Raw genomic sequence first — 72,089 nt, 5'->3', positions numbered from 1 at the left:
ACCAAGTAAGGACCATACATGGACTGGAATTAGGCCCCCTACCAGATGTAGCCAATAGACGGCTTGATCTTTATTCTTCCTAGGAAGGGGGACAGGGGCAAGCTGTTTCTGACGTGGATTCTGATGTCTGTTTTTTTTTTATCACTTTCCCCTCGTGGGGCTGCCTTGGCAGACCACGGGGAACACTCAGTCCTGATGTGACTTGATGTCCTGGGGTGGATTGGTGGAGGGCAGAGGAGGCAGGTCTTCACTTTTTTGAGGAGTAGGGGAGGTGGGATGGGAGAAGAGGGAAGGAGGGAAGGACCAGGAAGAGAGGAGAGAGGGAGCTATGATTGGGATGTAAAATAAGTAAGTAACTAAATAACTAAATAAATAGAAAATACATATCAAAAATGTGTCTCTAAATTAAATAAAGAACTTAATTTAGTCAATCCTGGAGTGGGTGGCCACAATACCTACGTTTGCCCTTTATTGAAAATAGAAGCTATCTAGTTAACTCAGTTAGGTAAAGCTTGGTGCTAATATATCCAAGAATGTGGGTTAAATCTCTTTAGAGGCCTAGGATGAGAAGTAAGTTTCAGAAAGTGGAGGCACACACCTTTAATCCCAGCTGTCAGGAATCAAAGGCAGATGGATCTCTGAGTTTGAGACCTGCCTGGTTTAAGGAGTGACTTCTCAGACATCCAGGGCTACACAGAGAAACCGGGTCTAAAAACAAACAAACAAACAAACGAACGAACGAACGAACAAAAGAATAAAAATAGTTGGAAATGACTGTTGATACTGATGGGGAGTCAAGTTAAAATTACCACCAATATTATTGCTTTCTCTGCTTTGCCAAATGTAGCATATTTCAGGCTGGCCACTCCTGAGAGTCTTGGAGGCCTGCTTCTGCCTAAATCAGTGTGCATTCTCTTTGATATTCCCACAGTGTGCACAATATACCCTCGAACACGCACTGCTCAGGGTAACATGTCTCTAATGCGATGAAATCAATGGAACACATCCTTTTTTGCCTGACAGTATTGTCAGGGTGTATTATCTGGTTTAGGCTGCGGCTTCAGTTCATAGCAGTCGTCAGTTAAATTTCCCTTTCTGAAGTTGAGCAAAGTGTGGTAATGTCACTGCCACAGGCGACTGCCGTTCATAGGATGGTTACTGGAGAAGCACAGCCTCCTGGCTTGTCACACTGTATATATCTCAGGGTCTTCTGTTCCTTCCTAGTCAGAGGTTTCCAAGAATGTTGCCTGGAGCAGTCGTGGGATGCAAAAGAGAAAGATTTTTGTTCTGCACTTAGCAACATTACCACACTTCACACTCAGTTTCTGATAAGGGGAAATTTAACTGACTTGCTCTGAACTCCATCTTTCAGATAATACACTCTGACAAGGCTTTGGATAAAGGCTAGAAAACCTACTAATTTATATTTCATTATCTCTACACTTGGTTTAGTCTGTTATCTTTTGCTAAGTGTTACACAGATAACAAGGAGAACTGAGCTGAAAGGGGAAAGGGGAGCCCTGACCCCACAAGGGAGGCAGAAAGGCATTGGATATTCAGCCTTCTGTCATGAGAAGTTGCACACCAGTCAATAAACTAGAGCCTGCGCCCAGGATTAGAAGAGGCAGTCCGTGTTGCACAGGTGAGGAGTTGCTGACCATTATGAGCCTTTTGGGCTTCTTGTGTACCGGAAAGCAAAATTTAAAAAAAAAAAAAAAAGGGTTGGGGGAGATTTTGAAAGAGCTCACACTGATGCTTCTGTGATTTTTATGGTACACTTGCAAAAGAGAAAAAAATTGTCTTCCTGGTCCTTAACCATTCTTCCCCTTGCACTAAAATGTTTAGGGTGAATTTAAATTTATCAGGAACAATACAATACAATACAATACAATACAATACAATACAGGTGTATAATTCTACTCTTCCCCAGGATAGACTATGTCTGCTTTTCATAGATCCTTCTGGATACACAAGAGATGAGATCATATGTAATTCCTATATAGTGAAAGAACATTGCCAACAGTCCTTTATTGTACACTCAAACCCACATTGATATTGTCCAAGTTTTGAAAAGTGTTTATGATATACACATAACGCATAGATTAAAGCGTCTTTTTACAATTATGCTGATGGCTATCTTATATTGCTCACTAACATTTATTAGATGCTAAATCACATCATGAAAATCCAAACATTTATAAAACTGACTGCCTTGAAGTTTGTCCTTTTCTCCTTAAAATGAAGCCTTGCCTGTATCTCACCAAGATAGATAAGTGATTTGTGGGGGGCTGGGTCTATTTTGAGGTGCCTGTTTATTGGTAGAAGGCTGGAAATATGATGCAGAGTTCAGTTCAAGGTTAGCCCTCCCTTTACTTCTAAGGATAATATACCCTCTTGGAGGCAGATGTAACCAAAGCATTAGGAACGCTGTATCTTCTTCTCCCAGTGGTGAGACATACTTCTCAGTGCCCAGGGAATGATGACCACCCTGAGAGATGTTGCTTCTTCTTCTGAAATGTGGAGTGACAAGTAGAGTAGGAACATATGCTCGAATCATATTTTAGGGATGAAAAGTAATGAACGAGTCCTCATTATAGTCATAGAATTTAGCTTAAAGGGACTATGGAGATTACTTAAAGGAATAAACTAAACTAAGAGGGAGAACATCTGGATTCTATGCTAGCTGTGCCACTGACTCCCTGCATGTTCCTTGGAAAACGGCTTCGCCTGTTTCCTCTGCAGCATCTTCCCTCAGATGAAAACACATGAATAGTTCCCAGTCAGAGCCCTTCCTATTTCAGCATCTTATAATGCTATCTCTATAATGGTATATCAAGAAGTTAGTGTCTGCCTGGGCTGCACAGGTAGTTGATGGAAAGATTATCACCTTTACTATCATACTGTTCTCTCTCTCTCTCTCTCTCTCTCTCTCTCTCTCTCTCTCTCTCTCTCTCTCTCTCTCTCTGTCTCTCTGTCTCTCTCTCTCTGTCTCTCTCTCTCTGTCTCTCTCTCTCTCTCTCTCTCTCTCTCTCTCTCTCTCTCTCTCTCTCTCCTACACATTGTGTGTGTAGGACAAGTGTGTGTGTGTGTGTGTGTGTGTGTGTGTGTGTGTGTGTGTGTGTGTGTTCAGACAACGAATGTAGGAAGGAAGCATAAGGGTTAAGAACAGTTTTGTTTGTTTCTTTCTTTGTTCAAGACTGTGTTTCACTGTGTAGCCTTGGCTGTCCTGGAACTCCCTCTGCAGATCAGGCTGGCCTAGAACTTATAGAGATCAGTCTGTCTCTGCCTCCTGGGTGTTGTCATTAAAGGAGTGTGCCACCATCACCTAGTGAGAAGAATAGACCTTAATGGAGGAAGAGAGAGAAGGTTCTGGAATTCTTGTTGAAAGAAAACAAGAGGACTATTGAGGGTGAGCAGGGGATCAGAAAACCAGATATGGAAGATGAAAAAGGGAAATTGTGTAGGGATATGAATAAGATGAAATATAATGGCATATATGAATAAAAACCATAACAAAATCCATCACTTTTATTCTAACTTTTTAAAATAATTAAAAATATTAGTTAAAACCCTTGAATTTCATTAGCTCAAAGATTCATTATCTGTTCACAGTCAAAGCAAGTATTGTGTGATCACTTGAGATGAATTCTTTATTAATTTTTAAATATAGGAAGCAGCTAGTGAACAAAACAACCTTAATGACATACTGCTTTAAAATCCAAGAGCAATTATTTGCTAGCTTTTAAACAAATCTCTTTTTAATGCTGCGTTTGGTGGCTTGAACAGGAATGGCCCATATAGACTCATGGTTTTGAATGCTTAGTCCATAGGGAGTGGCATTATTAGGAGTTGTGGCCTCTTTGGAGGAAGAGTGTAACTGTGAGGGTGGAGTTTTGAGGTCTCCTATGCTCCAGGTAGCTCCAGTGTGGCTCACAGTCTCCTTTTGCTGCTGCCAGCTCCTTGTCTAGCACCATGTCTGCCTGTGCGCTGCCATGCTGCCTGCCAGGATGATAATGAACCATAGGCCAGCCCAGATTCAGTGTTTTCCTTTAAAGGGTTGTCTTGCTCATGGTGTCCCTTCATGGCAATAGAAACCCTAAGACACTGTGTTCCATATCGCTGGAAACTCAAGCTTTTCTGTGTACAGTTACTTGATTTTGGTCCTGACTACCAGACTGGCTTTCAGCATTATGCAAACGGCCCTTGACATAAGTTTCCTAAGTGTCACTTGGTGGTTTTGGCCATCTTTCCAAGGACTTCTTTCAGCTCTCCATGGGAGATTGGAATAAGACTTGAATAATTTGAGTTTTTTCTCTTTCTCCATACAAAGCCAAATTTGATTCTAGGTTTTATTTGTGAGAGGGTCCCCTCACATACAATCTGGGAAATGCATTGCCTATTCTCTCACAGTCAGTCTTATTAACCATGGTGCATTGGTAAACTTCTCTTAATCTGAGCTCTCTTATTAGTATAAGTCAATAGAGTTGATCTAATATGTTAAATGTAAAATGAATGGTGAGGCTTAAGTTATTGACAGTTGCCGTATAACATTAATTTGGAACTCTTCTTCCCCTTTCTTGATGTTTTTTATTTCTATTATAGGTGTGCCAATCCTATGTCCTGTTATTTATTTTGTGACTGGGGAGATAAAGAAAATGCTTGATAGGTAATAATGTGTAAATGCTAGGCGTATGTGTTGTATTCCCATCTTCCGTGCTGCTCCATCATTCTTGTAGTAGCTCTGTGATCGAGATAAGGTGAGGATGCGAGCACAGCTTTGTCACAGCCTTGCTAATAAATTAGAGTAAGTAGTTCTGGGATTCCTTTATGAGATCTATGTGTTCCTCCTTCAGCAATAATGATGTCACTGTATTTCATAATGTTCAGATCTGGAATAGGGAGAAGGAGAGCTGGTTACTAAGACTCCCCTTTGAAAGACTACTCCTGCACAAGAAATAAAATCTTATCATCCACGGAGTGCTGGGTCAGCCATCAGATACTGAGGAAATATGGCTGAAGGGCAAACCAAATCTAGATAGTTCACAGACCCAGGGGAAAACTTACTATTATTTTTCTGCTAAAAGATCATAGCCATAGAATGATTCCTAATGACGTATAGCTGTACACACAGATCAGCGCCTCATTCAACACTCAAAGAGAAGTTTCTTCTTGCAGTAGATTAGATGATAGTTAAAACAGAGTCCCACAGCTGGACAGTGTACAGAGGAAAAGAGAGTTTGGAATGCTCAGCTATTGAAAACAAGATGTCTATATGACACCACTCCCTGCAAGTCTTAGGAATCCATGGGAAAGAGAGAGGAGAAAGGTAAGAGACAGAGGAGGTGAATGACTTCAAGGAAAAAACATTTTCCAGACACATCAGTACAGATGTGTGTGTTAGTCTGTGTGAAGTCACAACAGTTGTGGCAGCGTGTACATAACCTGCCCAAGCTCAAACCAGACAAAGCCCAGCATTGAGTAGGGGAAGTGGGCTTGAAACTCAACTCCTAAGCAAGAAAATCTTCCCAGCTGATAGATTCTGAGAGAAGGAAACCAATTTTCTTTAGTAGAGTAAAAAAACAGTATATCAACTGCTCCCTGCTCAGTAGTCAGCTAACGAAAACAATTCCGTGTGGTTGGTTGTTTTTGTTTTGTTTGTAAGAGAAAGAAAGAACATGAAGTTGAGTAAGTGGGGGGTGGGGTAGAGGGAAGGAAGTCAAAATAGATACGAAAATCCAAATTATGCATACAAGCATTATTTTAAAAAATCTTGGATCTAATTTTTTAACAAAAGTAGAAAAATAACAATGGAAAAACTGAAGATCTATTTTAATTATATTGGGTTGTAGACTGTTGTAGTAACTGTGAGATGTTTTACCATGACTAAGCATAATCTATTTAGTTTGCTGATTAATGCATTAGGGTCCCAGTAGATGCTTTCAGAATTTTGTGATGAAGTCAGAAACTGAGTAAGATCAACTGAGAAGAAGAATGCTGACTATGGGGTCAGGGAGTGGAATCAAATCAATCAAGAAAAAGGAAAAAGAAATGACGTTATTCACTCATAGATAACTGACTATTAACTGCCCTGTGACTTTTAAAAAAAAGGTTTCTATTTACCCCAAATAATACTAATTAAATCATAATAAGACTAGATGGAGGCCCTTTATTCATGTATGTGCTCACTGAGTGTCATGAGTGACTCAGAAAGGAATCGTACACAGTTTAACTAGAAGTGCTTCTATTGTATCTCAGAGATGCCATTGTCCTAGTCCCATAAAGTGAGACAAAAGTTCATTTATTTTTAAGAAGTTATTTTTAGATGGGACGATCCTGTAGTTAACACATTTTTGATTTGAGATAATCTGGAAGTCATTTATATTTCATAATTGGTTTAGCAAGACATTGAATTTAAAGAGGAGATCTGCCTTCTGAATTGCTTGCCTAAGGCAAATATTAAAATTAATCTTCACTCCCTGGCCACCAGCTAACTGATTTCAAGGGGAGGGAGCCTAGAAAAGTACATGCTCATTAAAGGATTAGATGCAGTTAATCCAAAAGATAGCTAATCCAAGAAAAAAATTGAATGAATTGATCTGAGAACTGAAAAAAATAGAATTCTACTTATCAAATAGTAATAAAAGTTGACAAATGTACTTAAATATATATTTATCTATAACTTGCTCAAAGAAAAAACAAAATTAAAATATTTTCTGGTGTATAAAAATCGAAACTATGCCTGTTATTTCTTAATCCATGCTCTATTTATGGGCACCATGATTTGCTTTTAAGCTGACGTTGCCTTGAAAACCTTCTGTGACAGACTCTAGCCAATGGGCATGTTTTAATTTTCTCTTTCTCAACAAATACTTGTATATTTCACCCCAACTCTCTTTTCTTCCTTCCTTCCTTCCTTCCTTCTTTCTTCCTTTATTTCTCTTTTTCTTTTTCTCTTTACTTTTGTTTATTTATTTTGGACTTTTGAGACCAGGTTTCCCTGTGTAACCCTTCCTGTCCTGGAACTCATTGTGTAGATAAGGTACACCTCAAATTCACAGAGATCCTCCTGCCTCTGCCTCTGCCTCTCGAGGGAGTGCTAGGATGAAAAGCAATGTGCCATCACTACCTGGCTCCCAAGTTCCTTTAAAAACTCCCTTAACAGCTTTATTGATTTGAGAGGGATTTCTACAGCACTTTGGTGGAGACCAGAAAACAGACTGCAGAGGTTGGTCTCTTATTCCAACATGTGGTTTTTGCAGACCAAACTCAGGTCATCATGCTTGGCAACAAGTGTCTCACACATTGAGACATCTTCCCAGAACATTCTAGGTTTTTTGTTGTTTGTTTTAACCTAAAAAATATTTATTTTTATGTTTGTGAGCCTAGCCTTTAATGGCTGGTGGCACTCAGCAGAAGGATAGCAGGCTACCAAGAAGAGACTTGATACCCCATGAGCATATAAAGGGGGAGGAGGTCCCCCTCAGGCACAGTCATAGGGGAGGGGAGTAAGGGGAAAATGGGATGGAGGGAAGAATGGGAGGATACAAGGAATGGGATGACCATTGAGATGTAACAAGAATAAATTAATAAAAAATATTTATTTTATTTTATATTTGAGTACTTTGTCTACATGTACTTATGTGTACCATGGACATGACTAATACCCATGGAGGCAAAAGAGGGCTGCTCGACCCCCTGGAGCAGGAGTTACAGATGGTTAGGTGGTAGGTACAGGGAATTGAACCTGGGTCCTCTGAAAAAGCAAAAAAAAAGCTCTTAATCTCTGAGGCATCTCTCTAGCACCGTATCTTTGTTTGGTTTTAGTTTTTCTTTTTTTTTCAGAAATATTCAAGTTGAATGGCTGATTTTCAGATAAAATGCATTTCCCATCTATAAACTTCATTTTATGGGTTTGTCCACAGACCAAAATGAGTGTATTACCTTTTACTGCTACTGCAGGGTCTCTCTGTGTAGCCTTGGCTGTCCTAGAATCACTTTGTATACCAGGCTGGCCTTGAACTCACAGCAATCCTGCTGCCTCTGCCTTCCGTGTGCTGGGATTAAAGGTGTGCACCATCATGCCCAGCTATCACTTCAGTTTTATAGACATTTTAATAATGTTCTAGAATAAGTCTTAGAAATCAATATCATCTCATTGTGCCGATTTATATATAAACTGTTAAAACCTTAATATGGAAGTGTGTATTTTTCTTTATAGGGGACCTCATAGGATTCGATCCTTCTTGCATCTGTGTGGTAACACAGGCAGTTCTCAAGATGAGTTTGTGTAGCACTGAGTATACATTTTAACCCCTGTTAGCCTTATGTGTAATGTTTGGCTGTATTCATTTGGCCTTGGGATCTAGTTGGTTGCTCTCCATCTACACAGCCCGCAAGTTAGAACCCGACAGACTAATTTACAGAATGCTATTGTCACAGTCTACAAGATTTTGCAAATTCTACTCTTAGCCTTCTTTTTCAACATCTACTGATACTACTTCCTCTTAGCTTCCTAGCCTCTGCCACACTGGACGACTTTTTATTCCCAAGACCACTTAACTCATCGCCACCTTTTGTATATTTCACATGGCATATCTTTTAAGTGGGATAATCCCTCTCCCTACCCTTTCTCATGCTAGTTTTTATCAATTTAGGCAACTTCCTTATAAATGTCAGATTGTTGGAACATCTGTTCTGCCTGCTGACTCTGAAATTTCTGCTACCAGTCTTCTCATTATCGACGCATTTGAGTATTGAGCAATTGATGTTTCATTGACTATCTTTAGTTGTCCTCTCATTGTTTGTTTCCCTCTTTCTCATCTAACTTTTGGAGTAGGAAATATATGTACCTAACAGCTACAGCATAGGAGACCCCCATATAGGTTTGGGAAATTCGAAATCAGTTATGGCAGTCCTGTGTGTTTAGCAATGCTAAGGGGTGATGAAGACATAATTTAGGTAGTTGGGCAGGCGTGGCTATTGAAGGCCCTGCTTCCCTGCCACAAAGTCAGTGAGTCAGACTCAATAGCTTAGGCAAGGACTGAGTCTTTTTTTTTTAACTTAATAGCACAAGGTAAATTTTAATCCATGTTGCTGCCTATTTCCCTGTGGTGAGACTTAATTTCCTTCTTCTTTTTTTAAAATTAGTTATTCATTTTGATCCCGCTCAGAGTCGGAGTCCTCTCTCTCCTCTCCTCCCAGTCCCACCCTCCCTCCATCTTTCTCTCCTCCCTCTTCCCCTAGTCCCCAGAGAAGTGGAATTCCCCACTCGCAACTCCCACCCCCTCACCCCCACTTCCCAATCCTCCACTTCCCACCCCCACCCCGAAACCCCACAGCATATCAAGTCAGATCTGAGAGCATCCCCATCCCCTGTGGTCCAGTGAGGCACCCCCACCAGGGGAAAGCCACAAAAAGCAGGAGTCTAAGTCTGAACTAGACTTCACTTCCCTTACTAGGGTAACTGTTGGAGGTTGGTCTGATGTATTTGATGCTAATGACTGCTTGCTGTCTCTGTGTCCCACTTATACCTTGTCTAAGAGCCTAACCTGTTTGACCAATGAAAGACCTTCACACCTGTGTAGGGCAAATGAGATAGGTGTGGCTAAGGTTCCAGAGCTTGGGCGACAGAGAGAATCTGGGGAGGAGAAAGACCCCAAGGAGAGGCAAGGAAGAAGAAGTCTGCACCTTGGGTTAAGTAGAGGAGAAGAACATGGATGGAGACTTGGCCCAGATGGTGCTTATTATCAATTATTTGGGATTAGGGATGGGAGGTAGCTTGATAGAAATTATTAGAAGCAGATGGCATTGGATTGGGGCAGGTATCCCATACCTGTCCCACTGTGGGAAGTAGTTTAGGGCATTAATGTCTGCCCTGCCCCAGGTTAACTAAGGCCATTTTAAAATATAACAGGTGTCTATGTCTTGATTGATTGCTATCGGGTTAGAAAATATATTTATTAGGCCGTACTGGTAAATTAACCACAACAGGTAACCACATGATGACCAAGCTGCCCGTCAGCGACATCTATGTGAAAGAGGGAGTGGGTAGGCCTGAATCTTAATTACCTGAATATTACAGGTCTATAGACAGCTCCTGGGATACTCTAAACCAGTGTTTTCCAACCTTCTGGAAGCTGTTACCTGTATATACAGTTCATCATGTTGTGGTGACCCTGAACAATAAAATTATTTTTATTGTTACATCATATCTGTTATTTCACTACTTTTTTATTGTAATGAAAATATTTCTGGCGATAGAGGTCTGCCAAAGGGGTTGCTTTCGGTAGATGTGATAATTATCAAACCAAGCTTCCCCGCCTTCATTATCTAATCACTCAGACCAAAAAACTTAATAAGCTGACAGCTAGCTTAGAGGTATACTGCAGGAATAAGTGAATGGTTAGAAAATAGAATGGTTGGAAAAGTGAAGTAACTATGTATCACCCATCATTGGATATAAGTTAGATATAGTTTTAACTGCTACTATTCAAAAGTCTCACCATTAAATAGTTCATTATTTTCTCAAGCCTAGAGCCCTTTACATGTCTCCTCACATTGTCTCTAAGAGTCAGACATATGCTCAGTCAAGAAATGAACACTTTGTCTCAGTGGGTGGGCTGCCTGCTTCAAATCTACTACTGATGCTTTGCAAATATCAAAAAAAAAAAAAAGCAAATTATCAGTGTAGCAGAAACAGACTGAAGCAATGCCTCTGCCAGATCCTGTACATATCTGGCCCCCAGTAGGAATGTTTGCCTCGGGGGTGGGGAAGTGGAGAAAACCAGTGTGCAGTGTATCTAAAGTAGATTTTTCACAGACCTCCAGTAAAGAAAGATGCACATATGTTTATTACTCTTAAAGTAGTCTTCCTATGAACACAAAAGTGACTGTGTTCCCAGCGCTATTCAGGATGCTGGGTTCATACTAGTGTTTCTTCCTCTCATAATCATCCCAAGTGATGCTGAAAGGTTTAATTCTACCTTAGTTAAAATTTGAAAAGATTTCTTATTATTTTTCAATGAATATATTTGAAAGTGCAGGGAGATTCTTAATAGCCTTTGGGAACACTGATCATTTTAGTTACCAGGAATCATCTACCAACATGATTTCTAGTATTGGGACCCTCTATATAAATCACTTGTCTACCAACAATTTAGACACGAATTACCAGTTCTTTGGTCACAACATCAATAAGATGGCTTCTTGTCACAGAACTCTGTGGGTAGTTATGAGCCCTAGTGCTTCCTTTTGCATAGATCACTGTTATTTCTACTAGCAGTATCTTGGTTTGTAAATACGTTTCGTTAATATTGAATCATGCTCATTATGTTTATTTGGCTTCCATGCTGAACCAACAAGAAATAAAATGAGAAAGTAAGTATTTCCTACATATTATGTTTAAGAAATACCTAGCTCAGTACTGAGTGAAGTATTAGAGAGCATGATAAAGGCCAAGAAGATTTGTTGGACGTCTTAACTTTTACATTTTCAGTGTTTTTGGATTATCTTCTTCACGGGGTAACATAGTGGTAGACCTTAAAGGCTGTGGTATCAGGCCAAGAAGTCACAGTGAGTGTTCAGAGGAAACTGAGTGGGACTTTATGGAGCAGCTTCCTCAGATACCGTATTTTTCAGAGCAACTCAATAAGGTCAGAGTGATCCATAACATCACGTTTCGCAGCAACAAGAAAAATTGCATGAAAGAATGCTTTCAACCTTCAGGGCATCCCTGTTGTGGTCTATAGCTTAGCTATCCCCTCATGTCTACGCTCACTCTGGGGATCACTTCCCATGCTGGACAGATGTTTTCAAACTCTTGGCTGAACATGAGACCTGTAAATAATAAAGAAAAAATTTACAAAATGTAGCATATGATAATCCATCAAAATGAGACACCATAACCATCAACTAATGAATGGAAGCCCACTATAAGTGACAAAAAATAATGGATAACAACAGGAAAAAGCACTGCGGGACTTTAGATTGGGGATGCTATTCATGCTAATAGATAAGTAGGTCTGTTAGCAGAAGTAGAAAAGACACCTGTTATGATAGCCATGAGGAGAGTAAAAATCTAATCTAGTCTTGCCTTTCTTACCTGCTTCTGCTTCTGCACCTCTCAAATGTAGCCTCTGGAGCTGAAATTCATGTTGAGTGCTGTCTGTCAACAAGTTTAAAACAACGAATATAACCAACCCACATGCCCATCTTCCATAGCCTAGGGACATCTTCTTTTCTATTTTTCTTTTTGAGATCCTCTCATTTTAAAAGAAAAGAGACTTTTAATTTATTTTAACGTAATATTTTTATTTATCTTTGAAAATTTAATACAATGTATTTATGTTTATTGATCACACCCAGATCTGTTCCTACTCCGATTCCTTCCAGAACCCCAGTCCCACATTGCGCTCCCCGTTTCTTTCCCTTTTTGTTGCCCACCGACTGCTGGGAAGGGCAGTTATGACACTCACTCATACAGAAGTACTAATGTTCTGAACTCATTCTCACCAAGGCATGGTCTTCTCTACACTGCTGGCTCATAGAGGGCATGCTTCCTTTTTTGCTGATTTATTCAGAGACATTTAGGTTATGTGCGAACCACAAGCAAATATGAGGAGATTAGAGAGCATGTGAACTATTCAAAGCTCATAAACAAATTATTTATAGCAGGGATTGATAAGCAACAGACCACACACTAAAGCCTTTTTCATGGGTTTTGGGAAAATTGTCCTGGAACACTGACTCAATTTGTTTTCTTATTTATTGTCTGTTCCACACTTGTAATCTCTAACATGAGCGCTGAGTAGTTAAAACAAGAGGAACCTGCCATGAAAGGGCTGTTTATTGGACTCTGACGATTTCTATTTTATAGAAGAATATGGAAAAATGACCTAAACTACAAAGTGTCCCAAAATGTACCTGAAATCAACATAATCCTAATTTATAATGATATCATAATTTACTTGAAGCTTGTGCAAATACCCAGGCATGATTCTCTGGGTTCCTGGTGAGGATGTGAGAGGAGAGTCATAGCTGGAGGTTATGATGAAGAAACCAAAGGAGTACACCAAAAATATTTTTTAAATGCTTAATGGTTGGATAACTGCATTATGAATAGAGACATGACTATCTCTGCTTTGGTTTATTCTGACTTATATAGTAAGCTGATTTTTGCCTCCATTAGAGGAATGCATATTTAGAATTCTTGGATCTTTCATTGGGTTTTGGCATCAATCTAAGAAAGATAGGAAATGACAACCAAAAGTATGTTTCTATACATATTTTCAAGAGGGGAAAACCAGAAAATGTGGTCTCAACAGATATATGGTGAGCATTTGGATAATGCTAGAATATTGTTCAAATCTTCAGTAACCAAGCTTTTTCCCACCAATAGCAGAAGACAAAACTTACCTGGAGAAATATAATTAGGGTGTCTTTCCAGGAATAGATTATAACAAGGAAAGGTGCTTCAGTGTAGAATTAAGGAGCATGAAGTACCAGAAGAAAAACCACTCAGACCAGAAATAAGCAAAAATAAGAATAGCTCTTTTGAGGAAGATGAAAAACCTGAACACATTAAGAGGATTTGGAGACCTGTGCTGGTCTAGTTTTAGACATCAAAAATTCCAAGGAGCAATGCTATCTCCTTTGATTTAAATAGAAACCCTTGTTACACACCCTTACCTGTCCCAATCATCATTCATAAGATTCTTGTATGGTCAGTTTGAAGTGGGACCTCTCTCATCACACATTTTCCAACATTTTTGCATACACTGAGAATTAAGCCTGCCTCTATTCTCTCCCGCCATTCCCATCTCTGTGTGTGGTATGTATGTGTGTTTGATCTCCATGTGAATTTCTAAGTTCAGACCCCCAAGCTCATTTTTGCAAAGGTCAAAGTAGAATGCCGTGTGTCTCTTATTACTTGCAACCTTATTTCCTTGATACATCATCTTTTACTGTACTAGATGTGTACCCTTTATGCTGGCCTGCACCTTTGAGAGCTCTTGGGATCTGCCTGTCTCTGACCCCCATTTTGGGGGAGGGGTGGATTACAGACATGTATGGACATACTTAGCTTTTTATCTGTGCTTGGGGGACTCGCACGCATGATCTCACATTCGCAGAGTAAGTGCTCTTTGCCACACAGCCATCTCTCTACCCCATTCTGCTTCTATAACCTTTAGAGAATTTTCATTTAATTAGTGTAATTTCTTTTACAAATGAAGGCTGCCTTCTTGGCCCAAACTAGGATGTTTAGACATGATTTTAAAATCTTATGCCTTAGTCTTTTTCTCTATCATCACAACCTTATTTTCCCAGAAACAAGTTGGGGGGAGTTGTTCTTCTTAGACAAATTGCCACAGCTTTCCACAGGCGTCATCTGTAGCAGGCTGCCTGCCAGGGGCCCGTGAGAAGACTCACTTTCAGTGGCTAGATCACTTTTCTGTGTTCCATTAGCAATCCCATATTGACACATGGGAAAATAATTTCCAATATGAGGGGGAAACCCACTAAATTATAAATGTGCTACTCTTCAGTCTTTCCTTGAGATTCCATGAGAGAGTAAACCAACAAAACATATTTACACTGTCAGCATTTTAATTGGTCCAGATAGAGTTAAGGTTATGACTTCTTGCTTCAGAGTTCATGTAGCTTGCTCTGTGTATACATGCGTAAATGTAGGGCATTGTGTGTGTGTGTGTGTGTGTGTGTGTGTGTGTTGTTTAAAAAGAGCTGTAAAAAGGATGTGTTTTGTACTGTAGAAGGACTAGCCATTCAAATTTAGAAGTGCTGATTTTTTTGAAAATCAGTTAAAGGGAAAAATTTAATGTACTTTTATAATATATTTACAATTTATCACCTAAATAGGAAAGGTTATAGTAAATTTAAATTATCTTGGAGGACAAACCTAAATATAAGTGGAAGAAAGGTGGGACTTCAAATATATTATAAAATTAAGTATAAGTGTGGTGCCAAAAGGTAAAGCCAGGCATAATATATTTATCATGCATCTTGAAATAATATTTTCTACACTTTAGTAGAAGAAAAGTAAGAAATACATTGTGCTGTATGTCTACTAATTTTTCCATTAAGCATTCACTTTTTAATTTATTCTATCAATCTAGGCTAACTACTCATGGTAACCCCTATGCTGCTTTCTTTCTGAAGAAGACTAGCACTAAATCAGGACAGAGGAGTGTATACTTTCAAACACTCTTTTGGTAAAGAAAATAAGACATAGTGGTTGCATTTGATACCAGCAAGAATATTAGAATTACTACCAGGTTTGAATTGAAGTAGAAGTGAATAAAGAAAAAAAGGGATACTTTTGTTTTCTTTTATGTATGTACTGTGTTTCTGTGTGTACCTGTATGCGTATATATGGAAGCATGTGGGGGAGGCAGAGGTTGATTTGAGAGTAATTGCTTGTAAGTGTGTGTGCTTCTTGTGTATTCACCTAGATCAGAAATTGATGGCTTTTCCAGATACTTTTCCAGTCACTCTATACCTTCCCAAACACTTTGGCTATAGGATTCCACTGTACCCAACTTTTAAATAGGTGCTGGGAATCTAACCTTGAGCCTCGAGCTTGCATGGCACATAATTTAGTCAATGAGCTGCTCAGTCCCTAGTCTGTTGTTCTAAATATTTCCTTCTTTATGACTAATTTAAACATCTTAATGTACATCAGTGATTGAAATACATGGAAAGTTGAATTAAGATGACTCTTAAACACTCTGGCCTTATATGCTCTGTATAGTTCGTTGTTTATTACAAAGAGGTTGGAGGCCAGGGAAGGTCTTCTGTGATGTTGAATAATCATCACACTGTGCTTTCCTATGTTATAGGCCTGATGTTAAATACCTATATGTCCCCATACTACAGTAACAGTGACTGCCAGTACAAATTTTAACAATTTGATGAAAATGTAAGTAAATGGAACAAAACTATTCTTAACTTTGAGTTTTCGTATAATAGTTTTCTTATTTTGTCACAACTATAAAAAATGTAAAATATAACAATATAGATCAAATTAATAATACTGATGTGATAGGACCATTGCTGAATACTAAATGGAACTCTAATCACTGATTTTCCTTAACCTACACTCTATCATTTTATCCTATGAGAGTCAGAAGGTTAAGTTGTAACTTCAGTTTTCCAGAGAACTATATTAAGATTCCAGGGAGGATTAATTAAGATTGACATTATAAAGCATAGTTAATGGGTTCAAAATCATATTTAAATCAAAGTTCTGGACTTCTGTGATTTTTCACCAGACTCACACACTTCTTAATGCAGTATGAATGGCAGAGTAATAGAGGGAATAAGCCTGACTCGATTTGTGTTTTTCCACCCTCTTGCCTTGCAAATCCCACTGCCTTGTTCTGGTAACTAGACTTTATGCTTTGCTTTGTACCTGTCCATCTTTCTGTTGTTTCTTGGTTGACATCAGCCAGACATTGCTTTGAGATTCTATGAATTTCCTTCCAAGATCTTTTCTTTTTTTCATTTTCTTTATGAATGATGCCTGGCCCCACTGTAGCTCCAGCTTAATGACAATTTTAAATCTCCCTTTGCCCATTCAGCACTTACATCCTCCTCGCCCCCAATTCAGGGATCTTTATCACCCTATTTCTTTCTTGTTGCCATCTCAACTCAGATATAAGTAAAACCTTACATTTCTAGGAAATGCTTTCAACTTTGTGTGTGTGTGTGTGTGTGTGTGTGTGTGTGTGTGTGTGTGTTGTTCTAACTTCATCCAATTGCTGTGATGAGAAGTTCTGACTAAAATAATCTTGTTAAGGAATTTATTTTGCTTATCCTTCCAGATTGCAGTCTATTATTGAGAGAAATCATGGCAGGGACTTATCCAGGACCTCAAAGAAGAATGCATGGAGGATATTGCTTGCTGACTTGCTCTCTGTGTTGCTCACCAGCTTATGCTCAGCTAGCTTCCTTATATAGAAAAGGCCCACCCACCTATGGAATGGTGTCATACACAATAGAGTTGGTCCTCCAACATCAATTATAAATGTGGAGGACCCAATAGAAGAATGGATAAAGAAACTGTGGTACATTTACACTATGGAATACTACTCAGCTATTAAAAACAAGAAATTTCCAAAATTTGTGGACAAATGGATTGAACTAGAAATTGTCATAATGAGTGAGTTCACACAGAAGCAAAAAGAGCTAAATGGTATATACTCACTTATATCGAGACACTAGTCCAAGGTGTACGTCCCCATGAAAAACTGTACCTACCAGGATAGTGGGTAAGAGGGGAGGTCATCCCATTGAGACTTTAAGTGTGAGAAGCCTGGGAGAAAGAGGAAATAGAAGGATCCAGTGGGTCCTGGAAAACCATAGGCGAGTCTGGGCCCTGGGGTCCTCCGCAAACTATGGCAACAGCCAAGGAAAAAATAGGTAGTAAACCTCGAACCCCTACCCAGACTAGCCGATGGACAGGACATTCTCCACTGGTGAGTGGAGAAGGAGATCTAACTTTCACACAAACTCTGGTGCCCCATATTTGAACATGTCCTTTGGATGGAGATGCCTGGTGGCACTCAGAGGAAAGGTAATAGGTCACCAAGGAGAGACTTGATACCCTATGAGCATATACAGGGGGAGGAGGTCCCCCTCAGACACAGACATAGGGGAGGGGAGGGGAGTAGGGGGGAAGTGGGAGGAAGGGAGGAATGGGAGGATATATGGGATGGGCTAACTGAGATGTAATGTGAATAAATTAATTAAAAAAAAGATGATAGCCCAGTGAAAAGTAAAAAAAAAAAAAAATTAAAAAGCATTTTTTCAAAGTGGAAAAATACTCTAAAATAAAAAATAAAAAATAAATGTGGAGGACCTTTTGAAGACATTGTCATAGGCCAATCTGCTGTGCACAATCCTCTTTGAGAGTCCCTTAGGTGAGTCTAGGCTGTATCAAGCTGAAAGCTGAAACTAGGAAAGTCATGTGTTGCATGTGTATTTGTGCTACTATGTGTTGGGGGTATAATGTGTGTGTTTGTGTATATGTGTGTGTAGACCAGAGCATGATATCATACGTGTTCATCAGTTAAATTCAACCTTATACATTGTAGTAGGCTTTCTCTCTTGAACACGGAACTTGCCCAATCAATAGTCTAACTAGATACCTTATTCTTGGAATTTCTTCTCTCCATCTCCCAGGCACTGAAATTACAGATAAGATGCCAGTCACTCCAGCTCTTAGTGTTTATGTCAATGTTTGTTACCATGATGTCATGGGAAGCGTGCTAAAGACTGAGATAATCTCCCCAGCTATAAGAAATAGTTTTAAAACAAAGCATTTAATGAAAACATAATTTGAGTAAAGATTTAGACCAAAAGAATTCAAACTTGATGTTGATATTATACATACATTACATAAGTAATAACTAACAAATATATTCATATGCTAAGATGTGATGTTTCTAAAATCCATGTATTTTTAAGGAAATTATTTTAATGATCACATGTGTCTTTACTATATAAGGGGAAACATCGTCCCTTAACCAAGCAAAGCTGTACAGAATTCTCCAATTGATACTATGTGCTCCTGAACTCACTACAAGATGTATTCGGCTTCTGCATGATGTACTGTTGGATGGGAGAGTACACTGCAGGGAGGGGCATGAATTTTAGTGAAGTAATGAGCATAGGAAGAAATGTGGCCTTTTGTACAATAAACTTCATACAATGGGAATTCTTCATTTTCCGATACTAAAATAAAGGGGAAGAGATTTGTATGTAAATGAAGTGTAGCTGATATTTGTAAGATGTTAGTGCTGCTTCTCTTTTTTTATTACTCATAGCAGCTTCTACTTGTCAGAGTAAATGTAATAATCAGATAGAAATTTTGTCTAACTCATTAATTACACCAACACAATGTGTTGTGCTATGCTAGGAGGCTATTTTGCATGAACATTTTGACTCTCAGTGATGATCTTGTATTTTTGGCTATGAGGAGCCTAATGGCAAGGATGGGTTGGTTTTGCCATACAGGGCCTTATTTACTGTTTGAGGACCTCCTGCTCCTTTCTTTCCGTTGAGAACAGCGCCCCCTCTGTCAGCCTCCCCTCTACCACAAATGCATCTTTATTATAATCTAGTTACTGCTGGGAAACTGCATTCTCGAAAATGGCTTTCCCTGTGGCGTAAAGATTTTTTTTAAATAAATAAATACAGTTTATGTTGGGCATTCTCCACTTGAAGGGCTAATGATTATTGACTCGCCTCCAGCAGGCATCAGGGAGTCTTGCCTCAGGCCCTTCCAACTAGCCCCCAAACATGCCAAATGTTAACACATGTTTCTAGATCCTTGGCTGGGATTGGACACAAACAAGGCAGTCAGAATGGACCATTTAGTGTACAAGTCAAGATGACAGATCTCTGCTTAATACAAGGAAGAGAAAAATTCGTATCTTATTGAAAACGGCAGAAGAGCCCCGGGTGCTTTCACCTTGTGATTCCGCTGCAGGAAAGTGGGTTGTGTCAATATAAGTCTATGTCACCAGCTCATAGCTGCCACAGCGAATTGACCCTGTTCACGGTAGACATAAAGGCCTTCCATTTTCAAATTCTCTCTAATGCTCATCTGAGAACTGGAGCAGCATGTGGAACTAAGCCAATGAGTCTTCTTAATCATAGGAGAGGAAGGGAGACAGAAGTGTCTTAATGCAATACAGCTATTTGTGGTGTGAGTCCCACCATCGGATGGCCAGATTGGAATCTTTGATGCCTTTGGGGGACCTAGAAGGAGGATGCTTTGACACAAGAGCATATACTTTGCAAATCACGACCCAGACATTCTTCATACCATTGTAGACTCTTGTAAATTGTATAGGAGCAGATCGTGTAGTTCAGCTACATATTTGAAATTGTTTAAGGTATCTTTTCTTCTTTTGTATTTCTTTTTTATTTTTTTACATATACATTTATATTATTACACATATATACAATAAACTACCTACAGTAAGAAGAACATAAAATAATCAAGAATTACATAAATGTTAAATTCATAGTGTTTTGGCTATTTGTATTTGGCAGCCTTGAAGAAAACATTTTTCCTATCTTGGTGCATCTAAAATTCTGAATGTAAATCAATATCTATCATATCGTGTCAATAGCAACTTAAAACATCTCTCTAGACCTAAAAACATCTTAACCCCTAAACAACAAAGCGAATTGTAAAACTAAACTATCTTGTCTTCAACCCCATCAGAGACTTGAGAAGGAATAAAATTAATTACCTGAGTATACAGGGAGTACAGGTTAGCAGTTTCTAAAATGAGAAGATGACAGAGACAGTTTGCTGCCTGAACAGTTACCCCAAACTCTCTATAAAATTGGAGCATCTTCTTCAGCCTTCTGGCCCAATATATCTGACAGACATATTTGTGAGACAGGAAAATTTGAGGACTTGCATACCCTGTCTTAGCAGAGTTTAGATATTGATTCTGCATGCATCCAAGCTTGCCCATTTTTAGGCAGAATTCTGTCTGTGGTAGAAATTAGGAAGATGGCACATTTGAAGCCACCTCCATATGGAGGTTCTTTCATGTTCATTATCTTTTTTGAGGTTAACTAGGTGACACCAGAGTTAACCTGTCTCATTTTCAGTAAAAAGTTAAAATAATAAAAAACATCTCTAAATGCCATATTCTGTATGTCTCTGATGTTTTTGAAGATCGTATAACTATTTTACCTTATCTTTCTATAGACTCATACCTATCTGTTACACCTAGGATAAAAATATACTAGTAATTGATATGACCATTATTTTATCAAATAGCAACTAACTTGTATAACTTAGTCATCCTAAACAGCCTGCAGTAGCACTTTCAAAGTATTAGAAGTAAACCTTGTATTATATTTGAGTTGTATGTGTATGATACCTCATGTTAGAGGAGAAACATATATATATATGTATATATAGATGTATGTATATATAATGTGTGTGAGGAATAATCTTATAATTGAATTCAGTACCAATGCATCAAAAATTACTTCTATATACATCTAAAAATTTGCATCTATATACAAAATTCGTTGGTTTAGAATTTTGTTTATCAATGCAAAATAAGGTATCTTCTCTTAACATATGTACAATGTTCACAGGAATTCCTCACCAATAAAGTTTCTACCGTCAATTAAATGTAGTAAAGGTTTAGAAAAAAATAGCTTGTTTTATATCATATGGTGACATATTTTCCTCTAAACTACTCATTCCCAGCAGAAGTGCAGAAATGTTATGGTTTTTTGAAGACAGAGCTTATTTTATTTCTGTTTTTACTTTTACATTCTTAGCAGTGGCATATAGCAGTCTATGGGACAAACTTTATGAATAATAACTTATGACAGAAAAAATTTAAATTCTGTTATCTCCATATTTTTGGATGTCAAAATAAAGTGCATCTTCATCATTCATTTAATTGAATAGCTCATTTCAGAAAGGAGTAACTGGATAGAAAACCTATGTAGTATCATTTACGAAACTGAGGCACAGACTTGAAGAAATGCTAAACAATATTATACTTTCAGTCAGGTATAGTTAATGAACATATGATTATATAGAGCACTAGATATTTTTTAAGTAAATCATATATCCTCTAGCTTTTCAAGCTTTTTACCACCATTGTAGAACTTTTAAAAAACCATATTTTTCCTTATAATTAAGAGAAAAATCTCTTATCACTTTCCTTTTAGATAGAATCTATAAATCTATAAATCACCACAAATGCCACTGATTCTGTGGGATATTTGAATTCAACTTACTTTAAAGTTAGTTTTTCTTTCCTAACAACTTATAAGTTACCTAAATATATTCACAAATCTTTCTTTTTTAATCTATGTTTAAAAGAGAGGGCAGAAGAGAGGCATCCATTTTAATGACTCCAATGAAATGTGAAGGGCTTTCTTTTGTCCTTATGTTGTTCTGTAAATGAAGTTACATGAAGAAAAGTATTTATATGAATGTCAGTTCAATTCTACAAACACTGTTGACATTTTCAGATCCTGTGTATTAATAGAACATGACGAATGATGCAGTGAAATTCCAAATGCTTGTGTAGCATGGCATAGGTGTGCATGTCTTGTTACTTAATATGGTGCTGATATGGGAATGCCATTGAATTGTTAATAAGGAGTATAAATATGTGGATCAACAACAACATAAACACAGTATTTTAAGTCAAGGTCATGTAATTTTTGACTGCTTTGCATGACAGCTAAGATCTGAAATTTGGCATAAAATTCAATCTTTCTTTAATTTAAAACATTTTTTTTCATACGCTTTATTTAGGTCACATTCAAACTCTTCCTATGTTCTTCACTGCCTCTTTCCCACCCAATGTCATATCCATCACTATCTCTTTCCAAATATATAGAAAAGCAAAATAAAAAGTAAGCAAAAAGACAATGAGACAAAAACAAAATCCCAAAGCAAAACAAAATGAAACAAAAAGCCCACCAAAAACGTGGAGTCTGTTTTGTATTGACCACCTACTTCAGGGCATGCGATCTGCACTGGAGTGTGTTTGTTATACCCAGCGACACTCCATTAGAGAACAGATTTTCCATCTCCCGCCACATACCAGTGGCAAATTGCTCCTCAGTTAGGGATGGGATTTTGTACCCCCTTTTTCACAATACTGAGATTTTTGTCTTGTTTGGACCTGTGTGGGTCATTGTCTCTGTGAGTTCCTATGTCTATCAGTCCTGTTGTGTCTGGAATGTACTGCCTCCCTGAAGTTATTTGCTACTCCTGGCTCTTACAACCTTACTTCCTCTGGTGCACAGAGTCCTGAAGTTTGTGGGGAGGGCCTTGGTGAAGAGACCCTATGTCAGAATGAATGCTTTATTCAGAGCATCTCTTCATATTTTCCAGTAGTGAGGCGTTCTCATGGTAGAAGTGTTTTAATTATATTTTAATTGTATTTACTACTGTAGTATTCACAACTTTTCTTTCATTGTTATATTCAAAATATTGAAAAGTCATCCTCAGAAAGAAAAACAACATAACCCACTTGGAACACGCTTAAAAGAGTAACAACTCAAGAAAGATAAGCCCAACTATGTCCTTGATTCTATTATAATTATCCCATCAGACCACGATACGCAAGCTGCTGAAATGTACATCATGGCATCCATAGAAAAGAAACAATTTATCGTCATTTCAAATTATTCCTACATATTAGAATAGTAGTTACAGCGGCAGAAACAATTGAAGAAGTTCCAAATGCGTTAATATTTCACCAGGTTATCATTTCTTATAGTATAATAATCCTGGCAGTATGATTCTGGCAGAATAAACTGACAAATTCTTCATCTGGAGATTACAGGTTCAGTTTGATTAAATATCATAAAATGATTAAAATGATCTCCACCCGAAGAAGCTAGAAACTCAACTGAAATGAAATGTGTGCTAATGTCTTTATGATACATTATGTAACTCTGACATGCAAATAACACAGTGCTATTAACATCCAGTGGGAGAAATCCTTCCCAGCTTAGATAACAACAATAGTTATCAAAGTATACATCTTCTTTTCTTTTTCGTAGAAAAGATTCATTGTGTATACATATGTGTATATATTAAGTACAAAGTGTATGGATGTGTACCGCATGTGTCTACAGAGGAGTGCAGCTAATATGGACTCTCCAATGACTTGAGTTACACAGGTGATTGTGAGCTTCCATGTACGTGATGAGAGCTGAATTTAGGTTCTCTGCTAAATAGCAAGTGCTGTTAACTGCTGTGCCATTTCTCCAGCCCCAGAATATAAAATTTCTTGAGTGGCAGAAAATTTTCACTAGGAAGGAGATCAAGAGCAAAAATACTAAATAGACTGCAAGCCTTGGGTTCAATCCTAAGCACTACAAAATAGTGTGGAATCAGGGAGATGACTCAGTGAGTGAAAATGTTAGCCACACAAGCATGGTGATGTGAATTTGATCCCTAGAACACACATAAAAGTTGTACATGAAGGCACATACAAAAAAGTAATGCCAGGACTCCTACAGGAAGTGCAAGGCAGGGATAAGGGAATTGCTGAAGTGCTCCAAGGCCAACCAGGCCTGGATTCCACAGTGCAGGAGCAAGGGCATATTTACATCTTTATAAACATTAAAGTGAGCAGATATATAAGGGCAGAAAGTAATTTAGCAATTATAATTAGTAGAACCTGGGAAGGGAGTTGTGGTTTGTAGTGGGCAATGTAAAGGAAAACAGTGTCTTTCAGATATGAAGAAAATATTCAAACTCTGCATTGTGTCAGTTACTATGCCAACAAACCTACTCTAAACCAACTACTCAAAACAAATCATTCAACTATACATTTAAGTGGGTGAGTTGTACATTAATCAAATTGTATCAAAATCTGTTAAAGAAAGAGAAATGTCACTGGTGAGCATAAGTTTATCACAGCAGTAAATGATATTCTGTGCTGTGTGACACAACTGTCCCTAAGGAGACACAACATACAAATCTATCACTCTACATAGGAATCCCATGACAGAGTGAAGTATATATACTAGTAAATCAATGAGTTTTATTGGGGTTACGTACAGGGGTATAGATTGACAGCTCACAAAAGCTGGGGACCTGGAGCACACTGCACAGCCTGTAGGGAATACAACAGATCGGGGGCATGCTTTCCATGTGACTCTGTTGGTCTAAATCTCTCTCAGACAGCTTGGTTTATCTCTGCTTCTTCTAGGCAGTCTGTTTTGCAATTTGTTTTCCCTGAGTCTTCTTTGCAATTTCATTGCCTCCTTTGAGAGTGACTATCAGTTATCTTTATTATTTGCTCTTGAGAAGATGGGGTCTAGTGAAACTCATTAGTTTTGGGGACTTCCTCAAGATGTTCTGAATTGTTTACCGTCTGTTTTAAGAGGATTGCCTGTAGAGTGGAAAGCTGCAGCACAACATTAAAGCAAAGGCCAATGTGAGCAAAAAAATGTGGTGCTGACAGCAACCTACGTGGCCTTAGGGAATAGCCAATGTGCCTATCATTGGGGTGGCATCTGATTTACTTCAACAGTGTCTCACACTGTTTGTTGTTATTGTTTGTTACTTTTTTTTCTGCTACCCACCTCTTAGGATGTGATTGAATTCTGTAAAATATAGTCCAGCAGAATATACTGACATTAGATTGTAAACTGTAGCTATCTGGCTTGCATATACTCTACTATGAAACACTAGAATGTGTTACTTTTATTTTAAAGATTTATGATTTATTTACTTATTTACTTATTTATTATGTATATGAGTACTCTACACATGCACAGCAGAAGAGAGCATCAGATCACATTATAGATGTTTGTGAGCCACCATGTGGTTGCTGGGAATTGAACTCAGGCCCTCTGGAAGAGCAGTCAGTGCTCTTAGCTGCTGAGCCATTGTTCCAGTTGACTTCACTTTGCTCCCTGATACTTACACTTACACACACTTCTCCTTTCCCACTACTAGTGACTGCAGTTCAGACTGACTCTTTAAGTTATCCACATGTAAGGAGAGCATGCTGGTAAACACAAAGTAGTGACAAAGAGGAGGAACTATTGATTACACCGTCTTGATCGGTGCATGTCATCTCCGTGTACTAACGTACCACTCTACCACATAGACATAAGGAATGAGTAGATGTCTGTCAGTCAAAAATGAAGGAAATGTAAGTAATCAATACTCAATTTGATTATTATCACTGCGTGTATAAATATCTCCAATTAAAATAATAAAGATTTTAAAATTAGAACATGTTGTCAAACCCAGAGGAACACATAGACCGGTTTATTATTCACTAAAGAATGTGATGAAGGAGGTTGATTAACAACAGATGAAGGTGCATTGTGTGAGGTCTGGGAGCTCAGGAGCTACTATTATCATGCAGAGAATGTGACACCCCATCTGAATTTAGATGTGCTCCCCATCCTGCAAATATCTTTTAATAATTATTTTTGGATAGACTGTATTAATGGGCATAATTGATATAGACTCAATCGTTCCTGGTTCTCTATATCTGGTTACTACCAAAAAGTCCATCAAGAATTTCTAGTAAAAAAAAAAAAAAAAAAAAAAAAAGAATTTCTAGTAAAAAAGAGAAGTCATATCCAAATTCATGAGGAATTTGATGACTATTTTGTGAACTAGCAATAGAGTGTACTAGTTGACTTGACGCAAGCCAAGGTAATCTTGGAAGACAGAACCTCACTTGAGGAATTGCCTTCCTCAAACTGGCTTTTAGGCAAGTTTGTGAGACGTTTTCTTGATTCACTATTGTGTGAAAGGGATCAGCTCACTAGCACCAGTGTAGCCCTGGCTAAAGGTGCTGGAGTGCGTAAGAAAACAGGACAAGCAAGACATGGAGAGTAATCCAGCACATTGCCCTTTGTTCAGTTCCTGTCTCCAGCTTCCTGCTGTAATTCCAGTCCTGTCTAGCCTTAGTGAGGGACTCCCCTCAATGAGGCTTACCATGAGGAAGTATAAACTAGAAATACTGTCTCCTCTCAAAGTTGCTTTTGGTCATGGTGTGTATAACAGTAGTAGAAAGCAATTAGATAGATACACACAATTATATATTTTTACATGTAATTCATGTATTCACATAGTATAAAGTCTCTTATTTTTCACAACCCATGCATGTCAGAAAATACACATACTTAGTAAGTTTTCTGTATGCACAATAGGTTCCTTTTTATATTTTATATGTTTACATTCTATTTATTTTTATGAAAATCATACAAAAGTTTTGCTCTTACTTTCCTAAAGGTGTTTTTAGTTTAGTGTGTGTGTGTGTGTGTGTGTGTGTGTGTGTGTGTGTGTGTGTGTGTATTTTGAGTACTTGGGATTGAACTCAAAGCTTTGCATGTCCTACAAAAGGATTGCCATTGTACTCTGTTCCCAGTCTTAAAACAAAATTTAAAAGTAGAAACACTTCTTAAACACACATAAAAGGCTAACTCCTTTTACTCATAACTAAGTGTTTTCCATCAGTGTTTAACTTGACACAACCCACACTTACATGGAAGAGAGTTTCATGGAGGACTGTATACAGTGAGATGTTTCTACACAAATGCCTGTGTGTGTGTGATGTCTTCACCAAATTAATTGATATGTAAGATCCATCCCATGGTGGACAGCACAAATTCCCTAGGAGAAGATCATGATGTATATGAGTGAACAAACAAGGCTGAGCACAAGCAAGAAAACAAGTTTTCACTCCTCTTAACCATGGATTTAATATGACCAGGTTTTTTTATTTCCTCCTACCTTGGCTTTCTCACAATGATGGAATGTATATATGTATGTATGTATGTATGTATGTATGTATGTATGTATACACACACACACACACACACACACACACACACACACACACACACACAGGAAGGAGATTCAAGACTGCAGCCATCACCCTTTGCAAGTCCTTTCAGTCAGAAAAAGTCATAGACAGCTATAGAGTTTCCATCACAAATGGGAACATCTGCCTCCAAAGGCAAGTAGCTTTACAACAAGTAATTACTCTTGTAGGAACAAAATTCATTCTGTGTCTGGATTTGTCATCTCTGACCACAGATCCTTGTCTGCGGAATTCTAGAATGCAATATTCACTCTAGAATTCCACATAATGAGTTTTGAGTAAGAGCTCTTCTACAGTCAATGAAACACTAACATAAATTGGTGTCCTTTAACTCAATGGTCATGGTAAGGCACTTCCCAGTGTCTCGACATTGATGATGTTGCAAGAATGGTGGGTGCCAGGTCAGAAGGAAGACAGCAGGAGAACAAGGCCCTTTGAATCAATTAAGCAAGGTACATATGAGTTCACAGAGGAAGAACCATCAAGCAAAGGGCATACAGAGGTCTGCATCATGGCCTCCGAGTGCATATTATAGCATTTAGCTTAGTATTTTTATGGGACTCCTGACTGTGAGGATGAGTGGGTCTCTGACTCATGTGCCTGCACTGGGGCCCCTTTCCTTCTATTGGGTTACAGTGTCCAACTTTGGTACAGTAGTTTTTGCTTCATCTTATTATATTTTATTTTGTCATATTTGGTTGTCATCTCCCAGAAGTCTGTTCTTTTCTAGTGAGAGACAGAAAGGGAATAGATCCAGAGGTGCAGGGTAGGGAAGTGGGGAGAAACTGGGAGAAGTGGAGGCAAATAATCAGGATACATTGTATGAGAAGAGGGTCTGTTTTTAGTAAACGGGAAAAAGCAATTTTAGGTTTGAGTAGGACACCACTTAGAATGTAATACCTTGGCAGCATCAGGGAAATGTCCTCACAAATGAAATATTCATTCTGAATTAACAACCCGTGTGTGACACTGTTTCTTCCATTACTAGGACTATGGCTCCAAGATAGATGGGTAGAAATGGAGCTGGCCTTTTCCCATGCCACCTGTAATGCAATTAGTAAAATGTTTCTTTCTATGTCTATCACCCTAAGTACATGTCCTCCGGGAGAGCACATAGCAGTATTTTTACTTATGTTGAAGCAAATAAGATTACATAGGCTTATAGTAGTGATTGATCCTAGTCAAAGAAAGAGGCTGCTATAATAAATGGAGTGACAGGTAAAACTGGCCTGGAGAGAAGTGTCTTGCTAATGCACAATGAGGACAGAGAGAAATAAGTGTGGACTGCACATGTTCCTGTCGATCACATTTTAATATATCCATGTTCTACAATGAGAGATAACAAATGAGTATCATAATGCAGGCTGAGGCGTTACTAAACCTGAGATGAAGTTTAGGGTCTCTTCGCCTTTTAAAAAATAATGGGCATTTGACATCATCAGAGCCTTTGTGATATAAAGTGAGGCACCTGCCTTAGGCAAAGGAAAAATAAAGAGGAACACCCCCCAAATTCAAGAATTGAGTTAAATAATTTAGTGCTGACAAAAATAATGCAAATGTTCTTAAAGGGAAAGCTTCTGAGTTTACATAAGGAGGTACCCATCCCTCCATAAGCATGGATTACTGCATTTGTGTCACATCCATCCCATTCCAGTCAACACCAAATTCTTCAGGGCTTTGCACTGCTCATTTCTCTATGATGCATTTTAGTTTTTTTAAAAAATATTATAGGCTTGAGTTAGCATAAGGGAAGGGATTTGCTAAAGATCTCAGAGGCAGAAGAGAACCAGAACAACAGATTCTCAACAAATCTTTGCCCTCAGATGGACAGGGGAACCTGGTGAGTCACGCTTTCCTCTCTCTGCATTGTAAGCAACATTGCATCTTACCTGTTGCCCCGGGCCTAAACCCGGATGTTTTCCACAGGTCCACAGAGGCAATCCTCTCCAGTTGATTGCCCCATGGGTGTAGTGCTTTTAGTGATGTGTGGTTACTGATTCTTTTCTTGAAATTCCTATTTCACTTCATACACTTTTGTTCTCCCAACAACACCTAAAGCTGCCTAATAAGTAACCTTTGAATAGGTACCTTATTCATTTCATTGATAATCACTGTTTCCTTGTTTCGCTCTTATTTGTGCAAAATTATTTTTTTTAATATATATTTTATTAATGTATTCATATTACATCTCAATTGTTATCCCATCCCTTGTATTCTCCCATTCTTCCCTCCCTCCCGCTTTCCCCCTACTCCCCTCCCCTATGACTGTGACTGCGGCGGACCTCTTCCCCCTGTATATGATCATATGGTATCAAGTAGCTTCTTGGTAGCCTGATATCCTTTCTCTAAGTGCCGCCAGGCCTCCCTATCCAGGAGACGTGGTCAAATATGGTACACCAGAGTTTGTGTGAAAGTCAATCCCCACTCTCCACTCACCTGTGGAGAATGTCCTGTCCATTGGCTAGATCTGAGTAGGGGTTTGAAGTCTTTACTTACCAGGAGAGTGGGACAGAGGGGAGGACATTTTGTTAGGACTCTAGGTGAGAGAAGCATGGGAGAATGGGGAAATAGAAGGATCCAGAGGGTCCTAGAAATGTAGGAGAAAAATTATTTCTTAACACTCTTGATAAAAAGAACATGACAGGAGGATAAACCAATAAATGATCCAGGGAAGCTCCAGTCCTTATAAATAACAGAATTTTTCATCTAATGGTGGCATAGCAAATTAGTTGCATTGAGTGTGATTTTTTTTCTACCCCAAATGGTATAAGAGGGAAGCTCTGGATCCAATTCCAGAGTGAGGGAGGAATTCTGTTCTGTGTAAAGATAAACACATAAATGGGAGTGGCTGCAAGCCGGTTCATTACCTGCTGGTTTTCACTTAACCTCTAGGATCTATAACCTCGTTACACATAATTCTAAGGATTAGATAGCTATTTCACAATAATGTTAGAGTGAGATAAATAGAAAGAATATAATGGAAAGTTAAGCCCTTTCTTCATATAGCAATGGTTATCTATTCTAAGTACTTCAGTTATTGATAAACACAGGTCAGCATTTACCTCTTTATTCCATTGGAGAAAACTGGCTAACTCTTAAGTGTTTTGCCCTCCAGACTTACATTAAAAGTTAATTACCACCACATGGGACAGGCCTCAGGAGGCTCTGACCAGCTATCTGCAACTCATGCATCTCACAGTAGCCCGAGTTTGCTCACCACATTCCCCACAATGGAATGCTTTCTCTGTAAGTGGATGCTCAAACGTTAAAAGATCCACATTACTGTTAGTGTGAGAAGTATGTTGAAGAAGGAACTCTTGCCATAATGACTTAGAGTCTTGGGTTATACTGTTAGGGACAAAGAACCATGGGATATGTGACCTCAGATGTAAATGCATGGCTGCAATGTGATACACCCAATAACACAAAATAGGCAGCTTCTATGGCTCTATATGCAGTTACATTTTATTTCAATTTAAAGTTGAATTAGTATGTGCTTTTTAATTAATGAGTTTACCCACTGATTGTTGTGATTCATAGCATATATATTAAATATTTTATATACTATATATCATATATTCTTATAAATGTACATATGCTATGAATAGTTAAGGTTTTTCTTTGGGTCACTATTATGTGATTTCAGGCCAGGGACCACACCTGCTTATTGACTAATTCCATTAATAAATACATTAAGAGGCTTCAAATATGGTTCCAGTGAAGAGGGAGATTCTGGTAATATGAATGCTAGAATGAGTAAAGGGTTAAAATGAAGTGCTTGAAAGGAAGGCATTAAAAAATTATGGCAGGGAAAGCAGTGGTTTCCTGGAGAATAGAATGAGTTATGAAGAAACAAAGGAGGTAAGAAAGTAAAATTTCACATGACGGACTGAATTGGACCCGTAACACATCTGAAAATCTACTACTTGCATCAATGTCAAAAAATCCAAAGTGAGCAGGTGATCTGAGCATGCAGCTGACATCCATTTTCACACTTGCTTGGTCTATAAAATACTTCTTTAGCTTTCTTGAACAAAGACACCACAGTAGGCTACACAAGGTGTAGGAAAGCAAAGAACACTGTGCCGTCTCCTCTGCATGCATTAGTCATTCTCGTCCTCTGAGCCTGTGTCTTAATTGCCTTGCCTGTCTTATTAGATTGAAAACCCACTGGGTTGGGACCATCACTACTAAGGTGTGCAGCACTGAGCTTGGCAGGTGATCAGCACTCAATAAATGTCTATCGTGACTATAAACCAATGTATAAATCTCAGAAATAGGCATAATAATGGACCTGACAGATTAATGCCTGAGGCTATTTTTGTACAGCAGCATGGGCTAGCCAAATCAAAATCAGACACCTCAGATTCAATTCTCCTCAGTTTTGCATGTAATTCTCAGTCTCTCGCAGTTTTTTTTTTCCTTGTGACAGGCAGGAAGAAATGATAGTCAACTTTTCAACATAACTGAATTCAAAACTATTCTCTTAGACCTCGTCTCTTTTTTTGGTCTCCTTCTCTAATGCTGTTGACCCATTATGTAGATGCCTTTTCATTATTGATGGAGTGGTTTTAGATTCTGATGCAGATGTTTTACATGGCATATATGCTCAACACTTCATTTTTGTGGTAGATTATTTTTCTGCAGAGCCAGAAGCCAAATGAAAAGAACATCTGCTCTAGTGGCACATGTCCATTTTCCGACCACAGGGGGGTGCTATGCAAGTGGAAGTTAAATTTAAGAGATCCCATCGCAGAAAACCAAGGAGTAGGTGAATTTAGGTCAGTGGTGGGGTGCTTGCTTAGCATGCCCTTGACCGTAGGTTCAACCTCCAGCAAAGCAAAAACACCACAATCATAAATATCCAGTTCATGTTTGTTTGGTCCTCTGAGGCAACTGAGACAGAGTCATTGCTATTTTTCCTTGGACAATGTCAGGTCCAAAAAACTGGGGACAAATGGCTAACTGTGGTGCCTTTGGGCATAACAAAGAGCATGCTTGCCTCCAGGCTCTCTCAGCATCACAAGTGACTATTATAGAGTCCATGCTGACATCCTGGCTCATCTCAGATTTTCTCACCATGTATGCTACTCTAAACTTTCCAGCTCATGGGCTTCCCTTCCCCCATCATCTATTTCCTACATAACCTTGCCATTTTGGCCATGTTTCTCTTTGTCCTCTCTCTTTCTCTTTTGGTTTCTTTTGCTACCTCTTCTTTCCCTTCCTCTCTTGCTTTCCGCTGTTCCCTGCTCCCCTCTTTTCATGGATAAGTTCAATCTGTTGCCCATATTATGTCTACTATGTTTTCTCCCTACTCTAGAGTCTTCTAGATATAATCTCCAGCTGTACTCTCCCTCATATCTACAATTAAAACCTTCTTGTCAATCATGCTTTGGAGTGGTCATGTCCCCCACTTTACATATCAGGTGCCTAAATTCCCACTTTATATATTAAATGCTACTATATCTAAAAGTTTCCTCTCTTTTTGTCAACATAAAAAATTCATATAACCTTCAGGGAGTAGAGACGTGGATCTACCTTCTATAGGTCAAATGGACTTCAGTTAACTACTCCTGTCAATCAACAGCATAAGCTTTCCTGCCCCAACTACAAGGACCACAGGTGGTCCCTGTCTCCTCACCCAGGGGCTCCTGCACTTTCTCCAACAACCAGAAACATGCCTGGATGTTTCATGTGTGCACCCATAATACAGATTTTTCCCCTAAGCTTTAACTTTGCCTTATGTCTCTAGTCTGTATCTGTCCAGGCAACTTTCCAATCCACCGAAGACCGCAAATACCTCCAAACCAGAACAAGTAAACCCTGAACTTGCTGAAAACATATGTAAACTAAATACTTCTGACAAAATTTCAACAAGCCTGAGCTTGCTTGTACGGGTGTGGACCAGCACTTCCAGACTGCTCCAAAGGTGTCTGTAGTTCACTAGTCCCGGGTGGTCCTCCATATCCTGGGCCTGCACTTTTCTCTCCTTTCCTGGCTTTGAACAACATTCCAGCCTTCCTATACCCTGAGAAAGATGCTGTAATTACAGCTAAGAAGCTGTTAAAGAAGAGATGTTGTCATACCTTATCATCAACTAAAAGGCTGGAATGGCAGTTCCAAAAGGTACAGGGGACATTGGCTAACTGTAGTGTCTATTGGAATACCAAAGAACATGGTGTCTTATACCTCCCTCAGCATCTCAAGTACCTGTTATAGAGTCTATGCTGGCATCCTGGCTTCTCTCAGCTCTTATCATCCCACCCCTTATCCTAAGCTTATCCTAGCTAGGGTCTTTCTTTCTGCTACCTTCTTGCTTCTGTATAGCTTTGCCCATTTCAGCCTACTGGTCAGGTTTAGTCTGCTACTTTCTCTTCAGGCTCTAATCTCTTCCAGAAGCCTATGACATGACTCTCCCTCATATCTACAATAAAATTCTTCTCTTCAACCATACCTTGGAGTAGTCTATACATCTGGAGTACTCTATACATCTGGTTTCAAAACCCCCATTTCCTACAAATATCAGATTAGCATTTGGAAAAATCAATGAGTTAATCAGGTTCTTTCTGAGGAGAGAAGGTAATGGTGTAGGTAGAACTTTCCAAAATTGAAAAGACAACCAAGGGCAATGACAGTATCCTATTTATAGTTTGTAGGACCTTTGTGTTGTTTAAATTCCTAGCTATTGTGAATAAAGCGACAATGGGAAAGAAAAGGTTATTGTAACTTGTCTTTAAAGATTTTTGAAAACAAAATATGATGGTCTTCAAGTCCTACTTTTCATCTACTTGATGTGCAAGTTCTATCTACCTGAGAGATAAGATCATGAGCTTTTTGGTTTGCAAAGATTCACTAGTTGACTCTTAAATATTTTTATTTTTATGTTTCTTTTTCTGGTTAATAAGTAAAGCAAACATTCAATTTAGATTACACAAATTTGCAATGTGATCATTGAAATTATCGGAAAGTTGCAAAATATCCTTTAGTAATATTAGTTTCTCCTTGTGATATTCAGAATGTGTGTAATATCTCTTGTTAGCTATCCTTTTGTAAAGATCATTGCAAAAACAAACACATGCGTGTGTGCACATGCATGCATGTGTGTACATGCATGTGGTGTGTACATGCATGTGTGTGTTTATAGTGGTAATTCATGTACAAGAGAGTATAGGTACTGTGCTAGGATTAGAGGAGAGCATGAGTATCTTTGTCTATTGAATTCTCCCTTGTGACAGGGTCTGTCAATGAACTTGCATCTTGCCATTTACACTAGGCTGACAGGACACTGAACTTGAACACAGGACATTAATTACCTTGGCATTTCCAAGTATGTAAAGCAATGTCCAGCTTTTTATGTGTGCATGGGGGAGTCCATCTCAGCTCCTTATGCATGTACAGGATGTACTCTTAGCCAGTGAGCCATCTCCTCTGTTCAAGTATAAGATTTTAATATTTGGCTTACTAAATGAAGTAGTAAGCTAAGAAGACCAAACCTGTCAACATAAAGCACTGTAAGATTAGCCTTCCTTAATTTTAGTATTAATTGTCTTCTTTTTTGATAAATTCTCTATCATAAATATCTAGCTACTAATTTCTTGGTCAATGTTAAGGCATATTTTAATGAAAACTAGTATCGTGAGTCACTTGTCATGATTTAGAGGTCCTGAGAGACATGGGTATCTGCTGAGAGTCTGTTCATAAAGTTCATTGCTTTGAGAATTCATTAGTGGCATAAACCTACACATGGAATTCTTTAAAGGTTGTTCATGGGGTTTTCAAAAGAAAACATAGCCTGGAATGCTCCCAAAACAAGAATGTACAGTATGCAATTTGTGTGCCATGTCACAGGAAAAGAAAACATGGGTCAGAGTCCATATTGTTTCCCTCAGTGTCTGACTTGAACTAAACATATAAAGGTACTTAGCTCTGTGGTTTCCCATAAAGGAAAACATCTAGACAATTTGATTTGAGAAACTGACCATCCCTTCTGTAGACAGAATTTAAGTGTGAATGAAAGATTCATATGGAAGAAGGCAGGTATAAAGAAGAGAAACAAGAATGAGAGAGAGATAGGATGAACTTTCAAGTCAGGGCTCATACCTGAAATTGCTCTTTAGCATCATCACATTTTTCTTCTCTTCTCATCAGGCCTGGATGCTCTCAACACTTGAATTGCTTCCTTATGTCTGCGATATTCAATAAATCACTTTATGTGCATTTAAATAGTTTTGAAATAATGTGGGGTTTTCCTTTCTATGAGTTCTTATTATTTTTATCATTCTAGAATTTAACACTAAAACGACTTTCATTATAACAAAAGACTGAGAAGTGTCTCTCTGGTCCATGTTTTGTTTTCATAATTTCTAGTCTTCCAGTTTTGCTGTCTTCTCCTTTCACTTCTTTCACAGGGTCTATAGTCAGGGTAAAGTATTAGACCCTGGGGTTCTGAGACCTAAGCCTTTGTACATCTTGCATCTTGATTAGTTGATTAATTTTACACATATTTTAGTGAAAATCCTTTCCCAAAGCCCACTTATCAAACAGAACAGAATCTTCTTTTTCACATCAGTATCACGACTTTAAGTATGATGCCTGTAACAGCAGTGATTGGTAGTACATGAATGAATCACATTATACTGTAATTGCATGTTAGTTTCTTTATACACTAAGCACGGACCTTCTTAAAGAATCTCAATTGTAAGATCAAGAAGAATTATAAGAAACATCCACAAATCAATTGCCATATGCTTTCCCAGCCATTCTTGTTCAATAAAATTTTTGTGAACTTAATACAGATCGTCAAAAAATAAAAGCTCCATGATATTCCTTCCATAGATTTTATAATATTATTTGATTGGTTGTTTAAGTGTCACTTGCAAGATGTTAGTCATTTTTGATGTTCTATTTCAAAGATGATAAACTTCCAGCAGTTTGGACCTTTATCTGAGAAGTCATGAGTATCTATCGGTATGTCTTTAAACCAAATACATCATTGACAAAATAATTACAACTAACATATATTAAACAAATATAACGATGCAAGTGCTTTTCAATGACTGTACAAATTAATTCTCTCAAAGTTATACAACAGAGCTACCGTTTCATTTACATGATATATTCAAGGGCTTGTTGACTGTTTTTCAGCTAATAGTTGGTGTAGACAAAACCTGGATTTAAAAAGTCTATTGATGAGGAATATTCTTTTAAAGACCAGACACATCAGCACTAAGCAAACCACACTAAACTTTCAGGAACTCTCTAGCTGGTTACCATTGCCAGCATGCGCATTCTGACCTAACCTAACCAACAAATCTCTCCCTGTTTTTCATGGATTACTTGTCCTACATTGTTAAATATGCTAACCCCAGAAAGGAGTCTCCCAGAGCCTAAGCTGCATGCTTTGCATATGCAAATTGTCAATTTTCTTTCTAGCATTCTTTAAATTATTTGCCTCAATGTTTGTTGCTGTCTTAAGAAATTAGCACAGGAATGATGATTATATTCATTGCCACTAGCTATAATGCGCCAGACTCCTACAGTGCAGCTTGAGGGATTTTGTAGATTTTCTTCTGCCCATTAATATTTAAGATTGAGCTATGGCAGACAAAACTGAATACATAACAAATAAGCATCAAGGTTACTCTTTATGGGTCAAACATAATGACAGCCTCAATTATTGTGATCCACTGCAAATGAAGGCAATGGATTTTACTAAAAATACGCTGGGTTCTTCCTCCAGCTTTCTGCTATTCCAGCATTAAAAAATTAAATTTGGAATACTATTCAGCAATTGGATAGAGTTGAAATTTAGTTACTGCTCTTTTTTTTCTGATTCATTTTTGTTTACATTTTATTTACATTCACTGGGCATCTTCTATTTGCCAAGGCCTGGGTTGTATGTTTTACAATGATTTTTTTTAATAGTAGTTTTCTTTTTTTTTAATAACATATTTTTATTGAAAAATAAAATAATTCATATTACATCTCATTTTCTATCCCATCCCATGCATCCTCCCATTCCTCCCTCCCTCCCACTTTCACCCCAATCCCCCTTCCCTATGACTGTGGCTGTGGGGGACCTCCTCCCCCTGAATATGGTGCTAGGGTATCAAGACTCTTCTTGGTAGTCCGCTATCCTTCCTCCGAATGCCATCGGGCCTCCCCAACAAAGGGACATGGCCAAATATGGGGCACCGGAGATCCTGTGAGAGTCAGTCCCCAGTCTCCACTTAACTGTGGAGAATCTGTCCCTTGGCTAGATCTGGGTAGGGGTTTGATGATGACTGCACATTTTGTCCTTGGTTGGTGCCTTAGATCAAGCAGAACTCCTGGGCTCAGATCTACCCATCATAATGTTCCTCTTATAGGTTTCTAGGACCCTCTGGATCCACCTACTTGCCTATCCCCTATATTTTTCTCACCTAGAGTCTCAATAGGATGTCCTTACCTCTATCCCAGTTTCCTGATTTCTTTACCAACATCTTCATAAGATTCTTTGAGATAGACTTGATTATTCTCCCCATCTTATTGCTGAAACTGAGACTGGTAAGTGTAAGGCCACTAGGTTTCACATCAATGGGGTCTGGCTCTACAACATGTGCAGAAATTTCATGTGTTAGGCGAAAGAGATGAAAGGGATGCAGGCATTGATAAACTATGACCCCTACCCACTCTACAAGCTTCATTCCTTTGTGATAGATGGACACAGGACCTGGCAATTGATAAACATCCACTGACTATTAAGGTTAACATTCTTTCATGCTTTGTGCTCTGACAATGTTAGTACCTAATAGAACTTCAGGATGAGCCTAAGGATGTAACTCAGCTAGCACCACACAATCCCAGCGCAGTGGTGCAAGCCTTGACTTTTAGTAGTTAGAAGACAAAGGCAAAGAGACAAGAAATTCAAATGTTAAGATAGAACAGTCTCCCAGACAGTTCATTTGTGTGCCATCTTATGAATAAGAAGCAAATCTCCTGGGATGTAAGAGGTAAAATCAAAGTATCTGATCCTCCGAAGAAGATCCGGATCCCTTAAAACCACATGAACATATTCTGAACATTTCTAAACTGAAATGACACTTTCTTGTTCTCACCTGTTCTTTAGGTGTCCCACATATTCAATAAGTCATGTGTGTCCAGAGAAGAGATTTTCTTTGAAGACTATGTGATGCTCTACACTTCTTTACTCATGGTCCTCTTTTATTTCACATTTTCATTATTTCTTATTTTAATACCTCAGAGGTTCTCTGTCACCATTAGATTTCATTGCAACAAATATGCTTTTGTTGTTGTTTTTAGTTTTTTTGTTGTTTTATGTTCTGATGACAGAAACAGCTCAGGATTGTCACTAAAGATATTTTCCGAACAAGCCAATTTGGTCCTTCTTAATGACTTTTATTTTATTTCTCAAAAGCCTTGAGGCTTTTACCTATTCAATTGGGACTTTGTCCCTTTGCAGAATCCTACATATATTTGCCAAGTGATAATACATATGCCAGAATAATGTCAGGTATTAAGAATGAAAGATGTTGGCATCCAAATCTTTGGCTGTGATGGTTAATAGTAAGTGCCAACATGACTGGGTTTAGAATCACCTAGGAGACACACTGTGAGTTAGATCTACAGAAGCATTTCCAGGGAAGCTTTTCTGAAGAAGGGCAATTTATTTTGAATGTGAAGGTGGACATTACTGTCTTATTCTCTATATTCTCTATAGATTCTCTATAAATAAATAAATAAATAAATAAATAAATAAACAAACCAGGAAGGAATCCAACTAAGTACCAGAATTCATCTCTTCTTGCTTCCATATGGGGGAGACAATGTATTGGTCTCATTCACTCATGGCTTCCCAACCATGCTCAACAACTATGTCTTCAAACAGTGAGCCCAAATTAACCTTTCCCATCTTAAAAATTTTGGCAGGCATATGGCCATGGCAATGAGGAAAGAAGCTAATTGAATAGTTACGTTGTACAATCACATGAATGTGAAATTTTCCTCTGGTCAACCATGTGCCTGTCATTGAGGTTCATAAGGAAACAGTATAGAAAAGACCATATGAAAAATTATCACACTTAAGTTTGGATGAGAAAGCAACTGTTCATGTAGAACATTTCTGGATTTTTGTTGGAAACAAACCTAAGAACTTGAGCAAAAGTGAGGTACTCTGGGTTTCATTCTTACTTAACTTCGTATTCAAAGTTCAGAGACTACCTTCGTGATGGTAATCAAAGAGTCAGCCATTGAAGAAAGCAACACAGTACAAGTCATCCTATGATAAAAGATGGTTCTTGAAGTCATGCCAGATGTCTTTTATCACGTCCTGTTCTGCTTCAGGGGGCATAGCATACCAGATTTTCTTAGGAAAAAGCACCTTAAGAGAAGGCATAGGAAGATGGTGACCTTTCTGTCTCTGGCACTTTGGGTGCAATTCTTGAGATTGATATCCCTTAATTTTTAACAATAAGTCTTTACCATAGATATAATTATCATGTCTGCTGAACAGTTGAGTTCATAACTTCGAAAGACAGAAAGCTGTTGCAAGCACCAGCAAAATAGCACAGCCAGACTCTACGTCCTCAAGCTCCTGAGAAAGACATAATCTCCTGACAGCCTTTGGGTATTGCGGAGACAGACAGGAGGATCCTCGGAGTGTAGAGAGAGAAAAGGCTTTTGAAAGAGTTGTCTTTGTTCAAATAGGTCACCCTCTAGGAGTAGAAGATTAAAACAGCCTGTGTTCCTGTCCCTCTGCTTTAGAAAAACAGCCACACCCTTGCAACAGGAATAACTGTATGCTCAGGATATTAAAAGGGAGTCAGCTATATGCCCAAGTCCTTGAGAAACTGGATGGTATTTTGGAATTTTCATTTCAGATTAATATCATTCTGCCTGATTTTTTTTTTTTTTTTTACATTCTGATTCTTTTTTCCTCTCTAAGTTTTCTGATAGAAATGCTAAGTGCTAGACGCATGTTTGCCAGACAGAATTCATGTAATGTTAGGACAGGTGATAAAATTTGAGGATATCTTTCTCCCACCCCTGTCTCCATAATCTGGCATTATTGTTTCTTATGCTTACATCCCCACCCATATTTTTTGTAAGACCACCTTTTATGTGATATACTTTCTCAAATGGTAACAAAGTTACGACAGCTTTTTCATTTGTACAGCCTTCCTACCACCTTGCCTTTGGAAAAACTGTTTTCATGAACCTAAGAATGATACAGAGTAATTTTAAAGTTAGGTGTATATATGCCTATTTTTTTCCTTTATTAATTTATTCTTGTTACATCTCAATGGTTATCCCATCCCTTGTATCCTCCCATTCTTCCCTCCCTCCCATTTTCCCCTTATTCCCCTCCCCTATGACTGTGACTGAGGGGGATTACCTCCCCCTGTATATGCTCATAGGGTATCAAGTCTCTTCTTGGTAACCTGCTATCCTTCCTCTGAGTGCCACCAGGTCTCCCCCTTCAGGGGACATGGTCAAAGGTGAGGCACCAGAGTATGTGAGAAAGTAATATCCCACTCTCCACTCTACTGTGGAGAATGTTCTGTCCATTGGCAGGAGACACTGTCAAGAGAACAAAGCGACAGCCTACAAACTGGGAAAAGATCTTCACCAACCCTACATCTGACAAAGGTCTAATATCCAAAATATATAAAGAACTCAAGAAATTAAACACCACCAAACCAAATAACCCAATTGAGAAATGGGGCTTGGAACTAAACAGAGAATTCTCAACAGAGGAGTATATACCTATTTATTTGTATATTTACTTAGAAAAAAGTGAAATAACCTCCTGTGTATAGGATACTTAATGCTTTAGGGCACAATCTGCTACAGAACAGTTAAAACTGTTGCAAAGGCATTGATTGTCATTGTAGATGCTTGTGCAGCTATGCTCTGGCTCCTTCTGCGTCTGTGAGTATGATGATTATTAGTAATACTAACCATCTTCCTTACAACCCATAGGGCAGCTAAGCCAACATTTTTTATGAGAAATCAGTCTCATTTTCTTTCTTTTGTTTTCTATGGAATCCTTGTGCCTGGTTAAGAAGACATTATTTTGTGAATAGGTATCCTAAGAAGTGAACCTGTACCCTTATTTATGTAACCAAAGAAGCAACATCTAAGGGAGATTCTCTTAAGTTAAATACCTGGCATTTTTTCTGTTTTCATTTCTGAGGACAATAATAATATTTGAGAGATGACACCATGGACTTCATCATCGTTACTACAAAAGCTTTGCCAAAATGTTAATAAGTTCAGGGCCTTTACCTGGAAAAAGAGGAAAAAGAGGGGATTTAGAAACCAGGGACATTAAATACACAGAAACTTAAGTCTTTTCTTCAAAGAAGGAAGAATTTAGAAATGGTTCCACTTCTACCAACTTTTTGACAGAATGCTACTTGTAGTAAAACTAGGAAGGATTGACATTGATTGGGGCACTGTAACCACCAGGCTGGACCACTGCTTTAAAATTCAGATGTTCTGATGATCAGTTGTGAAGTTAGGGTGTCCCCAGGCAGCTGTGCTCAAGGTACACAGGATTTACACTCATTCAGCTGTCACCCAGACTGATCCCAAGGTGAGGACTGGGCATGGGAATAGGTAATTAGGAAAATTTATTTTTGTATCAGGCCACCAAAATTTCATCCTATTTTTTATTTTTCTTTGTGCTCTATTCCTTTACCATATCAAATGCTGCCTTCACCTCTAGATGCATACTAAGGCAAATGTGAATGGTAACAGCTCCCAGAGGTAATTGGTCTTCATTAGATGTAAACTGTCTGTCAAACCAATATTGTTATAAAGCGAGGACATTAGTTATCCCATGGGAAGGGTGTTGATATGTATGAAAACAGTCTGAAAAGATAAGAGAGTGCCATATCCTGCCGCTGTCTGTAAGGGGAGCACAACCATTATCAGTGAAATACAAAGGCGGGTTGACCTGAATTTAAATTCAGCCTTCTAACTTCCTTGCTATGGAAATAGGGGTATATTTTCTTGAATTTTCTAAGTTTCTAATTTCATTATCATGGAGATTTGTATAGTTTATATATTTTCTGGTCTCTTCTATAGATGAGAAGACATGGCCTGTGTGAAATGCTGACCTCAGTGTTTGGTGCTTGCCTAAGGCTTTTTGTGTCTAGTCATAAAACACTGGTGATGGAATTGCCATGTGTAAAGCCCATAGTGAAATAATCCACTTGCCAAATCTTCAAACTGTTCTGATTCATTGGAGTTCTTACCACCAAAAGAAGTATTTCTTAAAATGAAATGCTGTGGTTTATTTGGGATATTAGACAATGGATACAAAATAAAATGTTACAAATAGATGTACAACTAATATGAAAAAATCAAATGCATACAAGTTACCCAACTGTGTTACTGAGAGATATGTTATAAATGTGTGATTATTTTATTTTTGTTAAGTAACATCTCATAGCAATGTTTTCCATGTCAAACTTAAAGAAAAAATTTAGAACTTTTAGGCTGAGAAGATGATAGTGCTTTACAAAGTGAGTGCCTGAGCCTTGCCCGGAGGACTTATGTTGAGAAAGTTCTAGACAAGTTGGTACACACATATTCTAATGCTGAGCATGAAGGGGAAAGTTAGTCCTTGAAGGTCACTGGACAGCCAGCTTAACCTAATTGGAAAGTTCCAGATCAGTAAGAGACCTTGTGGAGGGTGCCTGAGTGACGACACCCAAAACTGTCCTCTAGCTTCTACATACACACACACACGTGTGCTCATGCACACTTGAATAATGGGGCAGTGAAACATTCTATAAACTATAGATATTGTAGTCCTCACGAATCTTTCTAAATTTCTAGCTAAGTGAAACTGTTGATTTCTTAGCGCTTAAGCGTTCTTTTCTGCTGTTTTTATAATACTAATATTTGATAAAAGAACATTATACATAAAGTGATGACACGAGGCATATTCAATATATGGCGAGAGTTGTTGTGGCTGGATATTTACTACATGCATGGATTCTTCAGGCATCCCCTTTTCATCAGTGTTTAATTCATTTATACCATCTGATATATTTTATCTTTTATATAAAGTCAGAATAGAAAAAAACCAGGCCTTGAATATGTCTTTTCATTCTTTTGTTCAGAAGAGAGCCAACAAACCAACATGCTCACCAGTACCTTAGGGAATTGAAAAACATCCTTTGCTTGCCTTGTTGCTTTGTTTAATTTATTTTTTTATCTTTGTTAACATTTCAAGAGTGAAGAGTTAATTTTCTTCAGCCTGAATAAGCTTATCAGAGGCCTTTGCTCAATCTCAATGAATAATGAAGGTAAATTTATAATGACAATGATGATAGCATTTCATATTTTACCTTTTTGTACTTCAACTTCTCTAAATGTTTCCCTCCTTATCAGTTCAGTATTATTTCATGCATTATTTTCCTCCTGGAAACTCATGCTTTGTTAAAATACAGCTGAATTCTTCCTTTGGGTTTCCATAGCAAATTGCATAAGAATTTACACTATAAATTATTCATTATACCCAATTTAGTATAATTATTAATTCCAGCATACATTGGTGCCTGATTGCATCTCAGTGCTCATTGCCCGATCTTGACCATGTTCTGCTGAAAATAATGATCTGTCAGGGCTAGTCAGGATCTAACAAGGCCTCCTAAAAGGTGGAGAAATTTAATTAATATTGGTTTCATGTAACACTGATGGATCCAGTTGTTGCAAACTGTCAGAGATTCTTTAAAAAGGAAGCCCAAAATGTAAGTGGTAATGAATCTAAGAGTTAGCACTGATATGCAAGCAATCAACATGTTTTCCAATTCAAGGGCAAATTGGGATGTACTCTTCCCTAGATATGTTTCTGCAACACAAATCAGCTCTACTTTCACAGGGCAGCTTTGCTCCCAACATCGGTTTTGGTATTTCAAGCTTTCATGCCTTCTGCTCCCAGAGAGCCCTTCCTTGCATTAAAGATGTACCCTGTATCGAACATGAATGTTCCAAGCTGCACTGCCTCCCACGTGGATCTCATTTTAACTCAGACTAAGTTGAGCTGTGCAAAGTATACAGTTGTATTTCCCCTGGGATTTTAAACTGTAGAGAATATGGCTACTGATGCAGTAAAAAAAGTTTTTGTCTAAAAGTCGCTGGTAGTTTAAATATCCAGAGAACCTGAAAATGTATATGACCTGATTTGGATTTGAATTTGGGGGTCTTTTGAAGCATAGAATATCAGTAGATGTCAGATATAATGTCAATGTTATTATGCTATTATTTTACTCACCATAAACCAAGTTTTCCTTGTGTGTACGTGTGTGATGAGTATTCTTCACATGAAGAATTAGTATTATTTAAATATCACAATTTTAATTTTATACGAAGCAACTCTAATAAATTTTCCTCAAGTAATTTGCAAGTGAGGTAATAGTAAATATATAATAGAATAGTAAAAATTGATGTTTCATATGGCAAATAACTGAATATCAAATTATAAATTTTAATGATCAACTAATAATGTATTTATAAAATGTCTTCTACAATTAAAATATTAAACATATGTGATATTAGTGTGAAAAAGACAGACTCTAGAATCACTGGGTATGCTTGTGGGCTATTGCATTGACTTCATCAATATATATAATAAGACCCATCATGATCAAGGGTAGGAACTCCATTATCAGCTGATATATATATATATATGGAGAGAGAGAGAGAGAGAGAGAGAGAGAGAGAGAGAGAGAGAGAGAGAGAGAGAGAAAATAAACTGAGCAACCAGAATTCATTCATTCCTTTTTCCTTTCTCACTGTGAATTTGACATGTCTACTTGCTTAAATTTTCTATTGTCTGGACTACCCAAGTACAATGACTGTATCTTTGAATGATGAAGCAGAGTAAATACTATTACTTTTAAATATGAACAATCTTTTCGATTGCTTCTTGTTTAATATTGGGAGGTGAAGCAAACTAAAATGATAACATCTCATTTACTGAAGGTAAACAATAAAATAAGCATTTTATAAATATTTGCCTTCATAGTCACAATGGTGCTGTATACAAATCAATAGCCTACTCTTAATTTTTAAGATACAAAACATGAACTTAGAGGTTCATATACTGTTAATGACTGAGGAAGAGTATATCTGCATCTACCTAGTCTTAAGTACATTTTATGAAAAATCATCTCTAAATGACAGACACACAGCACCGGTCATTTGAATACCCAAACTAATGATAAACTTTATCCTTCCCAACTTAGATACAAGTGAATTTTAAAGTCACATCTTTGTAAAGCAAAATTAATGAATAGTTGCTATGATTTTAGCATATAATTATATCTATAGATCTGTATCTAAATCTATATATCTTCATATACTGACATGAATCACAATATAAAACCATGCTTGCTTTTACTTCAACTGTTTATGTCCTCTTAATGTCCTGTGTAGTGGTTCCTAAAGCAAATATTCAGAAATTTCTTTTAAATTTACTCTTTTGTGTGGATTTTGTCTGAGGCACTTTCCCAGAGCTTGTTGTGAATAGGACTTTCAGATTGCTTTCACTTTGTCTGCCTTGGAGGCCCATGGACTGTGAGAACCTTAGTAGCATTTTTGAGGAGTAAAGTCAGAAAACTACTGACGGACAGGACACATGCTATCATCTTTGCCCTGCAGTTCAGTGCGCACAAGTTGAAGGTGTTCAGCATCACTTGAGGATTCATTAGTGTCTTCAAGGCTAATCTCATGTGTAACAGTCCACTCTGCAGTTCTTCAATACCACAAAAGTAACTCACATGTAAAAGAAGTATTGCAATGTTTATATATAACCCTTCCACTTCCTTCTGGGACCTCATTACACATAGTGTCACAACATGCAATTTCAGACATTTTTTTCCCCTGGAATAACTGGTTATTGAAGTTTGGTGCAGCCTTTCGCCTGTTTTCCCCTTTATTTTCACAAGTCTATTGGGTTGCTACAAAGTTGAGAGGAAAATTCCCAGGAGGAAGAATGTGAGAGCTACTGTAGGAACAAAGACTAGAAGAACCAGGCTGAATAACGAAAGAGATACCATAGAAGCAAAGAGTAAAAAACTGCAAAAAACAAAGCTGGCCTCAGTGACCTCTCTATGCACTTGTATTGCATCAGCATTTTCACAGGAGACCCATCTAAAGCGCTTCATCATTTGCTGACTAATCAGGAACATCTATGCTTCTAGAAATAGATAATCAGAAAACACAACGCAATTAACATCTACTAATATATTTAATTTTTATTTATTGGTTGCCAATGGGAAGGTTTTAGTAAGTACCAAGTTGATAGATACAACTCTAGATGGACCAGAAAGAAAATAAATATTTTTATGAATACATATCTATTTAAATCATTCTTCATAAAGTAGCTGAATTTTGAAAACAGGAGAGCATCTTGTCATGACTGCAGCTCTTAGCATTCTTAGCTGGGTGGGATGGTTGCTTTTCTCTTTCCAGGACTATGAATGCCAGCCAGTATGGATGAAGATGCTAGTTGAGCACCAGGTCTATTTCTCCATGCTGGAAGTCATTAGTATGTGGTGTCTTCATCAGTGGGGCCTTACCACTGGGTTGTGGAAGGTATCTAATAGCATTGGCAATAGCCTATAGATGTTGGAACGGGGTATGATGTCTTTGGCCAATGACTCATTCCGGAGTCTGGATTTTTGCTTGTTCACATATTTCGAATATGATGTCTTGTTGGGCCATTATCTTCACCACTATATGATGACTCCACTTAAATGTCATATATATAAGATTAATTTATTATCATTTATTATTAATTTCACATATATAATTAACTTAATAGAAGACTGTGGCATGTTATAGGCCATTATCTTGATTATATAATTGAAGTGATACAGCCAACCCATTGTGGGTAGCACCATTTTGAGAGTTTGGGCCCCAGAGAATATAAGATTGGAGATTTTCTGAACAGGAGGCTTACAAGCATTCATTCTCTATCTGCTCCTGATTTAGATGCGATTAGCTGTTTCATGTTTTTACAAATTCAAGTTGTTCTCACTTCTTCACAGTGGTAGATGATACTTGGAATTATGAACTAAAATAAGCACTTTATCCACTAGGTTGCTTTTTGTCAGGGCACTTTAGCATACCAATAGAAGTGAGATTAAAATAAGTGGTAACTGGCTATTGTATAGAAAGTTTAATTTTGTCACATACAAAAGAGACACACAAAAGGAGACCTGGAGAGGTATCACAGGGTGTAACACACACAGACTGAAAAAAAAACATTTTTATTTATTCTATCACACTTTACCATGATAATGATATATTATTCAGTAATTCAAAATTATTTTGTCAGGCTTAAAATAGGCTATGATAAAAACAATAAGAGAAATAATACATAGACAAAGTCTAGTTTCTAGACTCAATTATGTATTTTGAGGCACTGTAAACTTCTTTCAAACAGTTATTTATTTAGCTTATATAAGCCAACCAAATATTTGTATGTTTGATACTAAGGAATCATTTTTCTTTTCATCAGTCCCACTTCCTACAGAGGGACTGTAGGAATATCCAAAATATATATATCCAATATATATATAAAGAACTTAAGAAACTAGACATAAACAAATCAAATAGTCCAATTAAAGTGGAATACAGTTTTAAATAGAGAATTCTCAACAGAGGAACCTCATGGCTGAGAAACACTTCAAAAATGTCCAAAATCCTTAGCCATCAGGGAAATACAAATCAAACAACTTTGAGATGCCATCTTACATGTGTCAGAATGGTTAAGATCAAAAATACAAATGACAGCTCAGGCTGGCTAGGACATGGAGCAAGGGGAACACTCCTCCATTGGTAGTGTGAGTGAAAACTTGTATAGACACCTTTGAAATCAATATGTTGGTTTCTCAGAAGGCTGGGGATCAAATCTACCTCAATATCAAGCTATACCACTCCTGAGCATACACCCAAAGAACACCCATCCTACCATAAGGACACTTGCTCACCTATATTCATAGCAGTTTTAATCATCGTAGCTAGAAACTGGAAACAACCTAGATGTCCCTTAACTAACAAATAAAGAAAGAAAATATGGTAAACTTATACAATGGAGTATCATTTAGGTTTTAATAATGACAATAAAATTTGCAACCAAATGATGAAACAATATAAAAATAATCCTAAGTATGATAGCCCAGACCTAGAAAGTCATATATGGTATGTATTCACTTATAAGTGGAAATTAGCTGTAAAGAGTTGTCGTGCTCCAATCCACAGACCCAGGGAAGATAAGTAAAAAGAGGGCTAAAATGGAGAAGGACACATGAATCTCTATGGGAAGGGGAAATAGATGTCATAGGCAGACTGGGGGCAAATGAGGAAGGGAGCAGGAGGAATCAGGTGTGGGGTGATGGAGAAAGAGATTATTGGGAGAGACAACTGGAATTTGGGGGGTTACATTTCAGAAGCAATGTAGACCTAGTGCAAAGGAAAACTCCCTGGAATCTATAAGGGTGACCCTAGTGAAGACTCGTAGTAACAGGGGACATGGAGCCTGAACCAGACATGGCCTGTAACCAGACAAGACTTCCAATGGAGGGACTGGGGCATGTATTTAGGTACAAAACTTTCATTGTACAATTTTTTTTACCTGCAAGATGTGTTATGGTAGAGGTGGCAAAGAAGTTTTGGGAGTAGCTATTTAATTTTTTTTTTCTTAAAGCAAGTTTAGTGGAAAAAAAAGGAACGGGAGAAAATGGTAGAAGAGAGAGTTCCAAAGACTACTTACAAACACAGTCATCATTCTGGTCTGTCTTCTTTTTGGATAGGATTGTTTTAATGTTAGCACTTATTATCCTTTATAGTATGTTAGTAAGGCCATAGTAGATACTTTCATATATAATAACTTTAATCAATAGTAACATAACCATAATTGGCAAAGGGTATGTTTTGCCAGGAAAGCTCAACATCCAAACTTAATTTTGTCAGCAGACAAAACATAGCCTAACAGTGATATTTGTGCACTCTACCAAATACGGAGACCAAGAAATCCAGACTCAAGTTGCTGAAAGCAATGATGCTACATTATTAAATGAACAGATGGACGTGAATGATACACCAGCATTGTCAAAATGTTACACAGGTACTAAACTCTGGGCCTTTTATTAGGCTTGGATTCTGAAAATTCAAATTGGATTTGCCTCTCAGAAAACAGATCAAAATGGGAAGAAGTTGTGACAATGGGGACAACCACATAAAGGACCCATTAAATCTAATCCGTTAGATTAAAAGCATTGCATGTTAATTCCTCTAGGTATTTCTAGGGGGTTTGTGTGAAGAGAGTGAGATTGTTACCATTTCTCAAGCTGGAGGTCTGATACTGAAGAGCTGACTCTTGAACCTTAAGGAGGCTGTGCTCTCCTTCTTTAGGAATGCCAATGACACTAATAGAGGAAGAGAGGAGGGATCTGGAAGGTAAATGAGGAGACTATGGGCTGGAGTAATGCAAACTGCAGTCTCTACAAAGAAAGCCTCAGACTTCCTCCTTGAGCCTCATGAATTCCATTTAGTGCTTGCTCTTGGATGATCTTAAAGACTTACAGAGAAAGTCAATAGGAAGAGTTGGTTTTGTTTATATTTTTTAGGCATCTAGGCCTAAAATTACATAGACTAGTCCACACAGTAATGTAGATGAATTTTAATCCAACAACATGGCTACTCTGCCAAGGGATAGCATCCAAAGACCTAAGTCTGTGTGATCTGCCTAGAAAGCAGACAGGCCCTTAGTGCACACCTTCAATCTCTTTGGCTAGAATACAAATGTTTAATCCCTCTGGGTGGAATTTAGTACACACTTTTAATCCCAAACAATGATGTTTAATTGTGGAGCAGAAAAAAAAAAAAAAAAAGACAAACCAGAGAATGATTTGACATAATGAGTTAGAGATAAGATACTCCCAAATCTCATGAGAACAGACAGAAAGGAGAAGGTACTTAAGAGCAACACAGAGAGAGAGAGAGAGAGAGAGAGAGAGAGAGAGAGAGAGAGAGAGAGAGAGAGAGAGAGAGAGAGAGAGAGAAGAGAGGAAAAGGTGGGTGTGAGGGGAAGAGAGCTAGAGATAAGTTTTTAACAATAATACTCACTTTAGAATTTTATTTTGTTTAGTTTTCAGGAGTTTGACTATAAGGGTTTAATTTCAATGGTGGGATTTCCACTGAACGTGTTTTTGTTGAAGCTGGTTGCACTTAATTTGCTACTGAAGATTCTAATCTATTTCTAACACTTGTTTTTTTTTTTTATTCTAGCACACCCATTTCAATCTCTCGACCACGTCACAATTCAAACTGGGATTTTATCACTTTTGTTTTGGGTCAGCAAGATGGCTCAGCATATGAAAGTGTATGCTGCCAAGAGTGATGACCTGAGTTAGAGCCACAAGTCCCATATGGTGGAAGAGGTAAAGCACCTCTTAAAAATTGTCTTCTGACCTCTACACACATGTGTTGGGACACATGCACACACACAAAAATATAATAAATATTTTTTAAAATGTATCTTTTGTTAATAATCTTCTCTATTGTCACGAACAGATCATTTTTAAAGTTCCTTGTACAGTCACAAAAATTGAGGCAAGTTTAGTCTGCTTCTGATAGCTATTATTTTCTTGCCTAACCATCGTATATTACTATTCTTTGAAGATGTAGGAGCTTTATTGATTTGAGACGTGGTGTTTCCAAGTTCAGCATTGTGCTATGGAGAACAAAGTATATGCTGCAGAGAAAACAAGCAGGGGATACTCTGAACAAGGACAGCACGGAAATGTCCAGGGGAATTTTGCCATCCCCTGTTGGGCAGGCACAGTGGTGGGCTAGTAACCTTAGTTTGGCTGTGGACTGTTCTGTGTTGAGGTTGAACTGTATTTCACTAAAATCCTGCTAAGAACTGGTTCATCCAGTTTCATCGTCTTTGGGTATCTGGAGACTTGCTGAGCTTATTAATATCTTGTGTTGCTCTGCTCACATTTACAGTGTGGCAAAGGACCAGAGGAGTAGACTAGCTTGTTAAATGCCCCTGCAGTGTACTTTTTTTTTCCCTACTCAAGACCTATGCTTTTCTCAAAAATCAGCTGGAAATATAACATCTTTCTTTCTGGGAAATAGAATGTTTTGCAGCCTCTAATGGTCCTCAAAGTGTCAAATATTCCCAGGTAGGTAACCCTGTGCCAGCAGGAATACAGTCTTCTTGGCCAGAGGCAAAGAACAAAAAATGTTCTTTTTACCTTCACTTCCTTTGAAGATTTGGAATTCGTGTAACTCTTTAGCTTTCTATGGGTTTAATTTCTGGGAAAGGAAGAGAGAGAGAGAGAAAGAGAGAGAGACAGAGAGAGGGAGAGAGAGAGAGAGAGAGAGAGAGAGAGAGAGAGAGAGAGAGAGAGACAGACAGAGAGAGACACAGAGAGAGACAGAGAGAGACAGAGAGAGAGACAGAGAGAGGGAGAGAGAGAGAGAGAAGTTCCTGTTGCAAACCAGTATCTGCTATATTAACTTAATCTGAAAACACTGCAAATGGGTGGTTCAGTTTTCAGCCTTAAAGTACCCTTCTTAGTCTTTCTCTGTTTTGCTATTGGTTTTGGTATCTAGACATTTGAGAAACATCTTTACATACATTTGTTACTTTAAAAAATGAGACATTTTATGATTGAAATATAGGGGAAATTTTGAGGTGGAGTAGAGATACTATATTAGGTATTAACAAACTAATACTTAAATGCATATGTCTTTAATCTCAGCACTCAGGTAGGTAGAGGCAGGCAGATTGCTATAAGTTTGAAGCCAGCCTGGTCTACAAAGTATGTCCAAGACAGCTAAGGCTACACAGAGAAAATCTTGTCTTGAAAACAATAACAACTAAAATCACATTTTAGTCTATTTTAATAATAAGGTTAATGTGTCCTCCACTGTTTTCATCTTATCAATCACGTTCAAATACTATCAGCTAACCTTGTTGTTTTATGTAAAATAAACTTTGTAAGTATGTTTTTTATTTCTATATCTCTTTGTCAATGCTTGACATTTTCTGCTTCTTATTAATCTTCTTTTTTATTAAATTTTAAATTAATTTATTCATATGACATCTCGATTGTTAGCCTTTCCCCTGTTTCCTCCCATTCTTCCCTCCCTCCCACTTCCTCCCTTCTTCTCTCCCCTATGTCTGTGATTGAGGGAGACCTCCTCCCCCTATATATGCTCTTAGAATATCGAGTCTCTTCTTGGTAACTTGCTATCCTTCCTCTGAGTGCCACCTGGCCTCCCCACCCAGGGGACGTGGTCAGAAAAGGGGCATCAGAGTTCGTGTGAGAGTCAGATCTCACTCTCCACTTAATGGTGAAGAATATCATGTTCGTCAGCTAGATCTTAGTAGGGATTCGAAGTTTACTGCCTATATTCTCCTTGGCTAGTGCCTTAGTTTGAGGAGGGCCCCAGGACCCAGATCTGCCTGTCATAAAATTCTTCTGCTTTATACATAATAGCCAGAACATGGAAACAGCCTAAGTGTCCCTCAGTAGAAGAATGGACTAAGAAACTGTGGTACATTTACACTATGGAATACTACTCAGCTATTAAAAACAAGGAATTCCCGAAATTTGTGGACAAATGGATTGATCTAGAAATTACCACAATGAGTTCACCCAGAAGCAAAAAGAGACAAACAGTATATACTCACTTATATCAAAACACTAGTCCAAGGGATACGTCCCATAAAAAACTTTACTTACCAAGAAAGTGGGTCAGAGGAGAGGACATCCTATTGAGACTTTAGGCAAGAGTAGCATGGAAGAATGGGGAAATAGTAGGACCCACAGGGTCCTGGAAACCTACAAGAAGAACTTTGTTAATCTTCTTGAGAAAAGTATAAGTATATAAACCTCTTGCCTGGAGAAGATTTCCCATTCTGTCATTAGAGGCATGTTAGGACAGCTGTTCAAATATTCCCTAACTTACATTCCATTCTGTTTGTTCACACACACACACACACACACACACACACACACACACATACACACACACACACACACACACACACACACACACACAAATAATAAATCTGAATGTCTTAGTTGTAATACAGACACAGCTTTTCACTTTGTAAGATTTTAACTCTATATGAGTAATGGACATCAAGTCAGCTAAAATTCCAGCATAGACAAAAAAAGGACCTCACCTATTCTTTGCACAACTTAGGAACTTTGACAGTTGAGGTCTCTTGGAGTATGGAAAGTCAAGAGTTTTACAGAGAACTCTTGATGTGTTGCTAGTGATCCAGTAGATTATCTACAGTCACCTACATATGGCCAGCCATGAATGGACTCAGTGAGTAATGAAAACAGGACATGGAGTTGGTAGGGCAGGGGAGAGGGCCCTGAAAAAGTTAGAAAGGCATGAAAGTGAACATGATATCAAAACCTATTATATAAACTTGTGATGTTCTTAAAAAATGAATAAACAGGAAATACATATGACAAACTTCATTTAAGACATTTGGTGAGAGTCGAAAATAATTAATAACGAAAAACTGTTTCCAAGCAGAAATGAGTATTGCGTCTAGGCTGAAAGAATCCCAGCTTAGGAATGGACTTTTCATGACTCATGTTTGCATACATGAGCATCTGCAAGTCAATCAACCTTCCTTCTCTTGTGAAATGAAGGGGCTGGATAATATGATTTCATTAATCGCTATTTATTACTCACTCTTTGACCTCCTGCTCCAATCCCGATAGTTTGCTGGATTCTTGATTTCTTCCAGCTCTCAAATCTGGAGAAGAATGAAGAATTCACGCATGCTCAAATCCACCAACAATGAGATGTCTTTTAGAGTAAGAGAAGAGAGTAACAACTGGGTCCGAGTCTTGAACATACATAGGTTGTGATGGGATCCTGTATAGGAAGAAGGGACAGTGAATCTAGAGAGTTTCTGCACAGTGTGGGAGAGCAGCCTCTGGAACAGGACGGGAGTATGGCTTTTAGACAATTTTGGTGGTGGATCTTGGGACCTGGCTCAGTTGCTGGAGTGCTTGCTGCTCAGTCATGGGGGCCTGAGCTGCATTGGTTCCACCCATGTCATAGCTAGGCAGAGAGAAAGTGCTGTAGTTCTAATGCTATGAAAGGGGAAGAGGCAAAGATAAAGAAGAGAGTCCCAGTTCAACAAGAGACACTGTCTCAAAAAATACATCCAATGTTGACTTCTGGCCTCCACATGCACACAACATACATAACATTATTTATTATTATTATCATTATCATTATTATTATTATTGTTGTTGTTGTTGTTATTGTTATTATTAAAATAACAACCTTCAATTAAAAAATAAAATCATTTGATGGCTTATCTAGCTTGTGCAAAAAACACCTAATGTTTCATGTAATACTTACTTATTTTCAATGTATATAAATTTGAATACATATATATGCATTTTCAATGGTCATACATTTGGATATATATGCATATTGTTTTAAATATTTTTATGTATGTGTGTCACATGTGTGGTAGAAGATGGCGTTGGATTATCTGGAAATGGAACTACAGGTGGTTGTGACATAGGTCCTGGGAACCGAATTCAGATCCCTTGGCATAACAGGAAGTGTTCTTCACTGCTGAGATATAGCTTTATTCCCCTCAATGTGCATAAAAAGTTATTTAAATGTGTATATAAAGTTATTTAATGTTTGAACCACCAAAATTATATGAGAATACAACCAAATACAAAATTACTAAATTTTGTTTCACTTTTAGAGTGGGTCATGAACAAATGCACAACATGAGCAGGGTCAGGCTTTTAAATACAGTTGTTTATGCAAATTTGATAATGAGATGTATAAAATAATCACTTTTGGAGTATTTCTGGCTAGATCAGCAAACAAACCATTCTTTGCTGTGGCATAGTCATTTTTCACATTTGACAAAATCTCAAAGTCTATCTATAAGTCATCTGTGTGTTCCTGTCTATTTATCTATAATATGCTTATCTGTCACCCACGCTTATTTATAATTTATTACCTGCAACACCCCGTCATCCTCTTTGTGTTTGCATATACCTATGCTTTAAGTTATTCTTTGCATTTGATAGTTAAAGTATGCATTGTATTCTGCTAGAAGCAAAGAAAATAGTCCATCCACTCTAATAGAAGGAGAATTTTAATCACTACTTTGTTAGCTCCTGATTTTTAAAAAAGGTAGGATAAACTTTATTGCTATAGAGAGAAGGGGAAAATAGCCATAATTCAATAGCATTTACAATCAAGTTTCAAATAACTGTCAAAAGTTTCCTTTAAATGCTAATAAATAAGTTAGTTATTCCTTTTTCGTATCAAGGGACTGCTCTATGACACACAGTAAATGCTCTGTAAAAGGAAGTTCACATACCTTTAGGATATGCCTGACTGTAAGCAAAATGGGCAAAGAAGGAATACGAGATGAAGCACTTGCTTAAGTTGCCGTCCTCTTGAAGCCTCTTTGTGTCTTGGGCTCTGAGAATTTCATCAACAGAATGAGTGAAAACAGCGTCCAGCAGAGCCCTGGAGAGCACGCCTCTGGGAACCCACTGACCTGTGTCATTAGGGACCACTGAGTCAGACTTAGCTCATTGCTATAGTTTACATGCCTGGAATTTACATAGCCTGATTGGTAAAAACAAAAGAAAAGACTTCTGCATTATTGCCAACACTATGAGGGCTCTCTAAATAAATCTAATTTTGAATAACACATTTGTTCCCTTTTTCTTCTCTCCTTCTTAACTTTTCCTAATGACATGGCTTAATTTCTAGCCTACAGACTCAAAGACAGAGCTTCTAAATAGCTGACCTCTTCATAACCTAACTAGGCAAGTGTTTTATGTCCTAATAGTGAAGGAGAATGCATTTTCATAATGTGAACTATATTTCAGAATAGATACTAGCAGGACCAAGCCAAATATAGTTGTGTGCACTTCTAATCCTAATTCTAGAAAGGTTGAAGCTGGGAGGTCATGAAGTCATAAACGTGAAGTTAGTCTGAAACATATAGTGAGGTCCTGTCTCAACAACAACAACAATTAATGTGAACAATGTACCAAAATCTCAGATGTTTGCTTGTATTTTCTTCATTTTATTTTATTTTTTACCTTTTGTTTATTTTTTTATTTATTTTATTTTTATTTTTAAAATATATTTTATTAATTTATTCATATTACATCTCAATTGATATTCCATCCCTTGTATCCTCCCATTCCTCCCTCCCTCCCATTTTTCCCTTACCCCCTTCCCTTATGACTGTGACTGAGGGGGACCTCTTCTCCTGTATATGCTCATAGGGTATCAAGTCTCTTCTTGGTAGCCTGCTATCCTTCCTCTGAGTGCCACCAGGCCTCCTCATCCACGGGGCGTGGTCAAATATGGGGCACCAATGTTCATGTGAAAGTCAGACCCCACTCTCCACTCAACTGTGAAGAATGTCCTGTCCATTGGGTAGATCTGGGTCCAACGGACAGGACATTCTTCATTTTATTTTCATCAGTTACACTCCTTGGCTCATGTTTTTTGTTATAGTTTGATTCTATCTAGTTTTCTTCATAGAGGACCCATTTTTGTGCCCCTTTGTACCTGACACTTTTTTGCTCAGTCTTATGCAAAGTTCTATATTAATGTACATGCTGTGCATGTTGCATATTTTTCATTATTTTTATTATAACCTTTATCAAATGTGTTCTTTAACAAGTTCAAACGTGTATCTAATGTTTTCTACTTACTCTCATGACACCCCCCCATAACTGCTGACACCCTCCTCTGCTTCACTAAATCCAGTTCTCACAGCCATGTGTTCTTATGTTGAATATACTCCAAGTTTCTTATTATTTCAGCTCTTTTCTTTCTTTCTTTTTATTTTGTATTATTTCTATTTTTAAATAATTTATTCAGATCATTACATCTCAATAATTATATCTCAATTACATCTCAGATTGTTATCCCTCACTTTTATCTTTCCATTCCCTGTTTACTCCCTCTTGCACCCTGTTCCGCTCCCCTAGACCTGTGATAGAAGGGGACCTCCTCCCCTACTGTATGACCAGAGATTATCAGGTCTCATCTGGATAGCCTGATTCTCCTTCCTCTGAGTGCCACCAGGATACCCCACCAAGAGAAGGTAATCAAATAGGGGACACCAGATTTCATGTCAGAGGCAGTCCCCACGCTCCCCACAACCATAAAGAATGTGTTGTTCATTGGCTAGATCTGAATAGGCGGTCTATGTGTGCTGTATGCATTGTCCTTGGTTGGTACAGCAGTTTGTGCAGCCTCTCCTCCTGGGTCCAGATCCACCAGCCTTAATGGTATTCTTGTAGGATTCCTGCACCCTCTGGATCCTCCTATATCCTCATTCTTCCATACCACTCTCACCTGGAATCCCAATATTGAGTCCCAACATCTGCCCTTATCCCCTGCTGAATGAAGATTCTCAGAGGGCATCCATGTTGGGCTAGTATCTAATTATAAGTGAGTAGGTACCATGTGCATCTGCCTGGGTCTGGGTTAACTTATCCAGGATGATCACTTCTAGTTCCATCCATTTACGCAGCTATTAAAAACAAGGAAATTATTTTAGCTCTTGATGCACATTTGTAACTTTTAGAATGATAATTTCACAGGAATCTCTTCTTGCATAGATATTCCTTCCTTATTACCTTTTTCTTTACTAAATTTTTATGAAAATGTTTCTTCAGTTAACTCATTGATGATATTATTATTAGTGAGTCTCTTACCAGTTTCTGAATGAGCTGCCTCTCCAAAAATTCTATCTGTATACTGTGCTTTGCTTTTTGAAGCACATGAAAGATATTTGTATGTGTCTTGAAACACTTATAACTGAGTCTGTCATCTATGTTATTTGTAGACTGCTTCTTTTAGTTGGGTTGTCATCTCTTTATGGGTTATACTCCTCTGCCTCTTTGAGTGCCTAGCAGTTCATACCTGGACTGTGACTCTTACATCTGTTGGTTGCTGATTTGCTATTTTGATGACTTTAACATTTAGGAATATGTCCCGGGATGCAACTAAGCGTGATCCTTTGACACTTGCTTGTAATCTCTCTGAGGAGAGACAGGATTGGTTTATTTACCTCCACTCCCCAGGCAGCCATCTGACCTAGTCCGTGTGTCAGGAAATCTCATTATTGTGACTGGCAGATGAAGAGCATGTTCTGTGTCTTGTAGGAACCCCTGCTCTTGTTTACTGACTCCTCTCCAGGATCCATAGCTTCCTCAAAGGTCTGTGCACAGTTTAGAGACAGAAACCCACCTGAAAGTTTGAGTTCCTCTTATGTGTTAAGCTTGCTGGCTATGCTGGAAGCTTTAGCCACTCTCCTTCCTAGAATATTTATTCTTCCTAGTTGCTTACAGATACAAAAAGAGTGATATTGCTTGCCGAGCAGGTGTTATCACCTGAAAACCCAGGCTGGAAACTAGAGCACAGAGGTAGGGCTGATCTTATCTGATTTATTTCTTCTCTCTGAGTCACTATCCTGAAACAGCTATTTAATGCCTATGACAACACATAATTTAGTTTATTCTATGTTTTTAATATATTTTATTAATTTATTCATATTACATCTCAATTGTTATCCCATCCCTTGTATCCTTCCATTCCTCCCTCTCTCCCATTACTCCCCTCCCCTATGACTATGACTGAGGGGGACCTTCTTCCCCTGTATATGCTCATAGGGTATCAGGTCTCTTCTTGACAGCCTGTTATCCTTCCTCTGAGTGCCACCAGGCCTCCTCATCCAGAGGGCATGGTCAAATATAGGGCGCCAGAGTTCGTGTGAAAGTCAGAAAGTCAACTGTTAAGAACATCCTGTCCATTGGCTAGATCTGGGTAGGGATTAGAAGTTTACTGCACGTATTGTCCTTGGCTGGTGTCATAGTTTCCACAGGAACTCTGGGCCCAGATCTGCCCATCATAATGTCCTTCTGGTAGGTTTTAGGACCCTCTGCATCATTCTATTTCCCCATTCCCCCATGCTTCTCTCACCTAGAGTCCCAATAGAAGGTCCTCCCCTCTGACCCACTTTCTCGGTGTGTTCATATGGGAGTGAACTCTGTTATTCTGTCACAGCAAAAAACCAGAAGCCTCAAGTCAACATAATTGTCAGTTAGTCCTGATCATTGTTTCTAGGGCTGTTCAGAGTTCTCTTCACTCAATTTTCATGGTATTTTTCTCTCATTTTGTTTCTCTTCCCTTCCCTTTGTTCTTTTATTATTGACTTTTCAAAACAATACTTTACTATTGTTTTGACTGCCTCAAACACAAGATCTCCCTTTCTCAACCCCCTGAATGCTACCATTACAAACATGCAATACTATACATGACTATGTTGGTCTTTCTTTGATAATAATTGCTCAACTTTATTAATCTCAAGTCATTGCTAAATCTTTTTTTTTTTTATAAAAAATGTGTGTTGTTTCTTTTCATCTTCACAAGTTTATGTGTTTAATAGGTCTACTATCATTACTATATTGATATAGAGTAAAAATCCACTGTCTCTAATTAGAGGCCCCTTGTACAGCTTTTACTCTGTGGCAAAGACCCCCATTCTCCAATTCATCCTTAAGACTCTCTCTCTCCTCTCTCTCTCTCTCTCTCTCTCTCTCTCTCTCTCTCTCTCTCTCTCTCTGTGTGTGTGTGTATGTGTAACATGTATATATGTGCATGTGCATGTGCGTGTGTAGATCACTTACTTTATAAAAAATAGAATGAAAACATTTTCAAAGACTGAGAATTTAAAAACTTGACATGATATGATAGATAAAGAAACCACGCTAATCTGTTCCTCCTGCTTAAGTGAGAGTGATACTAAGTTTAGAAAGTCAGCAGATTGGAGAAAGAATCCAGTTAAAGGAAGGAGTCATAGAAACAAAGAGGAAAGGCCTTTTGCACTGATAATAATAGGTCATTTTGCTGTCTGTCTGGCTTATTTGTTATAAATATCATATTTTAATCAAAATACAAGATTTTAAATTTGAAGGCCACTTTGTTTACCAGGCAAGAATGAGATCTATCACTCTAAGAATGTCACCTAATTAATAATGTTGTATTTTAGTGAGAAGGCTGATATTGTTTTGAGGCTACTGGAAGAATACAGTATGCTTGAATATAGTCACATCTGAAAGTGGCTGTGCTCTGTTTTCCTAACAGACTTATCAGATAACAACTGTCAATTATCTTTGCCTTTCCCAGCACCACAATGGTGGAATTATTTTTGGATATTATGTTTATATTTTTTGATCTAATATGATCTATATAATTTGTATAAGTGGATTTTCTTTGTAATAATCTTGCTGATGTGTTATTCTATCTAAATCAGAGCTACAATAATGTGGTGAGAGTGGAGTAGAATAGACTCTCACCAATCCCTATATCTAAAACAACTCTATTCTTCTTAAGTATTGTAACTCACATATTGTGTTCAATGAAGACTTAAGATTTGATGGAAGTGTCATAGGGGTAAAATGGAGGAACAGAAAGGGAGGCTAAGCAGGGCTCCAGGTCTCTCACCTTTATACCATCTCAGACTGCCCCGCTTCTTGGCTTTTATCTGTGAAGAAGGATTTGCATTAAATCACCCCCTCCTTCCCCTGGTACTGTTCTAATGAACTGACCTGAAAATAAGTGCATTAAGTGGCCATAGAACATAAAGACACTAATTAGTTCACTTGGGGATCAAATCCATGATAACAGACTTATTCATGCTTTTCTCTATCCCCCAAACTATTCAGATAAAAGGAGAAGGAAAAATAAATCTATCATATATATGACACTCCTCAAGAACAAACACTTTAAGTTTCAAACATAATCTGGTTGATTCTGTCAGAAGGAAACAATTCTGTCATTAGTTACGATAAGTAATAATTGAGTCTGGACCAACAGGAAATCTTATTTCACAGCAAAAGAAATGCAAATAACCAGCAAACATAAAAAGATTTGTGTCTCTTGTCAGCAAAGAGATTTATAATATCTTTACAATGAGACACTATTTTTAGGACTCTATATTTGTACGTGTTTAATATTACTGTATATGACAATGATAAAATTATCACTTCATATGCTTCTGGACTATTTGAACAATATAGTCACCCTATTGTTTAATTTATAAAGAGTAGAAACAAGTTACTCTCAGATATTAAGAACTTCAGGTAGGGATACAAAGATTAAAAAAAAGAATTAAAACAAACTGATTCATCAGGTCTAAGAGCGAGAGAAATTTGATTTAGAAAATCTGATAAAAAGCTTGTGATTCAAGAAACGTTGATATTCCTGAAAGACCTTCATCCCATTCCATTCTTAAGCATGTCATCATAATTAATGCTTTTTCTGTAGACTATTATTGTGGTCAAGGGACTCTACTGAGCTTTTGTTGTCCTTTAAGTTGTCTTATTACCTCATAACAACTATCCCTTTCTTCTATATTTTAAAAATATATTTTATTAATTTACTCATATTACATCTCAATTGGTATTCCATCCCTTGTGTCCTCCCATTCTTCCCTCCCTCCCATTTTCCCCTTACTCCCCTTTTCTATGACTGTGACTGAGGTGGACCTCCTCCCCCTGTATATGCTCATAGGGTATCAATTCTCTTCTTGGTAGCCTGCTACTTTATTTTTTATTTGTGTTTCCAACCTCCTGTGCAGAATTTGAGCTTAATTGAGAGACCCCCTGTGATCAAGAGATGTCCCTTGCAATTAGGTTTGCTATTGGTTCTCTCATACCCAGTAGTGATCCAATAGGTATATTTCTGGAGATGGCCACATAATTTGGTTTCTGGGGAATAGGTTGTAAGTGAGAATAATACTTAAAATGCATTCCTATCCAACTCTCAATATAATCCTTAAAGGTGCTGCTTGTGAAACAACTTATTTATCCCCATTTGAAGGAACTGGTACATGTATTGTACTATATACATACATCATGACTATTTCATGTTCAATAACATTGTAATTGGGGACAGATCTATGACAAAATTTGAAGTGAAAACATGTTCAAAACTACATGATGAGTAATGGAAAATTTAAAAAATTATGGAATATTTTAGAATAAAAATGCATCAAAAGAAACTGAATACTTGGTATTCAGGTATAGTAAAACATATTTCATATATATTATATTATTATTTATATAGTAATTGTGATATTTAATGAAATAGAAGAAAAATTGATTGAAAAAATAAAAAAATAGGATCAGATAAGAGAAGTGCTTAGGTTTTTCTCAAAAGACAATTTTCCTGTTTCTTTGACTTATGCAAGCAGGAGCTGGAAATCATTACATTACCTAGAAAAAAAAAGTATCTCCTGGGAAAGCAATGATATTTTCAGATTTCTTGTGCTATTGTAGGGCCTTTATCTGTAAAATGTTAATGTATAATATCATCATCTTCTAGCCAAATGGATAATCATTAACCATAATATTTGCAAACTTTTCGGTTACTTCATCGTGGCAGGACTACCTTGCTAGGCCACAGATCAAAAGGATGTGTTCAGTCCTGTTGTGACTTGGTGGGTGGATAGGGGAGCGCCACTTTTCTAAAGAATATGGGAGGAGAGATAGAGGAAATGAAGGGAGGTGAGACTGGGAGTGAGGGTACCACCCGGATGTAAAGTGAATGTGTGTATATATATATATATGCAAACATATTTGCAAGTAATACAGATTCTATTGCACACATACATATACATTTTTTTTCTTAGAGAAAAACACATGTGTCATTTTTCATTAATGTCAGGGCTCCCCAATAAGATACAAAAAAGAACTTGCAGAATGAACAAATAGGCATCCATGTCCCCACATAAAAAATTATTCCTGCTTAAAATTTCACAAACTCAAAAATGGTCTAAATATTTGTGCATATCTATTATATTACTCTAGAGAGATGGTGAGCTCATCAGGCTTGTTGGGAAGTTTTAACATTACCCCTTACTTTCAGCAAATAATAGTAATAGTGATAATGATAATAATAATAAATTAAAATAAAACTTTGAATTTCAGAATTTCACAGGCCTTAGAATTCTAAGAGTGTTATTTTTATTCTATGATTGAAAAACGTTGAGAACCAAAGATAGTAAGAGGTTCTCTCAAGTACTCCATGGAAAACCAATGTGAAACCTCTATGTTATTGTGCGAACTTTAGAACTGGAAACTTGAAAGCCAGTTTTATCATGGGTAGCTACTGAATATCTTCTTCAGGAATCATTCAATAAAAAATAATTAAGTGGCAGTGGATTCCAATGAGAAAGTTTACCCTCCCCGCCCTTCATCACTTTCTTCTTTGCTCTTTCTTGTAGTTAGGAGACAAAAAGATGCATTGTGCTACTGGTTCCAATACATAGTACTGAATTGAAATTCTGCATTTCAGACCTGCCTTGACCTGAACTGTACCGGTAGTGACTTAACAACCTGTTTATATGAAAGAGCTCTGTGTCCCTTCAGCCACCAAGCAGATACAGACACATTGGTTAAAGGGGTATGGAAAATTGACAGTAACAGAAATGTTTTACCTACCTCCCCACTCATCATGGCATTTTTGATAATAAATGTTTCATGTTTGTCCTTTTTGCACCATTATAATGAAAAAATATAGATTTCTGCCAAATTTAGGAACATTGAGCCTCAATCTTAAAGCGTCTCCCATAATCCTTGTAAGCTAAAAGTGCATTCAAAAATAAAATAAAATATAAACTGTATGTATTATTTTGATAGGAACCTGTGTATTTCCATAGTGAAACTTTGCACTGGTCCTAACATTTTTATTAGCATTGAATACTATGTTTATCTGCTTTTCTATTGCTTAGTGACATATATTTAGCATGGTGAGAAACAAGAGCATAAAACTTTCCTCTGAAGACAAATATGGACGTCTACATTTGAGAACACATGAATAGAAACCACCCAGATTGTTTCTCTTAAGTATTTATTTACTTAGATTATAAGTCTATAATTTCAACTTTCCTTTCCCCTTTCTCCCTCAAATACTGCAAAAGCTAAAGGAACAGTGAGTTTGTTGTAAGATTATATCTCCTAAAATGTCAGAAGGTAAACTATTAAAGTGTGACCGTTCAGTTTTGTTAAAGAGATTGATTGGTTGGCTTTAGATGTCACTTTAGTACCACCTGAGAAGGAAGCCTCAGGGAGAGACTTTCAGTATTAAGTTGTCTGTGAGCTTCTATGTGGCAGATTGTTTTAATTAAGTTAATATATGTATAAAGATTTGGCGCACTATGCTCAGCCCCATTTCCTAGGCCAGCTGAGCGTGATCAAGCAAACACATAAGAATGTGGACAGGCATTTCTCTCTGTTCTGGGCTGTGGATGTGATATGACTTCCTGTTTTGAAGGTTCTGACTTGCCTTATCCACAATAGTATATCGTAACCAGGATTGTAAGCTGAAATAAACCTTTTTCTCTCCTACATTGCTTCTTGTCAGGCTATTTTATCATAGCCAAAGAAATGAAACTAAGATAAAGGGTCATTATAATGAAACTCTTATTTGCATTTTATTTAAAACATCATTAGACTTTTTACTTATAATGTTATACATATACATAACATGTTATAATTACCATAACACTTACCTTCCCTAAAATTTCTATATCTCCTTTACTCTATCCATTCTTTACAAGTTTCTCCCATTCATCTTTTTGGTTTCAATCACTGAGTTAAACCAGGGTCATCTGAGTGAACATAGGATTAGAACTAGATATTGGAGGCCTGTTGGTTGTTTATTGGCTTCATTACTGAAGCAGATGCATTTTCACACCCCAGAATCCATCAGTGGCCAATACTCAGTAGTGAGAGTTAGGACTGCGTGAGCCCCACCCAATTCACAATGAACTGTTACCAGGCTCAGTCTTGTGCAGCCAAGCGCCCTGCAAGCAGCTGCAGCTGGTGTGAAAGCATAATTACATTGGTCATTTTATGCCCAGAAGATAGCATTTCTATAGTAAAGTCTCCTTTTAACAATCTGGCCAGACATAAACACTCATGTGAGTCATTAAGATCCATTTGTTACTACTATACATGGTATGATTGGATGGTTATTGTCTTTCTGCTAAGAAATGATTTTCCCATTTGTATTTGTATGTGTGTGGTGTTCATGCATTTTTATACATATATAGTCTCAGTGTGTTCATATGTGTGGAGTATGAGGGTGGAAAAGGTATTCTTCCTAAGTTGCACATTAACGTATTCATTGAGGTAGAGCCTTTCACTTGAACCTGAATTTCATCAATTTAGCTAGTCCAGTTACTCACCTTCCTCTGGGAATCCCATCTCAGCCTCCAGAAGGCTGAAATTAAAAGTGGGTCACAATTCCATCTAGTATTTACCTAGGTTTTGGGGTTTCAACCTCAGATTTTTACACTTGTATGACAGTAATTTTAATCCCTAAACCATTTTCCACTCTTATTTAAAAAGAAATTTTCAACTTTAAAACATTGTCATATGATAATTAAAAAAAAATTTACGTACCAAAGTTACACACCAAATAATTGGGAAAAGTAATTTCAGTGTGATTGGGATGGTAATCTTCTGGGTGCTTCTGTGCTGATTTAAGGATATAATCATAATCTCAATATCTTAATCATTTAGAAACATTATTGATGGCGTATATGCAGTATGCATTCAGTATTTGAAAATAGTTTGAAGGGAGAATGATTTCTGTTTTTTTGCATAAATCTGACAGAATCTTATTAAAGATTTGATGAAACATCCCAAGAAATTGTAACAATAGGGCACATATTCCCAATGATAAATTTTGTGCTCAATTTAAATACAAGATGAATATTAATAGCATGCTTTGTTCCCTTTTAAATGCTTTCTCCGTTTTGCTCCTTTCCATGGGTCAATGGTCTTTAAGCTGAGTTCTGAACAGTTTTCACAGTCTTATTATCTACAAAATTATGCACAAAATCCATAGGTATCCTGTGAGACCTTCTAGAGTCAAGTGCATTAATTCCTATTAATTCTTGCTTTTGCTAAAATCTTCTTCCAGTTGCTATGCCACATGCATTCAATTATGGGAAATGGGAATGCTTTAAAATACCACATCCTGGTGTCAAATGTTTTGAAAATCTTCGGGGGACATTTGTTTTCTTTTTACTAACAAGTCCAAAATTGTGCCTACTGGGCCTCTCCAGTGGAAACAAAGATTGCACATTGCTCTGAGAAAAACAATATCGTCATATGGCTGATATCTGTCAAATGGAGACTTATTCGCAGCTCAGAAGAGAACCGCAGAAGGAGGAAGGAGGAAATAGGCATTCAAAGGTGAGAACTGTTTTTTCCCCTGGAAGATAATGGTGTTTAAGACCATCAGAAGAAAGTTTTTATTTTAGACTCCCTCTCTCCCCAGGCTTTACAAAATGTATACACTGTGTTGTCAAGCTATAAAATTAGAGCTCTGATTACCTTAAAAAAGTTTAACTTGTCAGAATTTTCTCCCAGCATGTAAAACAACCCTTTGTAGTGGCTCATGCCACATTTTCAATTCTCTAAGACATACCGTGGAGAGCACCTTGTCCAAAAGAGTCAACATCAATGCTTTTCACATCCTACCAGTTGATTCTTAGAACACTTTATTTCCCACTGGGCAGATCTTCACAACTTTTTGCAGTATGAAAAATGCAAGGTAGTTTTAAAATCACCAAAGAACCTGAGAATTATTTGCATTCCGTGTTGGGCCTACAAATACATAATAAACCAAGGGATGCAAATATGTGTGCAGTATATAGATATAAAAAACATGTCAATAAAGTGAAGTTAATGAAAAGTTTAATAAAAGGAATGATAAGGCTGGGAAGATGGCTCAGTGTATAAAAAGCACATTCTGTGAAAACCTTATGAACTAAGTCTGATTTGAGACCTTAAATAAAAAGCCCGATATATTGGTACCCAACTGCAATACCAGCATTCTTATGGTGAAATGGGAGGTGGAAAAAATGGCCTCATCGTGAGATAGCAGAATGGAATTAGTAGAATCAGTCAGAAACTCACAGCTCCATAGCCTGGAATACACTGTGCAGTAGAAGAGACAGGAAAGCGACCATGGCCCAGCTAATGTGAGGAGAGAACTGACTCCTCCAAAAGTGTGGTTTTTCTGACCTCCACATCTGTGCTTGTCACTCATGAATGCCTGTTGCACACAACTAAAAAACTGAAAAGTATAGCCAGGTGTTGATAACTGGATCAAGAACCTTTGCCAGTCTTGAGAAATCATGGCAGTCAGCTGTTGGTAGGGAAGGGGAATAAGGGGAAAATGGGAGGGAGGGAAGAATGGGAGGATACAAGGAATGGGATAACCATTGGGATGTAACAAGAATAAATTAATAAAAAAAAATTAGTCATAAAAAAAATAAAGATCATTACAAGGTGCTCACACTGATCCACCAGGCTGGAGATTTTTCTTCCACAGTGTGCCTTCCCCAGGAACCAAACGAATGAGCCTCATGGACTAAGGGCCAAATCAAGATATGCACAGAGTATTAAACATATATCAAGGGAACAGTTAACTTAAATACAAGGTCAAAATAAGCAACACATTCTGGGATCCAGCGCTGATATTGGGTGTAAGTTTCAAGGACAAATTTCTTTCCAAAGGCTTATTCCAGTTTCATGAGGTTGCATGAGCTGTGTACATTTTCCAGGGAAGATCAATACTTCAGAATCAGCTCATGCAGCAGATGTTGGGCACCTGCTCAGTCCATCCAGAAGCATTTGCAGTGGACAATGGAGGGGCCCAACTCGTCATACTCCTGCTTGCTGACCCACATCTGCTGGAAGGTGGACAGTGAGATCAGGAGGGAGCTGTTAATCCAGACTGAGTACTTGCGCTCAGGAGGACTGATGATCGTAATCTTCATTGTGCTGGGTGCTAGGGCTGTGATGTCCTTTGGCATCCTGCCAGCAATGCCTGGATATGTGGTGGTACCACCAGACAGCACTGTGTTGGCATACAGGTCCTTGAAGATATCCACATCACACTTCATGATGGTGTTGAAGGTGGTCTTATGGATGTCACATGACTCCAATCCCAGGAAGGAAGTCTAGAAAAGCGTCTCTAGACACTGGAATCACTCATTGTCAATGGTGATCACCTGCCGGTCAGGCAACTCACAACTCTTCTCCAAGGAGGAGGAGGAGGATGCACCAGTGGCCATTTCTTGCTCAAAATCTAGATCCACCGAGCATAGCTTTTCTTAAATGTCACACAAAATTTCCCTCTCAGCCGTAGTGATGAAGTGGTAGCCCCACTCATTCGGTATCTTCATGAGGTAGTCTGTCAGGTCCCACACAGCCAGATCCAGATGCAAGATGGTCTGGAGAAGGGCATAGCTCTCGTAGCTGGGCCCTGTATGTGTGACCTCAGCACCAGAGTCCATGACAATGCCAGTGGTGTGCCCAGATGCCTACAAGGAAAACACCGTCCGAATAGTCATGTACACGGCTGGGATATTGAAGGTTTCAAACATGATCCGTGTCATTTTCTCTCTGTTAGCTTTGGGGTTCAAAGGGGGACTCAGTCAAATGCACAAGGTGCTCTACAGGGGCCATATGCAGCTCATTGTAGAAGGTATGGTGCCATATTTTTTCCATGTCATCCTAGTTAGTGACAATGCCATGCTCAATAGGGCACTTCAGAGTCAGGATACTGCTCTCATCATTGGGTGACAGACATGGAAGGAAACATGCCCTAGGGCCAGCAATGCCAGCGACGCCAGCTTTGTACGTGCCAGAGCCATTGTCAACACAATTAATAAATGAGACCTCATGAAACTGAAAAGCTTCTAAGGCAAATGACACCATCAATCAGACAAAGTGACAGCCTACAGAGTGGTCAATGATTTTTACCAAATCCACTTCTAATAGAGGATTAATAGCCATATATATAAAGAAACTAGATAGATCCATTTCTGAATTAGTTATTAATGGAGAGAGCCCATCCCAATGTGGGTGGTGCCATGCCTGTCCTATACTGGAGGTCTTGGATTCTTTGAGAGAGCATGCTGAGCAAGTCATGAGGAGCATGTCAGTAAGCAGCGCCCCTCCATGACCTCTGCATCAACTTGTGCCTCCAGTTTCCTTCCCTGCTTGAGTTCCAGCCCTGACTTCCTTAAATGATAAACTATGATGTGGATGTGTAAGCCAATCAGACCCTTTCCTTCCAGTCTTGATTTTGGTCATGGTGTCTCATCATAGCAATAGTAACCCTACGACAAAGTCTTTTTTTATATAACTTCAAGGATAAGAAAATGATTTTGAGTTTCAGAAAAAAATTTTCAACTCAGTACATCATTTAATCATATGAGCACCTTTTGGCACCCAGGTTACTTAACACCAAGGTTTGTCACATGGTCGTGACTGGGTCACTACATGAGTCAGAAGCATGGTTGCATTTTATGGTATCAAGCATACTTTTATCTAAGGTATGCAATTTTGAGTTTTTTAGAGAAAATTTTTAAAAACTAATTTTGCCTCAGTTCAAGGCATAAAGGGGTGCCTTACAAACTATCAAAATGTATTTGTTACCATAATATTACAAGTCATAAGAAGGTTATATCAATAGTACAGGCAGAAAAAAGTGTACAAAAAAGCTAGGTATTGTAGAATCGATGCAGGGCCTCTTTAGTAGCTGGGGGAGTTAGCAAAAGGAACACTACAACCAGTGACTTTTTACAATGAGGTGTGTTAACTGCTCCTTTCAGTCATCTTGTGACTGTTATGACATTAAGTTTTGGTGTAAAAGGCCTCATCTTAACAGACATGCAGACTGTGACACAAAAGGAAGAATCTTTGCAATACATGTATTACGTCACTGAAGAACGAGTGCTTGGCAATCATCCCCTGTTTGCTTATTGTAACATTTAATCAATATAGTTTACAGATTAAATAAGAAATCATCAAGGAAAATACTTGTTCATCTTTGATGGTTAGTATTCCATTCTATATTGAAGGAAAATTACATCTTTTATCTTCACCAATCAACTACAAATTCATACGTGATTTTGGCTTCTTTCCTCGCACACATAATTTGAGTACTAACCTAATCATTCAGAGCAAAGCCTCAGGGATGGTTTATGCTAATTGACAACTTGACAAAAGTTAAGAATTACCTTGGAGATGTGCCTCCTAGCATCCCTATGAGAATTTATCTTGATTGTATTACCTGATGTGGGAGACCCATTTTAATTATGGGGAGGACTCTTTCTTGGGCAGATGATCTTGTAGAAGATGGAGAAAGCAAGTGGATCACTAGCATGTAGACATTCATTACCCTGCTTCTGACTGTGGGTGAGGTGTAACAGCTGCTACAATCTCTTACTGACAGGAAAACTCTACCATGATAGACTATAACTTTGAAGAACACATGAAAATAAACCCTTTCATCCTCATGGTGGTTTTTGCCAGAATATTTATTTTGTCATAGAAACAGAAAAGAAAACTAAGACAGAAAATGAGTCTGAGAAGCATTGGTTTGAAAACCTAACCACGTAGTTGTAAGGCCTCCATTGCTCACTCTATACTGGTGAAAACGTGGAAGTGTATGGAGCATTGAGTTAAGTCCTTGGATGCTGAAAGTAGAGCATAGTGTGCCATTTTAGTGGGAGCTTGGAAGATGAGAATACCAAGATGAATATAGACAACGGGGGACTGACTCATGAGGCTTTGTTGTATGGGATAAGGATTCTATCAGAAACTGAGTTGCTAGTCAAGAGTCTGACTTCATTTTTGTCATGAGAGGTACAAATAAGCCTCGAGAGGACACTGAATGAAGCTTTGCAGTAGAGAAGCTCAGGACATTGAAGATGTCAGAGCTGTGGGGCATTTGCCAGGGAAAGTTTTAGATATAGGATGGAGCCAGTATGAGGAAGGTTGTGTGTGCTGCAGGTGGCACAGTTGGACATGGGGGCGAACCAAGCCCTTGTGGAACTATGATGACTACTTGTTTAAAAGCATAGTTAGTAAGTATCAGAAAGATTGCTGGCTTTTAAGCAAGGGTCTAAGAATGCTGTAGATGACAGAGTTGCCTGCCATGAGATGTACATCCTTGACGCTGAATGCTAAGTGAAAAGACAATGGACACACAGACAATGAAATATTTGCTTAAATAATAACTTTCAGTGAAGATGCATCAAGTTGCATTCTGGTTAATGAAGCCCATAATTGTCTCCTATTCATATATGAGTCCCAAATTGACTTAGATTCTAATACTGGAAATCAGCCATGTTCAGACTGATGTGAACAAAGACCAAGGCCATTCATGTGAGGATAAGGACAAAGCTGTCAATAAAAGAAGTCCAGTAAAGGACCAAAAAACAAACAAACAACAAAACTACACAAACGATGCTTGGATAACTAGTAGAGGAAGGCATTTAAACTTTAGATGAAAGTTTGCCTGTCAACCAAATAAATTTAGACTCCTCTGGAAAGAGTGTAAAGTAAGAAGGAAGGTTAACATTGATTAGAGGATTTAGTCATGTAGTCTAAGAGGAAGGTATAAGAGAGGGGTTTTCAGCAAAAGATGTCCATTCAAAACTGAAGGGGCCAAATTCCAATGCATTTTTCTAACATTTGGCTAACATTGATATCTCAAAACGATAGCAAGAAACTGTCACATAAAAGT

At 37.9% G+C, this 72,089-nt stretch overlaps 1 long non-coding RNA gene and 1 pseudogene across 2 annotated transcripts; one reads left to right on the top strand and one right to left on the bottom strand.

Moving 5' to 3' along the window:
* The first annotated feature begins 27,692 nt into the window (after positions 1–27,692).
* Positions 27,693–50,904, top strand: LOC311580957. Its single transcript, XR_014773616.1, has 4 exons — positions 27,693–27,838; positions 43,633–43,705; positions 49,380–49,533; positions 50,697–50,904. It is a non-coding gene; the product is annotated as an uncharacterized lncRNA (long non-coding RNA).
* Positions 50,905–68,130: 17,226 nt separating this feature from the next.
* Positions 68,131–69,271, bottom strand: LOC311581809 (actin, cytoplasmic 2-like; annotated as a pseudogene). Its single transcript has 2 exons — positions 68,695–69,271; positions 68,131–68,499 (listed from the first exon to the last, which is right to left on the bottom strand). The product of its transcript is annotated as an actin, cytoplasmic 2-like (transcript).
* Between the last annotated feature and the right edge of the window lie 2,818 nt (positions 69,272–72,089).

The sequence above is a fragment of the Acomys minous genome, assembly GCF_964271855.1.
Source record: "Acomys minous genome assembly, chromosome: 13".
Taxonomy (NCBI): domain Eukaryota; kingdom Metazoa; phylum Chordata; class Mammalia; order Rodentia; family Muridae; genus Acomys; species Acomys minous.
Note: the sequence above shows the minus strand (reverse complement) of the source record. Positions and strands in the feature narration are given on the sequence as shown.